At 36.1% G+C, this 57,467-nt stretch overlaps 3 protein-coding genes and 1 non-coding gene across 6 annotated transcripts in view; 1 reads left to right on the top strand and 3 right to left on the bottom strand.

The window, feature by feature from the left end:
• The first annotated feature begins 10,939 nt into the window (after positions 1–10,939).
• Positions 10,940–14,748, top strand: LOC145631123 (putative auxin efflux carrier component 1b). 2 transcript variants are annotated; one of them, XM_081683214.1, is made up of 6 exons: positions 10,940–12,329; positions 12,994–13,267; positions 13,365–13,450; positions 13,781–13,938; positions 14,049–14,125; positions 14,340–14,748. In XM_081683214.1, the coding sequence occupies exons 1-6, from the start codon at positions 11,201–11,203 to the stop codon at positions 14,410–14,412; spliced, it is 1,797 nt and encodes a 598-aa protein (XP_081539340.1). In that variant the 5' UTR covers positions 10,940–11,200; the 3' UTR covers positions 14,413–14,748. The 2 variants fall into 2 exon arrangements, with proteins under 2 accessions (XP_081539340.1, XP_081539339.1); XM_081683213.1 differs by having other exon boundaries at positions 10,940–12,413.
• Positions 14,749–17,787: 3,039 nt separating this feature from the next.
• Positions 17,788–27,554, bottom strand: LOC145632330 (putative helicase MAGATAMA 3). Of its 2 annotated transcripts, none has more exons than XM_081684676.1 (9): positions 27,418–27,554; positions 27,178–27,315; positions 23,682–25,083; positions 22,881–23,069; positions 21,680–21,775; positions 21,434–21,596; positions 21,187–21,316; positions 19,035–20,801; positions 17,788–18,923 (listed from the first exon to the last, which is right to left on the bottom strand). In XM_081684676.1, exons 3-9 carry the CDS (start codon positions 25,060–25,062, stop codon positions 18,639–18,641), a joined length of 4,011 nt encoding a protein of 1,336 aa, XP_081540802.1. In that variant the 5' UTR covers positions 25,063–25,083; positions 27,178–27,315; positions 27,418–27,554; the 3' UTR covers positions 17,788–18,638. The 2 variants fall into 2 exon arrangements, with proteins under 2 accessions (XP_081540802.1, XP_081540803.1); XM_081684677.1 differs by having other exon boundaries at positions 27,178–27,309.
• A 4,361-nt stretch (positions 27,555–31,915) lies between these two features.
• LOC145633294 (small nucleolar RNA R71) lies at positions 31,916–32,021 on the bottom strand. Its single transcript, XR_014112628.1, has one exon. It is a non-coding gene; the product is annotated as a small nucleolar RNA R71 (small nucleolar RNA).
• Positions 32,022–55,976: 23,955 nt separating this feature from the next.
• Positions 55,977–57,467, bottom strand: part of LOC145631122 (putative auxin efflux carrier component 1b) — a 3,128-nt gene continuing 1,637 nt past the window's right edge. Inside the window, exons 2-6 of the mRNA XM_081683212.1 lie at positions 57,413–57,467; positions 56,949–57,034; positions 56,664–56,821; positions 56,497–56,573; positions 55,977–56,101 (exon numbers count right to left, since the gene is read on the bottom strand). The exon at positions 57,413–57,467 is cut by the window's right edge and continues 219 nt beyond it. Of these exons, the coding sequence (XP_081539338.1) occupies positions 56,026–56,101; positions 56,497–56,573; positions 56,664–56,821; positions 56,949–57,034; positions 57,413–57,467 (452 nt within the window). The 3' untranslated portion in view covers positions 55,977–56,025. The remainder of the gene's footprint in view (positions 56,102–56,496; positions 56,574–56,663; positions 56,822–56,948; positions 57,035–57,412) is intronic.

Below are 57,467 nucleotides of genomic sequence, written 5' to 3'. Positions count from 1 at the left end.
TATTAATATTTAATCGTTATAATTTTTACAAATATGCAATGAAAGATATTAATAGTCAATTAAGTACATTGACAAACGTGCATAATCAACATGTAACCAATAAATAGGAACGGAGGGAGTATCATTTTCAATTAAAATTTACAAAAGCTAGCTTGAGCAACTTTAACTCCCTGCAAATGGTTAACTTGCCACAAATGATTTGTATTGCATATAAAGCGGGAAGCGTTACATACTCAATATGATAAATCAATAATTTACCAAACATTTTTGTAAATTCTTAACTCAAGAAAACATCTAGATCACTAACTGGTCAAACAAGCCAAATAAACCACAAAATAAAATCAATTGGTTAAACTTGTGTCCAATATATTGTGGCATAGAAATAGGGGGAGAAAATGCATTAAATTGAATAACATTAAGCCAATTTAATGAAAGGTATTGCGTAAGGACGATATTACCATTATTATGACTTACATCTGATGAAAACAGACTATTCTATGACCTATATCCCACATAAATAAATGATGTGTTTTTTACACTAAAACGCTATCAGCTAATAGCTATAAATAGGGGGGTTTGGTTTGGTTTGGTGGGGAATGATTTGTTCAAGGAATTTATTGACAAACATTGATTTTGCCATTTTTCTTGACAATTGATCCTTTGCTTGTCGCAGTGTCTCAAACAACGTCTCTTTCAAAAAACCTCTATGTATTTCATAGCAGTACAAGTTTATGTTATGAACTTGTGGTAATTTGGTAACTATTTAATGTTCTAGGACTAGGCTATAATGGTTACTTGCATCATTTCTTTCCTATTTTTCGCATTACAATTTTAGGCTTCATTTTGCCTTTTTGTTTCAATTTTTTAAGTATAAATTATTCGTGTAAGTTTGATAGTGTTTTATGTAGTACTCCGTAGTTATTATTGTATGCATGTAAATATGTAAAATACTTTATGTATCGTTTGAGTTTAAAAGTCTTTTAAAAATTAAAAATTTGTTAATTTCTTTGTATAACATAGCCTAAGGGCCTGTTTTCATAGGCTGAACTGAACTGAACTGAGCTGAGCTGAGCTGAGCTGAACTGAACTGAACTGAAATGAATATTTTATAAGAGAAGGAAATTATGAGCTGAACTGAATTAAATTGAAAATAAACGTATAAGAACAGACCCTAAGTATGTATACTCTGTATGAGAAAAACACAAAGTATTACACACTTTGCACCATATATTTGCCTATTTATCTAATTTGCAATTTTATTGACTTTAAGTCAACTGTTTATCTATTTCACAAATCTTCCAATCATGCTATATCGTATCAAGTGAACTAAACATAGTATAATATATCCCTGATTTCCTGATAACAACTACTCCATAATAATAATCGGTACTTAACACTCGTGCTAAATGAATAAATAGGACTATTATGTCAAGTATAGAGGGGTAAATCTCTAGTTAGGAGTTGTAAGTTGTAAATCTCTAGTAACTTACATTAATGTTTCACACAATCTCTCAAATGAAATCATGACACAACTCACAAGGGTAAAAAAGAAAGGGTCAAACACTCAAACCATCAAACCAACCAACCTTTAACCCCCAAAACATGGATCCAACATTTTCAAGTAATAAAATGGACCCGGATAAAATAAAAACGGGTCAAATAATGTAGGCTTGGGCCTAGCTAAGAAAGCCTATAAAGTGGGCCATAGTATAGGGACAAGGGCCCATAATGAAAGATCAAAATAAGCAAGATAATGAGATTCCCAGTGGAATGGCCGCTTTCATTCCGGCAAATTGGGGTTTCAATAACGCCTTTTCCTCTGTTTTTGTTGGCCGTTTTTTTTTTTTTTTTTTTTTTTTTAATTTTTTATTTCCCTTTCCCCCAAGTTTTAAATTCTCCCCGCCAAAAAAAAAAAAAAAAAAAAAAAAAAAAGGTTTTAAATTCTCATTTCTTCTTCATCTATTTTTGTCATTTTTCCCCTAATTCTAAACCTAGTAAATTATCTTGAAGAAAACAAATTTATTTGCTTAATCCTTATCTTTTGTCCATTTCTTCTGTTCATGATTTAATGATTTATACCGACTCCTGGAATTATATGAACTGCCTTCAAATTAAATAACTATAACATGTTCGGCAAAATGTAGCTGTAGAGGTAGTTGTTAGTTGTGATAGTAGATGTTAGCTCAATAAATAAATCTATTAACTATTACTAAAACAAAACACGCTGACATCATTAAGGGATACATGTCAATTTCTTATTAAAAAAATTTCCGCATAAACTATTTTTGACATCATCCTTTTTTTTTCCTCCTCTTTCTCCCTCCTATATTCTAAAACTAAATAAATACAAAGATACAATACTTCTTTCAAAATTAATTAATGAGATTATGATTTTTTTTTTAAATATAAAATTGACAACTATTTAAACAAATAATAGCTATTTAATCCGAGCAACACAGGGGACTAAACTAGTAAATAAATAAATATGAGTGTTTCATAAAGTAGCTATTAAAAATAAATAAATAAAAAAAACACTCACCTTAATAATATACACAAACGAGTACTAATTTTTTTATTCTTTGTTTCTAGAATTCTAGTGGGTGGATTTTCAAGCGAGTAAAACCAGAAAATGTAGCAGTTTACATGTTCAATGTATTGGTGGTTTAATTAAGATAAGATATTCGTCAAAAAAAAAAAAAAAAAAAAAAAAAAAAAAAAAAATTAAGATAAGATAATTTTGGTTCATTCATCTCGATTTGTAGATTTCAAGTATAAATATCCAAAACATGAGGTCCTTACGTAATACAGAGTATGAATTTGTGTGTCAAAAAAAAAAAAAGGTATGGAGTAATATGAATTTAACTTTTGGATAGTTGCTTGTAGTTAGTTTTAAAAAGGTTAAACAAAATCATTATGATCTGGAGTCTGCCTTTATTTTATTTTTAAATTTTTTTTAACGTTTTTTTATGGTTATGTTTGTGCATTCAATAATATAATTGTGTTTGTTTATCCTGGTATAATTATTACTCCGCAATACTTTAATAGTATATTTATGGAATACTTGTGTTTGTTAATCCTTGTATATTACGGAGTACCTACTTTCAATGAAACTATTATTTGATCTTTCAAAACAAATATTAAAGCTAATACGTAGTATTTTCATTAACCAAAATTTTACACACTCCCAATTCCCAAATATAAATCTTCCCAAACCTTATTTTATGTAACCTTACAAAAGAGATAAAGGAAGTACCCACCCCCCCACCCCCCCTTTTTTTTTAAGTGTTCCATTGAGGCTTTTTGCACTACTTACTTAACCTATAATGTTTGTGATTCATACATAAGAAAAAACAAGTTTTCACCAAAAAAAGAAAAAAAGAAAAAACAAGTATTTTAAAATTACTCTTTTAAAAAAATATGTTTCAAGTCTTTTTACACTACTTAATGATATTATAATACAGATTTTAATGTTTCACAAACATAATTTATATTATTGTAAGTATTTGCTAGAATCGTCTCAATAAATAGATAATTAATATTCAATTATTATAATTTATATTTATTGATAATTAATGATATTATTGGTAAAAAAATTCTGCATCAATCAACATAATGGTCCAATCATTGTCTCATATTCTAATCATGTTCTAAGCTAATAGTGCAAATATGATTTCAAAAAGAAAATTATCGGGAACTACTCGCTTAACAAGTCAATTTATGAACAACTACTCGCTAAAAAGTTGTATAAAAAAACTACCTCCATAATTTTACTAAAAAGTTTGGGTAACGCTTTCCCGTTTTCATATTCTCACAATTAATTCCGACAAGTGAGGTCCATATGTAATTTCCGAAAAAAAAAATAAAAAAATCCTCACCCTCGTATATATTAATCAATCTTCATCTTCTTTGCAAAAACTCAATAAAAAAAACCAAATCTTCCAAATCTTTGTGAATAACAAATCGTTTAACGATTATCACAAATATTTGGTTTTTTGGATTTGGTCTTTATAAAGAAGACGAGGGTTGGTTAATATATACGAGTACAAGGGTGAGGGTGTATGTATTTTTGAGAGAAAATAACAAATGTGTCCCACTCGCTGGAATTAGTTGCCGAAAAATGAAAAAAGAAGTTCTACCAAAACTTTTTAACTTTGGGGGTAGTTTGTTTAATAAATTTTTTTAACAAGTAGTTGTTCACAAATTAACATGTTAAGCGAGTAGTTATCGACAATTAATCCTTAAGAAAATGTGAAGTTGATCAATTGCAATTAGAGCTTTATACTGTATTTACTTGCAATACTTGAAAAAGGTGATTTTATTTTTTCAAACCCTATTATTAGAGTAGGGCCTATTCACATTTATTGAGCTGATTGGAGCTGAACAGGACTGATTGGAGCATAATTGAACTGAATTAAACTGAATAGAGCTGAAATGAATATTTTATGAGAAAAGGAAATTAAGAGATGAACTGAAATTAAGCTGAGGAGTAAACAGGCTGACAGGCTTTAAGAGATGTCTTGATTTTTGTAAAAAATGGAATCAACCTAAAGCTTCAACATTACAACAGTACGAGACTTTGATTAGTTAGTTTACTATATTAACTATTGATTTTCATGGATAATTCTTCGTTTTAGCGTATAGTAGTAGATTCCACTTCGATTGAATAGACGCACCTCTTATCTTATCTCATTTACTTTATAACATTTGTGATTAAGCATGCATATTCCTTATTCACTTAACTTAAACCACAAACAAATTTTGACGTCAATGGCTAATCAAGTGATTATATAAATGAACGATAGAATACATACTCTATTGGTTTGTATGAAGGACATGCATGAAATTATGTCAAATGGTCGTCATTGTCACCTATTTAGTTAATTAGTATGAAAGACAAGCATGAAAATATGTCAAATGCTCATTGTCACATATTTAAATCATTCAATAAGCTAAGAAAAAATTACTTGAGTTTTAGACTTTAAGAATACAATCAATTAAAAATTAACTTGTCTCTAGCACATAAGTAACTTTTTTTTTTTTTTTTTTTTTTTTGAGGAAATAGCACATAAATTACTAAAATTATTAATGTACACAATATTGATATTTAACATGAAAATTGAGTTTTAACTGGAACTAATGTTTTAAATTAAAAGTAGAATTTGCAGGAGCAACGAATATGCAGATTTCATACTATTATGTTGCTTTTATGAACCTATTTTCACACCATCCTCTAAGAACACTTTTTCAATACCCACTTTAATTATAGGTTTCATCCATTAAAATAATTAAATAAGGGATAATATTGGATACATTTAAAAAGTCCTAAATCGAGATGGAGCTAGCTTAGCCCTGGTTAATCATCGAAAATAAATCAATAAAATATTTCAATCAACATGATATTTTCGAAAATAAATCAATGTTTGTGGAATTCGTATTTATAAAAAGTTGTTGACTTATTTATAGAAATGTCACTAGATATTTATCATGAAAATCAACTTGTATTTTCTCCTAATTAGACCCTACATAGCCAAGATTAATGTCATAACATAAAACGGACTTAGGGCCTGTTCTCATACGTTTATTTTTAGTTCAGTTCAGCTCCTAATTTCCTTCTCTTATAAAATATTCAGTTCAATTCAGTTCATCTGTATTCAGTCAATGAGAACAAACCCTTATTGTATAATCTAGCTCATTTCAAATGCGCACATCGAGACAAATCTAAAACGTACACAAGCAAAAACTCAAGAACTGTTTTATAGCCATGCCAAGTTCCCCACATGAAATTGTAAAAGTTGATCTAATAAAAGAGAGTAAAATTATTGAGAAATAGTCGTGTCAAATTAACATATGCACCCAACATAACATTTGATGTCCAAATCCACGAGTTGTTTTTCTTTAACAATCCACGGTAATCATTGAGCTTCATCAACACTTTTTAGATTCTCTCTTGTCCTTAATCTATTTTTTGAAAATATCCAACCCTTTTTAATATGTATATGCTCCAATTGTTACTAGTGATGTTTGATGTTGAACTAAAGTTTTTACCAAAATTTATTAAAAAATATTTTTTTGAATAAAAAATAATAAAATCAATATAATAATAATAAAAGAGTTGGATTTTGTACTTTTCACCACAAACGTTTAAATTACTAATTCACAAATTTAATTTTTAAATAAAATCAAAAGGCCAGGTAATGATAAATTCTCATAATAACTTCCAATAACATTTGTCATTATTTTGTTGTGCAAGTATTAAGAGTATTTTAGTTCTTTCAAATTTTAAGCTATGATAAGTGAACTTATTTTTACTTATTAAATCAGAAAAAATACGTAATAAAATCCAATTCTAGTCCATAATCCATATCAATGATATCATACTTTTTTTTCTTTATGTGCAGTTTATTATTGCTAAATATTTTTAATTTAGTAAAAAAAATGAAATTATATATTAATAATATATACATTACTACGAATCTAACAAGACTCTATTTGATCTTGTTTTTTTTTTTTGTGATCATATTTTTTTTTTCTTGTAATATAGCATATTTTTGAGGTCAAAGTTTAGTCAAATCAAATCATTGAAACAGATCATATACAATAAGTCAAATTCAAATCAAATAAGCAAAAATAAAATCAACTAAACATATTTTAGAGTCAATTGCATGGGGATGGTGTACATTAGGCATGGAAGATGGGGAAGCTGGAGGGTCCCACATCAAATGGTGGTCATATGTTGTGATGATGGAGATTGGAGATAGTGGTGCGCAAGCACTCCAGTGCTTTAGCCAGCTTTTACCCTACTATTTTCCCTTTTCTCACAATTTTTTCAAAGAATATTACAATGGAGAAAATTTTCAAAGCAATTGAAGACAAATCAAAGAATCTATTTGGAATCATGAAATGATAAGTATATACTCCTTTAGAGTATTTGAGAGTGAAATAAAACAAGCTAGAAGAAAAGCTTTATAAGACTATTTTTGTAGAAAAGTATATAAGAACATTTTCAATTATCTTTCTACAAAGCATATTTTTACTTAGAAAAAAAGGTATGAAATCGAGGGTAGCTAATCTTAAGTCCTAACCTTTCATACCTATATCTAAATACGTTAAAATTAACATATTTATGATAGACTAAGGGCTTGTTCTCGATGAACTAAACTGAACTGAACTGAACTTATTAGACTTGAACTGAACTTAACTGAGCTGAAATGAATATTTTATGAGAGAAGGAAATTAGGAGCTGAATGAACTGAACTGAACTGAACTTATTAGAGCTGAACTGAACTGAAAATAATCTGATGAGAACAGGGCCTAAGGCTCTATTCTTTTGAACTTTTGGGCAACCAGAGCAGAGCAAGTGTCAGCATAGCAGATTGAATCAGCAGAGCAAAGCTATAAAGTAGAGCAAGAGTCAGCAGATCAGCTCAAAAGAAATGGGCATAAACACAATTAAAAATGTGGTTGATTGTAATATTATTCTATGTCTATCTTTAACTTAGTGTTTAGGATGTATTGTCATGTGCCTCAAATCCTCATTAAAGGATGTTCGTGTAAACGTGTAGTATACGGGTAGGGTATAGTTGGAGCTCGATCACTTGGTGGTACAATCTGAGCGAGATTTTATGCTTGCCTAAGCAATTCGAATAAAAAGTGTTAGTGCCACGCAATGCTCGATCAACCAAACATCAACTTGGTCGCTTGAGCACTTTAGTGCCCAAAATTTTATGCTTTTATGATGGGTTTCATCTTAACCCTTGAATTTAGCTGTTAGAGCATCTCCAATGGCAGGCTACAATGGTTTGTAGCTTGTTTTTCCACATCAATTTCTAAGCTACAACACTTTTTAAGCAACAAATTGTTCCAATGGTAAGTCACAACATATTGTAGTTTGTAAAAAATAAAATTTTTAAAAATAATAGATAATTATACACATGTTACAATATGAGTGGAGATTATTTGTCTATTTTTCAATCAAGCATGTAGTTTGGTTGGGCTACAGTTGCTTGTATGTTGCTCAATTTTTTGTTTTCCAATGGTAAGCATATAGCTAGGAACTTTATTTAAATTGCAAGCAAGTCCTTATAATTGAACCATTGGAGATGCTCTAACATACGAAGTATATTATATTTGTTTATGACGACTAATAACATATTGCTTGAGGAATATTGAAAGGTTATGAGGATTTCTTAATATTGTAAAAAGAATCATTGAGTGAATAGGTCAAGTAAGCCATTTAAAAGACTCTTTATATATTCCTTTTGTTTTCTCTATTAAAGTGAAAAAAAAAGAAGACAAAAACCAATGAAAAAGCCAAGAAATATCATGTACTCCGTATCTAACATGGCAATCGATCAACACGTACTAGTCCTTACTCGATGAGGTGACAATTACCAACAATTGAATCCTGTAAATATGTGTGTATAATAAGCAAGGAGCAAGCTTCAAACAAGTTTGTAAACATCCATCTCATGGATTCATGCCTACACTTTTCATAAACAAACGAAATAAAACAAAAGAAGAAAGAAAATAATCTTTGTTGAAGCAATCATAAAGAGCTGTTATTCCAACTACTAGTATAAATTTTTCTATCTCCTTTTTTCTTAATGGAACTAATCTTTTAAGGGTCAATTAGCCATCTATAACAAAAAGTGTAACTTTTTAATAGTCACATTACTCCTATTTTTTTTTTTAAAAAAAACAAATCACATTACTCCTATTTTATGTGTTAACTACTCGTATATAAAATTAAATTTAAACACTACGGGCTTATTTTCATTTACTGAAATGAGCTGAACTAAATTGAACTTAACTTATTAGAGCTGAACTGAACTGAAATGAATATTTTATAAGATAAGGAAATTAGAAACTGAACTGAACTGAACTGAAAATAATCTGATGAAAACAGGCGTGGTTTGCACCAATTATATAAATTCAAATTATACCATTGTTTTCAAGCATGTAAAGTGGGAGAAAATATGAACAATCTAAACAAAAATATGTTTGTGTTAATTAAAAAAAAAAAAATCAAAATAATTAAAGACAGTGAATTCTGAGTCAAAGGAATTAAGTGACAAGAAAAAAGAAAGAAGCAGAAAAACAAATCAGATTATGTTTAAAAAATGTCTCCTAAAAAGTGTAAAAAAAGGTGGGTTTACATTTGCAGAAAGTAGAGAATCTCTTTTGAAGTTCACCGGGATTTCATTGTCACTTTTTTTACAAACCCAACCTTTTTTTTTTTAACAAATAACACACACTTTTTTTTTTCTTCTTATTCTCTCTATTTTCCATGCATTGCATTGTGCTTAAAGAAGGCTTCCTTTCGTCTTTTCCCTATCGCAGAAAGTCTCACTTTTCTCCCTTTAAATCCCCATCGCCCCGATACGTATAGAACCGATAACGAGTGCTCATTTTGAAATACGTTCACCAGTGATATTTTGAGGGCGAGTCATAGTTAAGGGGTCTTGTCCGCTAATCTTAGTCAAATAATTGTCTTGTATGAGATTCTGTTTCAGTATAATGCATTTTGCTTATCTATAAAATAAATTGAAATAAGGATTAATAATTGCTACATGAGACTACATGAATTTTTTTTATATATTTTCAAGTTTTTCATAAATTAACTTTGATATTTTTTTCTTGACCTTCATAGCTTATTGTTGTGTAAATTAATATTTCACATTTTCAAATTAGTTGCTCCACTAGACTTTTTAAAACCACAATTTCACCATAATGAAATATATTCTCACATGGGGATATTGTCAAATTTTTATAGTATACATTATCAAGATAATTTTAAAAAATTATAATAAATTAGAAGTATATATATAACAAATGTGCATCTTAATAATAGCTAAATTGTAATAAATTGAGTAGTAATACGGAGTATTACCTAAGTTTCATATTATTTGTAATTTTGAAATATTTTATATATCACAAATAATAGCTCAAAGTTGCAAATAATATAAAACAGAGGTAGTAGTATAAATTGAACAAATAAGATAGTACTTTACCAAGTCTAAAGTTTCCAAACCTTATAAACATCTATCTAGGTTTGAAATTCTCTTTTTTTTTTTTAGGTCTAATCAAAACTATTTTTGCTTAAAGATTTTAATTTCTTTAATGAAAATGCATATGATTACCATAATTACAAAGCTAATAATGGAGAAGATGAAACAAATTCAAGCACTAATTTACTCTATTGAATTGGAAATCTTGAGTAATTGTCTCTTTAGAATGTTTATATGGGGTAACTTATACTTCCTCCGTTTTCTTTTAGATGCAACACACACTTTTTCACGGTATTTAAGAAATGTGGGGTTCACATAATATAATACACTTTAAAATAGGATGAGTGGTTGTTAGGAGTGTAATTTAGTGGGTCATATGCTTTAAATAAGGGAAATAATATAGTTTTTCCCTAAAGTAACTTTCCTTTTATAGTATGTTGCAAGTATTGTGCCATTTCCTTTTTAAGGAAGTGTTGCAAGTAAAAAAAAACGGAGGAAGTATTAGATTTGTTTGACAATTCATAATAGAGATAACAATACGAGTACTACCGAGTATCTAAATTTAAATCCTTTTTTAAAAATTAAAATAAAAAAATTCCTTTCCTTTCCATTTCATACTAGATTCCCCCCTAGACAAAAATTCCATACTCCATCACACCATGCAAATCACTATTTTTGGAATTCATTTGAATAGAGGTTTTAACATCCAAATCCAAACAAATTTACAATCTTCAACCCCATTAGATATTTTGTTATTTTTCATTTTTTCCAATCCCAAAAAATTAAAATTTCATTAATTTTTTTTAATAATTTTTTTGGTAAATAAAAAACGCATGGCATTGGCAAAAGACACAAAGACCCAACTTTAATTTCTTTGTCTGCCATACAACCAATCCCTCCATAAATATACTCACACCTTCACTTTCCTTTGCTTCCACCATCTCTCACCAACACCATTTTTCTCTCTCTCCTCTTTTTAGAGCCCTGTGTTTTCTCCCTCTTTTAAAGCTCCAATCTTTCGCCGGAAAATCAACTTTCCGGCGAATTTCCGGCACATTTTCTTCATCCTTACACCCCCACCTCAAATGGGTTAATCCCCATTTTCTCAAAAACACCAAAAAATCTCATCTTTTTCACCTCAAAAACCCCAGAAAAACCCACTTAAAAAAAACCCAAAAAACAGAGCAACAAAAATGATAAAATGGATAGATTTATACCATGTTTTAACAGCAGTAGTTCCACTGTATGTTGCTATGATCTTAGCTTATGGCTCTGTAAAATGGTGGAAAATATTTTCACCAGATCAATGTTCTGGAATCAACAGATTTGTTGCTCTTTTTGCTGTTCCTCTTCTTTCATTCCATTTCATCTCAACAAACGACCCTTATTCCATGAATTACAGATTCATTGCAGCAGATACTCTCCAAAAACTCATCGTTTTATTCATCCTCTTCCTCTGGTCTAAGCTCAGTTCAAGAGGCTCCTTAGAATGGTCAATCACTCTATTTTCTCTCTCAACTTTACCCAACACTCTTGTAATGGGGATTCCCCTGTTAAAGGGTATGTATGGAGATGATTCAGGAACATTAATGGTGCAAATTGTGGTATTACAGTGCATAATTTGGTACACATTAATGTTGTTCTTGTTTGAATACAGAGGTGCTAAGCTTCTAATTTCAGAACAATTTCCTGATTCAGCCGGTTCGATTATATCATTCAAGGTTGATTCCGACATCTTATCCCTTGATGGGAAGGAGCCCCTCGAAACAGAGGCGGCCATTGGAGAGGATGGGAAGATACATGTTAAAGTTAGGAAGTCGACTAGTTCAAGATCCGAAGTGTTTTCTAGACATTCTCATGGATTGAATTCCATGACACCAAGACCATCTAACCTCACAAATGCTGAAATATACTCTTTACAATCTTCAAGGAATCAGACTCCAAGAGGGTCTAGTTTCAATCACACTGATTTCTACTCCTTTGTGAATGGAAAGGGTTTGAGTACTGTTAGTCCTAGAACCTCGAATTATGGAAATGCTGCATTCGACGAGGAAATTGGTTCCGGGGTCCCTGCATTTGGAGCTAGAGGAGGTGGTGGTGGTGGGTCGGGTTACCCGGCACCGCCTACGGCTGGGATATTTTCTCCTGCAACCGGGCCGAACGCGGTGTCGGGTGCCGGTGGTGTAAAGAAAAAGAGTGGCGGTGGTGGTGCAACCGTTGCGGATGGTGGTGGTGGTGGGAAAGATCTTCATATGTTTGTATGGAGTTCAAGTGCTTCACCTGTTTCTGAAGGAGGATTACATGTTTTTAGAGGTGGCAATGGTGGGTATAATAATAATAATAATAATAATATTAATAACAATAATGTTATTAATCATGATCATGGAGCGCTTCCTAATACTAAAGGTCTAATTTCAAACTTTTTATTAATGCATCTTTTTATTTTATGATAGGGTAGATAGATTAATATACTTTTTTAGTTTATACAAAATTGAGTTTTTATTGGATTGTTTGTTTGTTAGTATTTCAATGTTGCTTGTTTTATGTATATTGATTGATTGATTGTTTTAAATTTTTTAATTGGGTGTTATTGGTTTCATGTGATTTTGGTGTTGTAATTTTTAATTTTTGTAGTTAGGGAAGTATATTATAGTTGTTGATGTTGTATTTATGTTGTTTTCCTTTTTTTAAAAGATTCAATTTTTTGGGAGTTTTTGGATTGATGTAATGTGTTTAAATCTCTCCATAATCTACGGGAGTTTTGGTGAGTTTTGTTGGGGATATTGTAGTAATTTGGCTCTTTCTTGTTCAAAATGTTGAGGTATTAGGAAGCATGATTCTATGATTGTTCAAGATTTTGGCTTTATTTGTTGTTTTTTTTAGCAATATATTGTTGGTTAGTAATTTGGTATTAATGAATGCTTCATTAATTAATGGGTTTTACATTACATTAATTAATATTGGGTTAATTTCTACCATAATGTAGATTATGATGATTATGGAAGAGATGAGTTTAGCTTTGGTAAAAATGGCGGGAATGGAGCTGAAGTTGATGGTCCTACACTGTCGAAGCTGGGTTCGAGTTCAACGACCGAGCTCCGGCCTAAAGCCGCTGCTCAGGGTGAAGCTAAGGCGACTAGCATGCCTCCGGCTAGTGTGATGACAAGGCTTATATTGATCATGGTTTGGAGGAAACTTATCAGGAACCCTAACACTTATTCAAGTCTTATTGGTCTTTGTTGGTCCTTGGTCTGTTTTAGGTGTGTAACCTATTAAAATCGGATTTTATAATCTATATTAACCATCATAATGTCAAAATTTTGATTGTTTGTTGCTGAATTTTGGTATATTTTGTAGGTGGCATGTTGAAATGCCTGCGATTGTTGCGAGTTCGATCAAAATTCTGTCGGATGCTGGGCTAGGAATGGCCATGTTCAGTCTCGGTAAGCACTGCTTGGTCCTCTCCGCTCTTTAGCTTTTATACATGGTTTCATCGTTCGACCTCTTTGTTACCCTATAACTACAATGTGTGTATGAGTTACAAAATAATTATTTCGACAAGGAAAAATAAATTTTAGATATAGGCTATTCGAGTTTATTTTATAAGGAGAAACAATATCAGTCAAGCTTCATTTCGGTGATAAGAATGAAGCCTTCCAAGGTTATATCATGAATTTTTTATGGAGTACGCGTACATTGTTTGATCTAAAATGAAGTGTCTGAGTGTACTAGAGGTGTTTAATTGGGGTCTCATTGTATATGTTGAATTGTAGGATTGTTCATGGCATTGCAACCGAAGATAATAGCTTGTGGGAATTCAGTGGCTACGTTTGCTGCAGCAGTAAGGTTTATCACTGGACCGGCTGTCATGGCAGCTGCGTCCATTGCAGTTGGGCTTCGAGGAACCCTCTTACACATCGCCATAGTGCAGGTAATTTGAACTACATTCATACAAGTACTTCTTGAAACCATCCATTTGGTGAATTTTTGGATAAATGTAATGTAGAGCTCACTACTCTTATTGTTTGATTTGATCCTCAGGCTGCTCTACCTCAAGGAATCGTACCATTTGTCTTCGCTAAGGAGTACAATGTCCATCCCGATATCCTCAGCACAGCGTACTAATTCTCTCCCTACTACCGTCAATTCGTGTGTGACCGTGTTACATTTTTGGACTAAATTAACATAGTCGTCATATTAAAACACTAAAACGGGTTAAGAGTACTTATGAAATGTTCGCCCCTATTCTATTGCGTGTTTTATCTGTTAGGCAATTAGCCGGACTCATATCAATCTGGTAAAGCACTAACATGCTTGAAATAAAAAATGCAGTGTGATCTTTGGAATGCTGATAGCTCTACCAATAACACTGGTATATTACATCATACTGGGGCTATTCAGATGAACAGCAGAAGCAGCAAAGCCAGCTATGATATGATTAAAAAAAGCTGGTGGAACACAGAAGGATGGCTAAAGGCAGTGCCACTTTACAGTAGTATTAGTAGTAGATTCTTAACTTTTGGCAGTTCTTTTTTTTTTTTTTTTTTGGTTAAATTTTTAGAAGAAGCCTATTTTGTAATTTATTATCTAACTGGGAGATCATAGAAGAATTTCAAGGTAGAAAAAAGAAGAAAAAAAAGGGTAGATGAGAATTAAAGAGAGAAAAAAGAAAGACAATCTCTGATGAAAAATGAAAAAAGCTGACTTTGGGGGAGAATATTAATTTTGGTTTTTGGTGGTATGTTAACATGTTTGTTTTTTTCAATTTTAACCCCTCTTTAAAATTGGTGCTTTATTTTTGATCTTTTTTTGTGAAGAAAAAAGTGATAAAGCTTTGTCTGTACTTAAGGGTTACATTTACAGATTTACTTTCACCATCAAGGTGCTAGAATCTCTTTTTATATGAAAAAAAGGAAAAAAAAAGGGGGCAATGGATTGCATGAGTTCTTTCACAAAACTTGCTAATCCTAAAAAATAAAAATAAAAATGAAGTAATAAAAAAATTCATAAATATAATATTTTTGAATAAGAGGATTGGTTAAGTTTTTGTAAATTGCTTAAGTTGCAATTATCCATCTTTATTGTTATTGGGCAATGGATAATGTAGTTTTGAACTTTTGATGTATGCAATATTATATACTACCTCCGTTATATGTTATGTGCAACGATTTGACATAAAACAGAGAGAGAAAATGTCTAATCGTTGCACATAACCTGTAACGGAGGTAGTAGTTTGAATTTTAAACTTTGATTACCAAAACATCCCCTCAAAAAAGAAAAAGCAAAGTTTTCGCATTTTTTAATGGACTAACATATTAACCATTAAACTTTTCTTACTCCACACTGGTATATCTTTTCTTGTTCTATTGGAAGAATCTCTAAGGTCGTGTAGATTATTTTCAGTTCACTTCAGCTCTAATAAGTTCAGTTCACTTCTAATAAGTTCAGTTCAGTTTTTAATTTTCTTTTCTCATAAAATATTCATTTTAGTTCAATTCATCAGCTCTAATAAGTTCAGTTTAGTTCAGTTCAGCCAATGAAAACAGACCCTTAACTCTATACTTGAGAAAATTATTGCATGTGTTATTTTATAAAATACGTGGTAATTTAATCATAACAACATTGATGCGTGGTAATCTCATTAGATTTTCTCATCATTAAATTGTGCTTTTTATTTGAACTTGTCTTTTTTAAATGATAACTTGGTTTTACAAAAAAAAAAATAAAAAATAATACTCCTATTACTTTGTAAGGGCCTGTTCTCATACATTTATTTTCAGTTCAATTCAGTTCAGTTCCTAATTTCCTTCTCTTATAAAATATTCATTTTATTTCAGTTCAGTTCAGTTCAGCCGTGTTCAGTCAATGAGAAAATGCCCTAAGTAATAAGGCTATAAAATATGGAATAAAATAATAAAGCATACATATTTAGTTTTTCTCAACTATTTTCAAAAATCATCTGAAATTATAGATTAATATGAAAAGAGGATCAATAAAAACTATTGATAATGAAATGTCGAATCAAGCGCTTTTTTAACAACTAAATTTAAACGGAAGTAGTAACTATTTCTAATTCGTCAATAAATAAAATAATGGTACCATGTACGGAGTAATAGACTAGAAATAGGGTAATAAAGAGGGAGGAAAAAGAGTCTTTAATACAATATGAAAAGGCAAGGTTTTAGGTTTAGGTCGGCTACATTAGAGGCTGCAATAGTACAACAGTGAGTAGTAATCATAATTACTCTTCCTAAAAAGCCGTAACATCTGTTTATAAAAGCATGCAGGATTTCATGAAACACCAATAGTAAAAAGCATATATTATAAAAATTAAAATTATAATAATATTAATTATAGTACAGTACTATGCTATAGCAGTACTTATCACAATTGATTTTAATGATGGTGATTAATTATCATAACATCTTAATCAAACCAGACAATTTGCTGTTGCATCCTGCCTGCCTATGTCAACTTGTTTTCTTTTTTTTCAACTTTTCACTAATTTAATCACTCTCTTCAGCACACATGGTTTGAACTTATTTAACATTTTTTAAGTTATTTCCAAAAAAAAAAAAAAAAAAAAAAAGTGAAATTCAATGTTAAAGTAACATAAACTTTTGAAGATGTTTATGTTCTTTTCTTTTGGGTTGAGCATGCATGCATGCATGTTTTACTATAGATTTTATTCTTTTCTTTTGGGTTTTGTCAAATAGTGAAGTAACTATTTTCGACTTTTCATTAACTAGATTACGAATTATAAAAAAAAAAAAGGGATTATAAAGGGATTCCATCTTATAAGAAAACTCCGGCTACTTAAATTAAAAACAAATTAAAGATTGGAAATATGAAAAGAAACAACCCCAAATCCCCAATATATCGACTTTTGAGCTGTTGTTGAAAACCAAACTTTACGAAATATCTAACATTTACTTGATTTTCATCAAAAGTCATCTATGATAAAATTGGTCATATGTTAGAATGACCCTAAAACTGAAAAAATGGGAAAGACATTTGACTATTTGAGTATCTTATTATTTGAAATTTTGTATTGCTCAAAGATTTATCTAACCTAAAATCTTTCAATAGATTCGCCTATATTTTATATCCTGTGCAGTGGAAATGGTTCATATATTTGTTAAGTACTCTTGTATAAAATTTTCTCCCTGTATATTCATGGACCAAAACCACAATTCTACAATGCAAGTTATACATTGCACATTATTTCTCAACACTTGGCCTTTTGCGGATATGCCTCGATAAATTTTCATCTTATGGACAATGAAATACACACACACAAAAAAAAAAAAAAAAAAAACACTCTTATCTAAGAACAAGTAATACTCTACTATCAATATCTTCTAGATTTAGTTGTGTATTCAATTGTCACATTATATTACTGAGTTTAAAAAACAGAGAGAGGGAAGTAAGGGTCTATTCTCTTCAGATTATTTTCAGTTCAGTTCTTAATTTCCTTCTCTCATAAAATATTCAGTTCAGCCCAGTCAATCAGAAACTCAGAACAGGCCCTAAACCAACATGTACTGCGTATATCCTCACAATACCAAGTATCTTACAGTGTCTAAAACAAATCGCATAATCAGTGCAGACACTCATGCACATGAATACGATACAGATTTTCATGCATACAAACTCCCTAGGATTATTTTTAAACATGATTAATATCAGATTTTAAATGGGAAGAACAAAAGGAAACAGAAATGAAATTAATACAATAGTACTTCAAAGCAAGAATAATTAAAAGCTAAATCACCAGACCTGCAAAAGAAAGAATTCTTCATCTATTGCTGAATTGTGTATGTACAAAATTGTTCCACAAGCATACTTTTTGCCTGTTGACTAGTAGAATATTCTTGTACAAATCATGTACTTTTTCTATAAATTTCTTTTAATAAATGCAAAAAATATGAATAAAAGGTAGTTTCCTGCTATAACTGAGATTAGACAAACGATCATAATGCTCATGCACGTTCCAAATATATGCATAGCATCCTCAAATGGCAATTGCAAGTAGCTCTGTATAGCAGCAGGCCAGCAGCACAGATCATTGAAGTCACCAGCCTCGGCACGAGTACAAAGTCATCAAGCCGCTAAATTCCATTGAGGTATAGCATCAGCAGCTAGCCAACAAAATCATAGCTCTCTATACTTGCCAATAGTTACTCCAGAAAACGAGACAACCGTGTCTCCTCTGAAGTCCCTCATTACCAATCAATCATGTTGAAGTAATTGGAGAGATTCAACCAAAGCATGCACGACTTGTGCTGAAGCAAAGTGCTTTCCATGCAGCAAAACTTCATGGCCAAGTAACGCACTGAGCCATCAATGTTGGCAAAGAGCCACTAAAAATTCACAATGCCAAGAGACGAATCAGTATCTTTCAGCTGATTTGATTCTTTTCAGAAAGTTCCGTACACGAAAAAGATGTAGTCAAATCAGTAGCAACTATTTCTGACAGCACAGACTTTTTCAACGGCTTGACGACCAGTCAAGTGCTTCCACTTAATCCCCAGCATGTCTGCTTCTTCTAAATGCCAAAATACCGGGACCTCCTGGTTAAAAAATGTCCTTGAGGAAATCCTGATCAATGTCACCAGTGATTAGAGGTTCTTAGTCCTTGCGATTAGAGAAATGCTTTGGTTTTTCTTCATCTAAAACCGGCCCGGCCTTGGACTCTGCGTGCACATCATACAACCTAGGTCGTGGACCACCTGGGCGTGAGCTCCTAGCACCAGAGGAAAATTTACTAGAAAAAGAGTTGTAAGGAGGTCCTTTGGTTATCAAAAATTCTTTTGGAAGTGAATCCATATCCATGTAACAATTTCGAGCTTTTGCATCTGTAATCAAGGCTCCCCAGTCATCAGATTGCATCAGAGCATTAGCATTCCCCATGACCTGTCAAAAAAATGAATTACAAAATCAGCGCATACTAACATGAATAAACAATCCTCTCCCATTACACGACTCAGAATAAATCAATACTTAAAAAGAAAGTTTTTACAATACCCAAAGAGCTCTTCGTGCTCGAGTAAGTGCAACATTCATTCGACGAATATCAGCAACAAAACCAACTCCATGATTAGAGGCACGAACACAAGACATAATAATGACATCACGTTCTTGCCCCTGAAAAGCATCCACAGTATTTATGTACAGATCTCTTCCTTCCTCGGAATTGAGGACATCCTCAAACTCACGTTGCAGACATTTTAACTGCAGCTTATACGGTGTTATTATACCCACAGTGACTTTACCCAATCCCAATGATTTTGCTGTTTTATGAAGATGCTCATACATACGAAGACAGAATTGAGCTTCATGTACATTCTGATATGAAACTGATCCACCTCTGTGTGACTCACGACCATGAGTGATATCAAAAAACACATATGGTCTAAGTAAAGGATCTTGGTAGTATTTCTCATCAGGCTGGCTAGCAACACTTTCACTGTCTGTAAGCCGCCCCTGATAAAAGTACCTTGAAGGAAAGTCCCTGATTTGAGGATGCATTCTATACTGCACAGATAATAGCATCGTTGGACAGCCAGCCTGCTGAAATCTCTCAAAAAGACTTCTGCTATACAGTAAAGTTCCAGCTGCCTTGCTAATGACCGTAGCAGGAAGCTGCTGAGGATCACCTACAAGAACACAACGGGCTGCTCCAAGAGCAAGAGGAGGAAGGATACCCACTTCACTGGCCTGTGCTGCTTCATCAATCACAACCATATCAAAGCCATGAGTAAGACGTGAAAATAACTTGCGACCACTACTTGAGAGTGTAGTGAACACAACCTCAGCCTCATTAGCAAAACTCGTTTCTAGACTGGCACGAGCTTCCTCCAAATTAAAACCGCTGCCGGGACGAAATTTCCCTTCTAAAATGAGAAGACGAGACATTTCAACCAGGACTTTATCCCTTTCTTCAACTACTGCAGCAAGATTTTGCAATAAAGCATCACGATTCTGGTCCCGAGCCATAAGAACATCAGGATCTACTCCAACAGAACCTTGGGAACGGCCAGCAGCTGCAGCTGAATTCAGTTGAACCTGAAGAGTAGTCATCTGGCGAGACAAATGAGCTTCACGGCCTCTCAGCTGCTGTAACCATCCAAAGATTTCATCACGAGTTTTGATCAAAAGCTGCTCAGTTCTACGTTCGACAGAGACAGCTTGTGCTGCTCGTGACTGTGTATCAACACCAACACGTGCTACATCTGGTCTATAAACCTTCATCTCTCCGTCTATGAATCCACGATCAAGAACACGTGCAAGCAATTCATCTGTAGCAGCATTAGATGGAGCACATACCAGCATTCTAGGTTTTGGACAAAGTTTTGGTAAAGTGCGAAAAAGATTCTCATCCATGCTTCGCAAAACTTCATCAATAGATCCCGAAGAACTATTGTCAGCATTTCTGTCATTATTTTGCTTATAGCTTTCAGGTGCCAATTTTTTCAGCAAAGCTGTATAATAATGTTGATATTGAACCAGATGAATCACATTCAGCATTCCCCACACTGTATGTGTCTTTCCAGTTCCAGGAGGACCTTGAACTAAAGTAAATGGCCATGGCTCTTGTCTTTTTGTCAACCCATTACTAGTACCAGCCGCTGTGTGCATTGCAGCCCACTGAATTGCTGATAGCTGAGGAGCATTAAAAGTCCTATGAAGATGATCAACAAAATTTGGAGTGAAGCATTCAGGAATTGCAGGAGTTTGTTCTTCGTATTTGGGGAATTGTTCAGCACTTGGCTTTAGTATTGCATTTTGCATCTGTAATAGTTGAGTTGAAATTTGGTTTATGATAACATTGAAGAATTCATTCAGATTTTATGAAGGGAAGGGAGGGGGAGGGAAGGGAAGGGAAGGGGAGGAAGAGGTAAGGGACAGGAAGGAGGACAAGGGATAAAGGGTAGGGACAGTGAAAAGAGAAAATGAGGAAGCAAGGGAAGAAGTATGCTTCTATATTCCTTCCGAATCAGAGGAAAAAAGATGAAAGTTTTGGTTTATTAAAAGGGAAAGGACGGATCCCTCCAATTCTTTTCCCTATTCTCTGCCCTTACTATTTCCAAAAAAAAAGAAAATAGACCCCTCACTCTCACTGTCCTCCCTTTCCCTTCAAGGTTTCTAATCAAACACACAATAAAATAAATTTCACCTGAACATTTAGGCGGCGAAAGGCGTGCAATGCAACATACTCCCGTTGTGTTGTTGCAAGGGAGCCAAGTACACTTAAGAACCAGATGCTTCTAGGCTGAAGTTTTTTCACTACATGATCATTATCAGTGCTGTACAGGAAGTATAGATTATTTTAGACTCTGCAAGAATAGTAATCAATGGTATACAACGGTATAATATGCAGAGCATAAATAAACTTGAGACAAATTTGATGTCTTTTAACTGACCTATTTGGATCATAAGAATCCCCAACAAAAAAATGAAGTATTGCACCCTGAGGATCGCGAATGTCAAGAGGAATGTGTCTTCTGACTGTACCCACAGTACGTGCACTCCCTTCAGGCTCTTCGTGTTCTTCAGCAGATGAATTACCATTTCTCCTAGATCTGGCTGCTCCAAACAACAAATAAAAAATTATCTATATGTACTGTATGTACAGATGAAGCAAAAAACCAAATAAGATAAGGACAAACCTGAACCAGGCCTTGGAGAAGAAAGAACTGCAACATCACCCTCCTTAAAAGTCCATTTGGTCTCATTTGCAGGTAGAACCACCACATCATACCATCCTAGCTCCAAAAAAAATAAAAACAGGTAAGGCGCCAAGTATACACATATAAATCTAATAGTAACCTCATTATTATTATTATTATTAATTATTACGAGTAATATTTTTTTCTTGTCACAGTCAGACAGCATATTATTACACTTCAGAGATAAGACACATTTTTCCAGTAAGAACTAGAGAGAAAGAAAAACAACAAAGTGACCAACATATCATGGAATCAGGTATTGCTAAATTGGTATCAGAAACAGATTTGGGTGTTTGACACATTAATTTTGGAAATAATGAATATAAAGATGCCTTCCATAATTTGGAACACAGGTAAAAAGACAATTTTATGGAGAACTACATTTTATATACAAAGTGCCACATTTACAAACTACATATAATAAAGATATCATAACAGCTGCTTCATAAGATACTCTGTTTGAAATAAAGATCCAAGTTTTCTTCTCAAACTTTAAAATATTCAGTACCATCAACTAGAGTACAACACTAACACTCTATGTTACTCATACTTTTCACTTCACTTCATGTACCATCAACTAGGGTACGACACTATCACACTAGCACTTTAAGTTACTCCTACTTTTTACTTCATGTACCCGTGTTGGATCCTAAACACTCCAGCATGATTAAGGACACTTTGACATTTCATTTTGGCCCAGAATCAAGTAAAGTTTCACCAAATAGCAGTCGGACAGACACTTAGACAGACATCACAAATACCTGAGTCCAAGTAACACTGCTACAACTCATAGCCAAAAGGCAACACAGAAATGATCAAGGTAGAATGTCTACACATATTACTCTCCCTCTTCCTGGTTTTTTTCTTCCCTAAAGTAATCATGCCAAAGTGCAGCTTCCAATGTCTAAGCCATATTATATACCTGGCTGTGCGTTGATTCATGTCAACACATGATGTAGGAGCCAAAGTTTGGGCAATAGCTGCTGATGTAGCTATTCTGGTTAAATTGCACCAAGTTCCTTGACTAATCACCAAAGGTTGGAGAATCAACCCAGAAGCTTAAACATTTGCTTTTACATTAAGAAGTAAAAACTTGCTGCTCTTACTAAATCACGTGTAGGAAAAGAAATATCCATATTACCTCTTTCACGCCTTTCGATAGATTTCACACGGACCATCACATGCGCATCTCTCGAAGATGTTTCAGTTAACTCCTCCCATGTGCTGTATAGCTGCGCTCGACACTCCTCAAAAAGCAAAGGCTCAAAAACCCTAATATAATCTTCTACTGATTCAAACCGACCAGGGACACATTGAAGTTCAGATTCCTCTGCCAAAAGTTAAAAAAAAAAAAAAAAAAAAAAAAGACCAGTCAGGAATTGAAGCAATAAATTATAAATAGAACAAAAAAAAAAGAGGGCTTTGTTCCGCAAAACGAATCAAGGATATCCATTATAAACCAGTCTAGGAGTCACTTCATAAAAGTGCACATGTATGCTTTTATTTATACAGAATGCACTTCCATTTTCCATGCTCAATCAACTACTCCTAGTATATAAATGGCCTAGGAAGAACTATCAGTTGATTGTTTGGGATTCTAAAATATCTAAAAGTTAACATTAAAAATATTTTTTTATATAAAAATGACGATGCAATAGCCATTGTAATAATTTTCTCCATTTGTCAAAGGATAATGGAATGCATAACCAATTTTAAATCATTTAATACCAAGTTCTTATTTGCATCACCTCTAATGTTTAGAACATGAAATTGAATAGCAAAATAAAATTGTACAACCACAAATTTAAGACAACAAAAAATGTGTCTAAGATGATAGATAGTGTAAAATAAACAAAAATTAAATATTAAAAAAAAAAAAAAAAAAAAAAGGCCAGCCTGATTAATACATGCACATACAAACAAAATACTTAAATATATGTACCTGGATTATGCCAAAACTTTTCACTAGTCACTTCTCGCAAAAGACGCTCCACTGAAGTATCTTGATATTGGTTATTGGTCACAAGTTGCCTCTTAGGAGGATTTTTTTTGTTTAACAGTTTTACATCAACTGAGCTTGAGCCATGGCTACTTGAAGCTAGCTTCCTTGATTGGGTCTGTGGATCCTTAGACTGCCTTGAATCAGTAGGTTGTTTCCACAAATTAGGCTTACTGTTTCCCTCTGCTGAGAGATCATTTGAACTATTTAATCTTCTAGGCCTAGCTAGAAGCCCTGCATTCAAATCACTGTTGGATTCAGATTTACGATCAATAGGTTCCATGGAACTACGTTCTTCATTGCACGGCAAATCAACCTGATTTTGATCCTTAGTTGCCTGCTCATTCTGCTTTTCTCCATTACGCTCTGCAGATAACCGTAAACTTCGGGTTCCCTTGACCGGACGAGTGCCAATAGGTATTGGAACAGTCTGCCTTTTAGGAGTTGAAGACTTTACTGCACCAGCTTGCTTAGCATCTTCTATATTTAGAAACATTGTTTTCCGGCTCCGCTTTTTGCCCAGCATTGCTTCTTTATGCTCATCAAGCTTGTGTTTACCTAGACTATTAGCACATTTCAAAGCATGAATCGCTTCAACTCCTTTTACTTCCTTTTGTTTAGGGACAGGCTCTAAATCTCCCTGAATATCCATGGAAGAATTAAGTTCAACATTTCCATTCAAATTCTGGCTGGTGCCACCTGCAATATCATTTGCTAAAGCATCCGATCTAGCTGAAGAATAATCATGATGACTTTTCTTGGAATCAGCAGGACTAGAATCACGGGAATTTCTCTTCAAGGACTTCCCAGAAGAAGATTTATTTACTGCTACACCAGCAACTCCTTGCTCATTTAAGTCTTTGTTGCTGCTGGGAGATGATTTTTCTGACACACTTTGGCTTAAAAGGGGCTCAGTAAATTCCCCATCAGACCATTCTCCTTCTTCTTTTTCGATAGCTTGAGAATTTTTATTGCCTAAATTTACCATTGTTACCTCTTTCCTATCACTATTTTCACCTACTTCGGGCAATGAGGCTGTGTTAAAATCCATATCTCCAGCCCTTTTCTGATCATCAATTCTATCTAATCTGGACTCTTTTATTCTAACAAAAGGTTGAAAACCAGAAACAGAAGAAGCGTGAGAAAAGGCATTGTTATTTACAATGCTGGGTGGGGCAACTGATGACACAAGAAGATCAGAAGTGCAAGAATTTAGAGAGGGGAGAACTTTTTGAGGCTGGACACCAGGTGAAACATCAATCTCTTCATCAACTTCCGCGGGGGTTTCATTAAGATCAAATAATGGCCTCCCACGGGATCCCATTTCTCACATACATTCATAAACCTGTGACATTAATTTCAAAAAAGATTCAGTTTTTTTCCAGCTATAACTTGTCAAATATACTTGAACTGTCAGAAATGATTTGAAAATAAGTGAGTATAAGCAATTCATATTGACACAAAAGTTATAGAATTCTGCAACAGTCCAGATGATACAAAAACTTCAATTATGCACCATTTTTAGCAAGAATTATTGAAAAGACTGGTAAAAATGTAGACATAGATACAAATTACTTTTCTGTCAATTTGTAATTTAGCTATTTTCAGAAAGTTTTCCAAACACTTACTTCATCTTTATACAAACATTACTTCTAAAAGAGCCCTTAACTTTCTCATTTTCAAAGACTACCAACTCCAAAAGGAGATGCCACATTCATTTAAATAAGTTATACGTGGGCATTGAATCACTATGGATAGGGAAGCGTTATCTTACAAAATGTGATTTAATAATTTTTCCGCAATCCCCATCTAAATGGGCAAAAAAAGTTAGCAAACATAAGGAAGCCCCACAACCCTGAGCAACACCCCCCCCCCCCAAATGTTATAGATTAATAGTGGGGAAAAAAAAAAGAGAGAGAAAGAGAGAGAGAGAGAGAGAATAGAGAAATCTTCACAATCCTATCACTGACTTAGACCTAGAACTTGCTACACAGAAATCAATCAGCCACCACATGTGATCACCCATAGCCATCAGATCATGTCATGTTTGTGTTATTCTGGGAATCTGGGTCAGTTTTAACCATTTGAGTGCATTCAGATTCCGATAATTAGGGCAAATATCGCACTTTCAAGCCTTATCGACTGGCAGCAATTGTCAAGCCAATGTGGTCACACAGGTAAAATTTAATCAAATTTTTACTAATATTATCATGTCAATAAAGGTCAAGCCATGTTGAACACATTCGAGTTGGACAAAGTGAGTTGGAAAATGTAATGAGTATAAGTGTAAAACTAATTTCTAGGTCGAAATTTAACACTTCCAATTAATAATAATCAGTTTCAACTTTCAATGGTTCAATTGAGTTTGAGGTTTTAATCAAATTTAGTAAATAACACATTGACTTCAATTGGGTTTTCGTTTTTTCTTAGGATAGTGGATGTGTTCATATATAAACCACATAGAATGAGGATTGAGATTTTTCTAGCACTGGGAACACTTCAGGTTTGGGTTTCATCTGTCAAATTTTGTTTACAGTGGTCTAATCTACGATGACCAATTGCTTGGGGCTTTTTGGTCAATATACGGTTGGTTTCTCACTGACAATCTTTCGCAACTCACCACTACACCAACCTACATCTCAAAACCCGCACATGTAAACACCCCCCTCCTCATAATTCATTACTTCCAATCAAATACCAGCAAGGTAAGGTATATCAATAAACAGAAATTTCATGGTACTAGTGCTGGGTGTTTTAGATTTCTAGAAGAAGTCAAGAGTAAGAATCTCACAATAATTGTTTTAGCAAGACATAAAATCCGCAAGTTTCTTCCATCACTACCATGACAACAGGGGCAGGGAGTAATGGTAACATATAATAGGCTGTTCCCATTGACACACCACATAAAAACTTGTATATTTTGTCTACTGTCTACATAACCTTCATTGTCAAATATTAATCTCTACAGTCCCAAATCATCTTATCATCCAATATCAGTGAATAAAAAATCAGCAGTCAACAAAGCATCAAAAACAAGTTAGTGACTAAACAGACACGCTCGGACTGGCAAATAAAACTGATCAATAACAAAATCAGTCTCCAAATATTACATCGAGCAAACTCAGGGCACAATGGCAACACCATACCAAAAACATAGTGCACATTAAGACAATGTCATATAATGCCCAAATACCTCAACCTGCGCAAACTAAACTTTAAGATAGGTTCATTAGAGCCTAACTCAACTCGAATTCGACAGAATAAACTCGGCTCGATTATGCAACACATAAACAACCAAATTTGACCACTCAATCATCAAATTAGGCTCCAAGAAAATCACATAAAAACAAATTGAAGATAGCAAAATTGCAGCAACAAAATCACTAATAATAAGCAATCATAACTTGAATAATCACAACCAAATAGTTCAATAATCCACCTTAAAAGAACCCGGCTTTCGCTGAAATTGGATCTGAGGAGTCCGATAACCCGGAAACAAGCAAACTTCAGGTATACAGTTAGTTCTGAAGCGATTCTCTTGTTGACTTCGGATCTGAGAATCAACCTAACCCTAAAACTAACAATAAAATTAACGATAGTGTGAAAATTAAACCCTAGATTGTGAAATTAATATTCGATGATTAAAATTAAAATAAGAAAAGGAAAGGTGTATTATTACCTTAGAAGATGGCTTCAATGGAGGAGAGAGAAAGCTTGGAAGTGCGCTTCAATGGAGAAGTGAAGAGTATGCTTCAATGGAGGAGAGAGAAAGAGAGAGAAGTTGCAGCGTAAAAGTGAAAAGCTCCAATTGGGAGAAAAATTAAACTGAAATTATAGGAAGATGAAATCGGGAAATTTAATCAAACGAATATAATGTCATCCATCAGATCTGGATATTATCTACGGTTAACATTCATTCTCGTACCAAAAATAATACTCCTCCATCAATACCTGAATATTTGATACACTTTGACTTATCGTAACTTTGACTAAGTATCAAAATCTTTGATTGTGTATTAGTTAGTAGAAGTAACTATAGTATTACGTATTGTATTTTCATGTTTCATGTTTTGTTAACTTCATCGGTTTTTGCTGATTTATGTCAAGGTGTCAACCTGCGGAGTGTGTGTTATAATTTGTTGCTAAGGTAGTGTTGTAACTCGAAATCAAGTGTTCTTAAGAGCTCGAGATCGCATAGGATAAGAACCAAATCACCATATAGTGAGTTAATGCGAAAGCAGCTCTTCTTTCATTGCATCGAGCCATAAATTTCTCTCATCAGATGAAAGTACTTCCTGATAACTCTCTGGCTTTCTTTTCTAACTCTCATATCACATCCAGGCATCGGTTCGTAGAACTTATAAAAAAAAGATGGGTTAAGGGTGAATTTCTCTTTTTTAGCTAGAATCAAAAGGTCGTGAGCCAGTGGCGGGGGATTGATGGTGGTTCTTGTTAATCACTAATTTAGGAACGTTATGAGAAATTGTTGAGTCTAAATTTTTGGCACAAGGTGAAATGCTAATAAACCTAATTCTTTCGAGAATCTACGTTGATTTGTTACCAATTTCATCGTCTTTTTACAAATTTTTGTTGCATATTTTCTTGAATTAAAGTAGTTTTTGCGTTTTTCTAGCAATAAATAAATAAGGAAGAATATCTCTATCATTAGGTATTTGATTTTTTTGCTTTTAACTCTACTGAGATAAATCACGTGTGTTTCTTGCTTTCTTCGTTGGATAGAATGGAAACATTGCTACTGTAACATTTGTAGTGATCTTCGGCTGAAATTTACATTAGTTCTCTTCATGTTGACATGATGTACAAATGCAATGGTGATTTAAACCGATTATTCACCGCAAATTAAGAGTATTGTTGGTTCTGAAGCAACTAATTGTGTTTTCTTGTTACTCGGTCGTTTTGTCAAAAGCTCTGGACTTTTTAGAGGCTTATAGTATTAGTCAACTTCATTGGTTTTGTACATCTAAAATCCGATTGTTTGATTTACTCCTTGCAAACTCCAACTCATCTTAAACTTTTTTGACTAGTAAAAACATTCATTTTTTATACCTCAAAAAAGTTGCACATAGCTTTCTTTCCTAGTTATCAATGTTATATCTTTCGAAATATTTTGCTTCCTGTAGCTTAAATTTGTTCTAGAATACTTTTGGATCCTATATTACTAATACACAATGTTATAACACCATTCAACCTTATATTACCCGACTTATTTGCAACTATGATTATTATTTTTAGCATTGGTGATAAAGTTCACTTTGGTAGGCATGAAGACTTTATAAAAAAAAAAAAAAAAAAAAAAAAGGGGGGTATATTTTAGCTATGTTAAGGATCGACTGATTAACGTCATTTCCCTAAGCTAATGCTAGACGTATACATCAAGTGTTCAATATTGTAGGATAAAGTGCCCAGTTGCCTCCCGAATTTGTGCTTTAGGCAGGACCTAGTTTTGTTGTTCAAGGTGTATATTTAGGGTTCGTTTGGCATTGTTGTGGTTTTCTGTTTTTTGGTTTTTTGTTGTATAAAAATATATGATATATGTCACATAATGAATAAAAATTTATTTAAACTTATTAAAATCATAATAATTTTGAAAACTGACAACAAAGTAAAAACACCTTTTTCTTGTTTCCTTTTTTGGTTTTTAGTTTTCTAAAAAAACAGGGAACTAAAAACCAAAAATGACGTCAAACAAGCCCTTAGTTGCTAACTTGTTTTATGGTTATGAGAGATGCATAACTTTTTTTTTTTGACAAGCATGTAGGCGATGTTATTTGCTTAGATACATCTTTTAAGTAATATATATATAAAGGAGTATCGAATATTGCAATCTTTTAAGTAAGCTTGTATACTATAGTCACTATACTCGGTACAACAATCCGTCACTGTGATATGAATAAGACTGAATTACACAGAGTATTATCTAAAAGATAAAAGAAATGATATTGATTTAAAGCAACTTCAATGAATGTATTTGGGAATTTACTTGCAATTTAAGTCTTTAGCTACAAGCATGATGATAAGTGGTTTATTTGACCACTTATTGTGTCAATTTAGACCCGATTTTGCATTCATTTCCCCTCTTTCTAACCCGTTTTTGAATGAAAATGTTTTGTCTCGGCTTTCCCCCTCTTGGTTTGTGTTTGTCCATGTTTTGCAGGTCTATGGACTCAATTTGGCAAGCATTCGGTGCATGGTTTGTGTTCAAGGCAAGGAAAATTGAGAATGGAGAGGGCGCTCCAGCTGGAGCGGGCGCTCCAAACCTTCTGCCAAACTTAATGTCAAGTGCACCATGTGAGGAGCAGGCGCTCCTCCTCAAACTTTCAAAATTGTATGTATTCTGAAGACAGCTGGAGCGGGCGCGCAACATTCTGGAGCGGGCGCTCCTGGCCGTGGAGGGGCGCTCCTCGGATGGAGCGGGCGCTCCTTCGCTGCGAATCAGTTTTCTTTTGACGGATTTCCCTATGTGTTTCGGGGAGTATAAATACTTCCCCCTTAGTTCATTTGTGGGAGAGACAAAAATAGCCTAGTTTTTAGAGACTCCTCTTAGTTTGAAACATTCCTTTTAGTTAATTTAGCTTAATTTTCATCAATTCAATCATTGTAATAGTTGGTTTCAAGTTTGTTTCTCAAGATTGACACTTTGTATTCAACAATTTCAAGCCTCAATTAGTAACTTCCTTCTACTTTTCTCCATTCAATTTCTGATTTTATTTGTTGTTGCATGATATTTAAATCTTCTTAGTTCTTGATAATTTGTTATTGGATGATAGTTATTTCAATTGTTAATCACTTTTCCCCAATTATTGAAGAAGTTAGAACCCTAATACTTGTTTGAATTGCATGTTGATAAATATGAGTTGTGAGTAGTCTACTTGCTAGGGGTTGGGTGAAGCTCGACCTTTTGGGTTAATTATGCAAATGTGGGAGAAGCATTGATGTTTGTATTGCAATTAAATTGATTATATGAGATTGCTTGTTAGTTCTTCAATGATAGGATTAGCTACCCTTGATTTAGGAGCTTGATAGCATGATATGCTTAGTTTGACATGGAAATGTGAATGAAGCATGGCATTACTTATTGCAATTTGATTATGTATCTTCTATTGCTAAACTAATGAGGAATCTAAGTTTAGTAGTGTGAGTTGTTTCCTAATTGCATGAGATTGATCTTACATATAGTCCTTGCTATATCTTATCTATTTCACTCCCCGTTTGTCTATTTGCCTTGGTTGAGTGGATCCCATTCCCTAGTGTCCTTAATCCATTGATTTAGAACCATAGTTTGTTTGTCTTCTTGACGAACCCCAATTCACCATTGACTTCGAATTAGCTTAAGTGTTAAGACCTTTGGCAACCATATCCCGTTCCTTGTGGACCGAACTCTTACTTGTCATTATGCTTGGTTTGTAAGGTGTTTTTTTAATAAATGTGTTTGCTTGAGTGTGGAATGTGCGACCGTTCTAACGCCCATCAAAATGGCGCCGTTGCCGGGGAACGGTGTTGTTGATTGCTAATTGATTACTTAAGTCTAGTTCACCATAAAACAACAAAAAAAAATTTCAAAAAGATTGTTTTGTTTTGGCTACACTTGTAGCCTAGTTACTAATTGCGTTTGTTGAGAGTGTATGCGCAGAACTCATAACAGGATCTTGGTACCTTACGATCCCGAGATTGAGCAAACTTATAGAAGGAGAAAGAGAGCCGGTTCTAGGCCGTTTACTACTCCCCCAACTAGAGAGACCAATTTCGAGGAGGATTGAGATCAAATGGGTGACGCGGAACCACCACCTCAAAGACCTTTAAAGGAGTTGGGAACTCCGGGAGCTTATAGAGCTTCAAGCGGCATTGCTCCACCGTTACTCAAGCCAATGACTTTGAGATTCGGCCCGCAATGATTAATTTGATTGAAAGGAGGCAATATAGTGGAGCAAAACATGAGAGCCCTCTTGCACACTTGAACGAGTTCGAAAAATATTGCAACACGATCAAGGTAAATGGGGTAACTCAAGAGTTTGTGAGACTAAAGTTATTTCCTTTTTCTTTGATAGGAAGGGCTCTTGAATGGCTTGAGAAGGAGGTGAGGCCTTACTCCTTGAGAACTTGGGACGAGGTCTCCACGGCTTTCTTAGGGAGATTCTATTCTCAAAAGAAGACGGCCGAGGCAAGGGCTTTGATCCAAGGATTCCGTCAAAAGGCTAGTGAAACCATATATGAAGCATGGGAACGATACAAGGAATATCAAAGGGAGTGCCCTCATCATGGAATTCCATCATATCAAGTGCTTCAAATTTTCTATGGGGGCTTGAGCCCACAATGAAAGACTAGCTTGGATGCGGGAGCGGGTGGCCCGATTATGAACAAGACGGAGGAGCAAGTCATAGAGATAATTGAGGATGTGGTGAGGCACCACATGGATTGGCAAGAAGGAGAGAGAGAGTCTCTAAACAAGGGAGGAAATGCGGTTTACTCCGTTGATCACCTTAATGCCATCAACAATTTGACTTCCCAAATCGCCAACCTTGGAAAGGAGATGACGTCCATCAAGGCAAAACTAGAGACCTCTAGTTCAACACAAGATCATCCCTCCCAATCTAAGGGGAGAGGTATGAATTCTAACTCTTCTCCCTCTACTTCTAATAACATGCCTCATGGATGTTTGTTTTGTGAAAATTGTGGGTCATATGACCATGATACCTCTTCTTGTAATTATGATTCCCAACCCCAACCCCAATACAAAGATGGTAATGAAAATGAAAATGAACAAGTCAATGCCTTGTCTTATGATAATAGACATAGGAATGACAATCAAAGATACTACCACCAAATCGAAGAGAACAAGGGGGGAATACCTATAACCAAAGAGGAAATGATTACGATTACCATAACCAAAATCAATGGGGAAATAGGAACCAAAGGGACCAAAATCCCCAAGGTAACTACAACCAACAAGGTGGTTATGGTAACCATAATCATAATAATCAAGGAAACTATGGGAATCAAGGGCAATTTCACCAAGGGGAAAACTCTAATAACCGGAACAATTGGAACAACAATAATAATAGAGGTTCTTCTAATCAAAATGCGTCCAATTCGAATGTTAGAGGTAATAGGGCTTCCCAAGACAACTACTATGCACAAGCACCACATAGTAGGTCTAGCTTGGAGGAAATGATGGAAAATCAAACTAAAATGTTCAATACTTTCATGGCCTCTAGTGAAAAGAAATTTAGTGAAGTCATGACCCATAATAAAATGCTTGAGACACAAATTTCTCAATTGGCCAATGCTTTGAAGGAAGGGACTAGCACTTCTTAACTACCACCCCAAGGACTAGATCCTAAGAGGCCCGTAAATGTTATATCAACAAGGACTGGTAAAGTGTTGGAAGAAAGTGTTCCTAAAAAAAGAAATGAGAGAATGAACATGAGTGAGCCTCCCCTTAAAAGTGATTTTGAACAAGAGAGAGAGCAAAACCATGAGAATGAAAAAGAGAAAGAATGTGAGAAAGAAAAAGAATTTGAGAAAGAGAAAGATTTTGAAAAAAAGAGTGAAGAGAGAAGTGAAAAGGAGAGAGAAACAAAACAATTGCAAAAGCTACCATATCCTCACAAATTTGTTAGAAACAAATTAGATGTGCAATTTGGAAAATTTCTTGAAACATTGAAACAAATTCATCTTTCAATTCCTTTTACCGATGCTATCAAGCAAATGCCTAACTATGCTAGGTTTTTGAAAGATATTTTGAGTGGAAGGAGAAAGTGTGAATTGGTTAAAACGGTGAGTCTCACCGAGAATTGTAGTGCAATTATCATGAACAAGATGCCACCCAAATTGAAAGACCCCGGTAATTTTTCTATCCCATGTGAAATATACAAGATGCAAATTGATAATGCTTTGTGTGACCTAGGGGCTAGTGTTAGCCTAATGCCATACTCGGTATACCAAAGACTTGGGATAGGGGAACTTCTACCCACCAACATCACCCTACAATTGGCCGATCGCTCTATTAAATTCCCAAAGGGTAAGGTAGAGGAAGTTCCTCTAAGGGTGGGGAAGTTTGTAATCCCGGTGGATTTTGTTGTGTTAGAGATGGATGAAGATGTTAACATTCCAATAATTCTAGGAAGACCTTTTTTTGCTACTTCGGGTGCTTTAATAGATGTTAAAAGTGCTAAAATTTCACTAAAAGTAGGAGATGAGGTGATAGAGTTTGATTTGAATGAGAGCATGAAATATCCAAGCTCTAGTCTTGATAATTGTATGATGATTGATACTATTGATTCTATTGTGACTTCTATGCATGAGCACTTGCTCACTACTAACGATGCCCTTGAGAATGTCCTTTTGAATAAGGAAAAGATAGGTGAGCAAGCCAAGGATATGACATTGTATGAAGAAATGCTTGAAGGAAGTACGGAAGAAAGCATTGAGCAAGTATGCATGGGAATCACAAGCAATGATGCTTTGGAAATAAATACCTCAAGAGAAGGTAAGGGTGTTCCAATGGTAGAGTTAAAACCTCTACCATCACACCTAAGGTATGAGTTTTTGGGTCCTAATTCAACTTTTCCGGTAATAGTGAATTCTTCTTTGAACGAGTGCCAAACTCAAATGTTATGTGGTATTTTAAGAAACCACCAAGGTGCTTTGGGCTATACCATTGATAACCTCAAGGGTATTAGTCCCGCTTTATGTATGCACCACATAACACTTGAGGAGGGTGCTAAGCCTTCCATTGAGAGGCAAAGGAAACTCAATCCTCAAATGGGGGAGGTGGTGAAGAAAGAAATCACCAAACTCCTTGATGCCGGCATCATCTTCCCCATTTCAAGTTCTAGATGGGTTTCCCCCGTTCATGTGGTCCCTAAAAAGGGAGGAATGACCGTAGTTGAAAATGAGAATGGTGATCTCATTTCAACTAGAACGGTGACCGGTTGGAGGATGTGCATAAATTATAGACGTCTAAATGCATCCACTAACAAGGATCATTTTCCTCTTCCTTTTATCGACCAAATGCTTGAAAGACTAACAAAGCACAAGTATTATTGCTTTCTTGATAGTTATTCGGGTTTCTTTCAAATCCCCATAAACCCGGATGATCAAGAGAAGACAACTTTTACTTGTCCATATGGTACTTTTGCATATAGGAGAATGCCGTTTGGACTTTGCAATGCACCGGCAACCTTTCAAAGGTGCATGATGAGTATATTTGGAGACATGCTTGAAGCCGAAATAGAAGTGTTCATGGATGATTTCTCGGTTGGGGGCCTTTCATTTGAAGATTGTTTGTCCAATTTGGGCAAATGCTTAACAAGATGTGAGAAGGTCAACTTGGTCCTAAATTGGGAAAAATGTCACTTCATGGTTGAAGAGGGAATCGTCCTTGGTCACAAGATATCAAGCAAGGGGATTGAGGTCGACAAGTCCAAAGTTGAAGTGATTGAAAAATTGCCACCTCCAATTAATGTGAGAGGAGTAAGATCCTTTTTAGGGCATGCCGGGTTCTATAGGAGATTTATCAAGGATTTCTCACAAATTGCTAGACCCCTAAATGCTCTTCTTCAAAAGGATGCCATCTTTATTTTTGATGAAAAGTGTCTTCAAGCTTTCAACAAATTAAAGGAGGCTTTGATCTCTACTCCAATCGTGCAAGGGCCAAGATAGGATTTGCCGTTTGAACTTATGTGCGATGCTAGTGATGTTGCAATTGGAGGGGTGTTGGGACAAAGAATTGAGAAGAAACTTCATGTCATTTACTACATGTCCAAGACCTTGAATGAAGCTCAACGGAACTACACCACAACGGAGAAGGAGTTTCTTGCCGTGGTGCATGCTTTTGAGAAGTTTTGGAACTACCTAATTGGTTCCAAAACTATTGTTTATACCGATCATGCGGCTATTAGGTACCTTGTGGCAAAGAAAGAGTCCAAACCTCGCCTTCTTCGATGGGTCTTGTCTCTCCAACAATTTCATGTTGAAATCCGGGATAAGAAAGGGGCCGAAAATGTGGTTGCGGACCATCTTTCCCGATTAGAGAATGTGAAAGCTAGTGATGATGAAATTCCCATTCGTGATGAATTGAGAGATGATGTGCTCTATATCTTGAATGAGAAGGAGCTTCCATGGTTCGCCGACTTGGTGAACTATTTGGCTTGTGGAGAATTCCCTCCCGATTTCTCCAAAAACCAAAGGAAGAAGCTAAAAAGGTAAGCAAGGCACTATGTGTGGGATGACCCCATTCTCTACAAGAGAGGAGTAGATGGTTTGCTCCGTAGGTGTGTTCCGGATGAAGAAGTGCAAAATGTGCTCAAGATGTGTCATTCCGATCCTTGTGGAGGGCATATAGGATCGGAGCAAACAAAACAGCATTGAAGGTTTTGCATAGCGGGTTGTGGTGGCCTCACATCTTTAAGGATGCTTGGGGGTTTGTGAAGACTTGTGACCGGTGTCAACGAACCGGCAATATATCCAAGCGAAACGAGATGCCTCAACAACCGATTCTTGAGCTAGAGGTATTTGATGTGTGGGGTGTTGATTTCATGGGGCCATTCCCTACTTCTTATGGAAATCAATACATCCTTGTGGCGGTCGATTACGTATCAAAATGGGTTGAAGCCATTGCCTCCCCAACTAATGACCACAAGGTAGTCATGAAGATGTTCAAGAAAGTCATATTTCCAAGATTTGGAATTCCTAGAGCAGTGGTAAGTGACAACGGTTCACATTTCGTTCATAGTGCTTTTCAAAAGATGCTAAGAAAGCACGGGGTTCACCAAAGATTCGGCCTTACCTATCATCCACAAACTAGTGGGCAAGTGGAAGTGTCCAACCGTCAAATTAAATTAATCCTTGAGAAGACGGTTGCAAGGAATAGGAAGGATTGGTCGGAAAAGCTTGATGACGCTCTATGGGCATATAGAACGGCATACAAAACCCCAATAGGCACAACTCCATATCGTCTTGTGTATGGAAAATCTTGTCATCTACCGGTGGAGCTTGAACACCGAACTCAATGGGCAATCAAGAAGATTAACTTCGACTTGGCTAGCGCGGGAGAGCAAAGATGGCTTGATTTGCATGAGCTTGAAGAGCTAAGATTGGAATACTATGAGTGTACTATCAACTATAAGAATCGCACTAAGGATTGCCACGACCGGAACATTAAAAAGAAATCATTTCTAAAAGGCGATAAGGTACTCCTCTACAACTCTAGGATGAAATTGTTTCCCGGGAAACTTTTATCAAGGTGGAGTGGACCTTTTGTTGTCAAGGAAGTGTTTCCTCATGGAGCCGTGGAGGTTTGGGATATGGTGATATGTCTATTTTATATAGCATTTTACCCCCGTCCCTTGGTCATAATTAGTAGTGTTTTTGGCCCTTTAGGGCCACTTTTATTACTAATATGTGTTTTCTAGTGTTTTCGTAGTTTTGGTTAAGTTTTGCAGGGAATTTCACCTTTGGAGCATTTTCCCGGGGTTTTTATGAAGCGACTACGAGCATTGGAGGAACACGACCATTTTTTAGAGCCCAAGGCCGGCTAGAGCCATCGAGCCGGTGATTAAGGGCTCGGTTATTTGGATCACGAGGTAATTGGACCACGTATTCGAGACCGAGAGGAAATATGGATTGGGCCGAGAAATCTAGCCCAAATCGAAGTCCAAACCTTGAAGATGAAGCCGGGCCCGATCGGGCAAGCTTACGCCCGATCGGGCGAGCTGCGCGCATGCCAGCTGCCAAGGAGATGCGCGCCCGATCGGGTGAGCGTAGGCTCGATCGGGCGCAGCACTGAAGGATGGGCATAGGAAAAAGGCGGGCCCGATCGGGCGCCCCCTTCGTCCGATCGGGCGCGTGTTTTGTTAGAACCTGATTAAGCTTTGTTTAATTCGTGTTTTAGGAGAGGTATATATATTCGTTTTGTACGGATAATTAATCACTTCTTTCTCTTAGACTTTCTCTCTCTACTTAGTGTTTTTCTCTCTCTAGAATTCTCTCTAAACTCTTGTACTTAATTCCTTCATTAATCCCAGATTTGTTTTGGTACAATTTCTTCCCTTTTTAATTTCAGCTATTTTAATTGTTTTCTTGTTTATGTTTTTAATTGTTTATTTAATTGGATTAGTTATGATGATTAGTGAGTAGTTTAATTCTAGGGTTTATGGGGATCCATAATTAATATGAAGGGATAGTTTGTTATTATTGATTGTTGATATTGCATGACAATTTCCTATTGAATTGTTTTAATTCTTTGCAATTAGATTATGAATCGAGCAGATGTAATTTGATTGTGAATGTTTAGCAATATTGAATTGATGAATCGAGCAGATGTTGATTTAATATTAAAGGCTATTTTTAATAGGAACTTAGGTCTAATAAATTGCGAGAGCCTGTTAGATCTATGTTGGTTAATAAATTGCGAGAGCCTGTTAATCATATTATCTATGCATTGTTAGTTATTAATTACTTCGTTCTATCCCGGAATATTAATTATTGGTGAACCTGAGACCCTAGGTTTCTTTATTATTGATTCTTTTCTCCCTAAATTCACCCTTCGTAGTATAGAAATCATATTTAAAATATTGGTTACTTAGATAATTTAGATTATATTAATTAATTAGAATTAAAAAGATTTGTTTCCCTGTGGAGATCGACCCTACTTCCCTATCTACTTTAGTTAGAGGACTTAGGAATTATTTTTGATTAGGGGATACGACTTTACCTTGTCATATGGACGGCAAGAGATCTTTCTAGGTGAATGGGCATCGCCTCAAGCTTTACTACGAGGGTGCTCATAGGTGTTTTAGAATCAACTCAATGTAATCTTAATTCCTGAGTGTGGAGGTCGTCAAGTTATTGACGTTAAAGAAGCGCTTCCGGGAGGCAACCCGAGTAAAAAAAAAGGAAAAAAAAAAGAAGAAGAAAAGAGGAAAAAAAAAAAAAAGGGGAGTGAGAAATAAAATGATGAATGAGAGAGGAAAAGAATAAGAGTGTTGGGAATATCTGATTTTGGCTAATATTGTTGAATTATGTCCTTATGGTTTTAATGTAGGAAAAGGAAGCAAAAAAAAGGAAGCAAGGAAGAATTTAATCAAGGCCATAAGCAGTGAGGAGCGGGCGCTCCTCAGACTTGCACGCCCGCTCCTCACAGGGGGCGTCATTTTCAGCCAAAACAGAAGGAAAACAGTAGGGTGAAGAAGAGTTCGGAGCGGGCGCTCCTACGATATGCACGCCCGCTCCAGCACCAGGAGCGGGCGCTCTAAAATTTGCATAGAAAAGGAGGTAATTTGGAGAAAATGGAGGATTTTAGAGTATTTTCATACTCTAAGTGGTAAAATCTTCTTCCCTACTTCACTTTCCCTCTTAAACCTAAGGGTTTTTCTTCAATCTTTCTCTTAATTTGTTTATTTCATGATAGTTGTGTAATTAGTTGCATGATTAGGTAATTTAAACAAATTTTTCTTGCCTTTGATAATTAAATTGCGGATTTTTGTGGATAATTGTGGATAGAGAATTGTAGGTAATTTCTTGCTTAAAGTTTGAATGGCTTGTGCATGAAAAATTGGTTATACTTTGTGAAATTGTGAATTGGTGTGTTGAAATTATTGAGTTGAGATTGTTGGTTGGTTGTGTTAGATTACTATTGAATTGTGAGCAGGTACATTGGATTTATTCGGGGGTTTGAAGTTTCGAAGATTGTTTGTGTAGTGTTGAGTGTGTGTTGGTGGTGTTTTAGTAAGCTTTCTAGTCCAAATTCAAAATGGTTCTTCGTTTATTTGGAGGTGCGGGAGGGAAGAAGAGGAAGACTACTTCCGGCATCCAAATAAATGAGAATCGTTCCACCGAAAGCCCAACAGAATCCCCTAACGAAACAATAGATCAAACCATTCCTCCCCCTTTAATAAAAATACCCAAAAATCCAAAGGTTACCATAAAAAGCTATCCTCACGAAAAATGCTTCCAACACGATTCTATGACCAAGAGTCGTGCCAAATTCTAGGAATAGACGACGGAATTCGTCAAGTGGCTGCAAATTTCGGATGGTTAGAATTCCTTAAAAAAAGGGAGGAAACATTCGAATCACTCACTCTCGAATTCCTATCCACCCTAACCATGATAAAGACTAGTGGGGAAGGAGAGCCGATTGAGTGCGAGATTAAGTTTAACATGTTCAATAGACCTCAAGTCATAAGCTTAACTCGCCTCAATTAGATATTCGGGTGGCACGTTAGCAACCAAATAACCAAACCCGATAGTTACAAGCTCACCGGTTACGACGAGTGTAACTGGTGGAACACTATCGCGGGGTACCCCACATTCACGTCCCGGTCTAGCCACGCTAGCCATATCATCCACCCCGTACTCCGTATATTCATGAGAATTATGGGGTATTCTTGCTTCACAAAGCAAGATCTCGGGAAGCTAACAAAAGAGGAGATTAAATGCCTCTTTATAGCTTCCCGATTTGAGGGGGATCTTGAGGGGAACGTGAATATGGGGTACATATTCATAAAGCGGTGCTACGATATCAAGATGAGCACGGAGTTGACGGGTGAGATTAAGTGTGGTGGGATGATCACAATCATCGCCAAGGCATTGGGTTTCACCGGTTGGGTTAACCAATTAACCCCAATTGAAGGCCCAAATGCTCTTGACCTTGCCGGTTTTGCCACAATGAATATGATTGTGGAAATCCGGGGAAATGTGACCACCTACTCTTGGTTGGTCAAAGGGAAACACAGTTGCATTCTCCCTAATGCGGCGGTTATGAACACCGTGGGAACCACTTGGCAAGTGCCAAATGAGCCACTCCCCGACAATGTTCCCGACCTTGATCAACCATCTCAACCCCGCCGCCATAACATTTCTACCATTCCTAATTTCATGGGCGGTCAATCCTCCTCCTCATCTTCCTCCTTCAGCCTCGAGTCGGCCTTCCACCACCTTAACCTTTCTAACCAAAGAATTCTCCAAGAAAATGAATATCAAAGCTATGTCTCCCAAATGTCCTACCAAAACCTCGTTGAAAGGGGAGACTTTCTCCCTTATGTCAACTATCCTCACCGACCCGTTCAAGAAGGGCCGGTTGCGGGTTGGAACAACAACCAACCCACCTACTCTTATTGGCAAGGACCTCGTAGCTCCATTTCGGAGTTACAATCCTTCCCTCCCTACGATTATACACAACCCGGGGGTTGTGATTTTAGGGGGGACCCTTCTTATTACCACGTCCCCGAGACATGTGTTAATATGACTCCGGAGGAGATCGATAACCACCCCCAAATAAAGGGGATAATTCGGGTTTCCACCCGGGTATAATGGTGATTGGGGCACTAGTGATGCACCGGATTACGGTCATTATCGTAGTAGCCCCAACTATGATCTACCTCCTTATGTGGATCAACCTTCTTACTCCGGCGATGTAGATCCTAACTACAATTTCATGCCATCGCCGAGTAGGGAGGAGTGATTGGGAGTAAGCCTAGGCTTTTGTCTTTACCGTTCCCTTCTTCTCTTTCTCGTCTTTTGTGACACCGAGGGCGGTGTCGAGTCCTAGATTGGGGGGAAGAGTTGTCCTCTTCGTGTCTATCTTTTGTGGGAACGGTATTCAAAAGTCTAGCTTGGGGGGAAGTCTATGGGTTTATGTGCCTAAGAGTAGGTTTTGGTTTTGGTAGGATATGTGCTTCCTTGTGATGCTTTATGTGCTATGTATGGAGAAGTTTGAGTTTGTATGTGGAATGTTTGGCATGAAAGGCTTAGTTTAGCCTTTGGGACTTGTGGTAGGATTCATATGGTATTATGTTCTAGTTTGCATGCCTATTTTAGGTTGGTTGTTGCCCTTTTCACGTTTTTATGGCATGCCTAGGCTAGAACAATTGCATATTGATGTTTTTATCTCACTTCTCCTTATGTGTGTGCTATATGGAGCATCTTATCTATGGCTTTGATATGATTATGCTTTGGTTGGTTTGCTTGTTGGTTGGTATCATGGGTTGATTGGCATTGTCCTTGGTCTTTCCTGATGATGATTTGTGTGGATTTATGATGATGGTTTTCCCTAATATCCAAATTTCTTTTTCTTATCCTCTAACCCCTCTAACATCCAAATTCCCTAATATCCAAAACCCTAATATCCAAATTCTTTAATTAGTTTTCCTTTCCCCCATTTTCAGCTTTCTAAAAAAAAAGAGAAAAAAAAAGAGTTTGTTTGCCTTTGATCGGTTTGCAATGATGATACTGGATTGTATGTGGTGGATGTTTGTTTTCTTTTCGTAAAAAAATTTCGAGCATGGTTTAGATGCCCTTGGTTGAACATAGAATTGGATAGTTTAGGCTAGTGTGAGGATAACTTTCCCGAATGTACGAGACTTAAAGTCTAGGTTTGTGGTAAGATGGAGCCGCCTATCTCAAAGGAATTTGATCCCCGAAAGGTAGTATTTGATCCCACATTGTTCCAAAAAAAAGCGAGGTTATATTATTTTTCAAGCCTACTACATTTTGCATGAGTGGCAAGGAATCCTCTTTGATTTGGTACCTAGATCGAGAACTTGAGTCTCAACTCCCAAGACCGTGGCCTAAACTACTCTTAGTATTGATAAAAGGTGTCATGTATTGTTTATTCACAAAAGGGTTAAGGCATATTATTTTTCCTTATTTCTATTTTTACTATTTCCATAATTTAATTTCTAGTTCTTTATAATTAGTAGTTAGTGATGTAAATCTTCAAAAAAAAAAAAAAAAAGAATGAAGAATAAAAAGAAAAGGGAGATAATGCGAAGAAGGAATGTATTGTCACCTCCCTAGCAACCAAATAAGCTTGGGGGTGTGCTCTTAAAACTCATAGTTGCAACTTGGGTCAAGGTTAGAAGCCTCTTGGGGTTTGCTATTAATGATACATTTTAGTTGGCTCAAATTGCGAAACACTTCTAGTTTTATATATATGCCTTAACTTCGTGTCGTAGCCCTTGAGTCTTGTAATGATTAGGAGAGTAGTGGAAGCCTTTGTCGGTGGAGGGAGTTGATTCTCAAGCATATGGAGAGGGTACTCTTTCATTGAGATGTCGAGTGTTTGAAACCCGCTTTATCTATGCTTTTCCGGCTCCTTCGAGGAGTCACGAGACACTACCATTAGGGGGGATTTGAACTTTTTGATAGGGACGCGGTAAGATATGTTGAATAGGCTTGAGTTGAGTATTTTCGAGAAGGTTAGCTAGGCCTTGGCTAGTCATGACCGTGGTTGACCTTAGGCATATACCTCATGCTCGAGTTTTTATTGCTTAAGGATTCTTGTATCTATGCATGTGCTTTTCTTTGAGCAAACTGATCTTTGGGTTTGTTTTTGAGCAATGTGAATTGCTTGAGGACAAGCATTTGGCTAGCTTGGGGGGATTTGATAAGTGGTTTATTTGACCACTTATTATGTCAATTTAGACCCAATTTTGCATTCATTTCCCCTCTTTCTAACCAGTTTTTGAATGAAAATGTTTTGTATCGGCTTTCCCCCTCTTGGTTTGTGTTTGTCCATGTTTTGTAGGTCTATGGACTCAATTTGGCAAGCATTCGGTGCATGGTTTGTGTTCAAGGCAAGGAAAATTGAGAATGGAGAGGGCGCTCCAGCTGGAGCGGGCGTGCACCCCTCAGGAGCGGGCGCTCCAAACCTTCTGCCAAGTTTCTGCCAAACTTAATGTCAAGTGCACCCTGTGAGGAGCGGGCGCTCCTCCTCAAACTTTCAAAATTGTATGTATTCTGAAGACAGCTGGAGCGGGCGCTCCTGGCCGTGGAGGGGCGCTCCTCAGATGGAGCGGGCGCTCCTTCGCTGGGAATCCGTTTTCTTTTGACGAATTTCCCTATGTGTTTCGGGGAGTATAAATACTTCCCCCTTAGTTTATTTGTGGGAGAGACAAAAATAGCCTAGTTTTTAGAGACTCCTCTTAGTTTGAAACATTCCTTTTAGTTAATTTAGCTTAATTTTCATCAATTCAATCATTGTAATAGTTTGTTTCAAGTTTGTTTCTCAAGATTGGCACTTTGTATTCAACAATTTCAAGCCTCAATTAGTAACTTCCTTCTACTTTTCTCCATTCAATTTCTGATTTTATTTGTTGTTGCATGATATTTAAATCTTCTTAGTTCTTCATAATTTGTTATTGGATGATAGTTATTTCAATTGTTAATCACTTTTCCCCAATTATTGAAGAAGTTAGAACCCTAATACTTGTTTGAATTGCATGTTGATAAATATGAGTTGTGAGTAGTCTACTTGCTAGGGGTTGGGTGAAGCTCGACCTTTTGGGTTAATTATGCAAATGTGGGAGAAGCATTGATGTTTGTATTGCAATTAAATTGATTATATGAGATTGCTTGTTAGTTTTTCAATGATAGGATTAGCTACCCTTGATTTAGGAGCTTGATAGCATGATATGCTTAGTTTGACATGGAAATATGAATGATGCATGGCATTACTTATTGCAATTTGATTATGTATCTTCTATTGCTAAACTAATGAGGAATCTAAGTTTAGTAGTGTGAGTTGTTTCCTAATTGCATGAGATTGATCTTACATATAGTCCTTGCTATATCTTATCTATTTCACTCCCCGTTTGTCTATTTGCCTTGGTTGAGTGGATCCCATTCCCTAGTGTCCTTAATCCATTGATTTAGAACCATAGTTTGTTTGTCTTCTTGACGAACCCCAATTCATCATTGACTTCGAATTAGCTTAAGTGTTAAGATCTTTGGCAACCATATCCCGTTCCTTGTGGACCGAACTCTTACTTGTCATTATGCTTGGTTTGTAAGGTGTTTGTTAATAAATGTGTTTGATTGAGTGTGGAATGTGCGACCGTTCTAACGCCCATCACATGACCATTGAAGCTAAATTATAATCAATTACTTTGGAGCAAATGGTAATAAATACTGTACAAGTAAATTTAAGTTAGAAAATAAACTACTCGTAATTAAAAAGCGGGACTCGTTTAAATAACAAACTATAACAATTAGGAGTTTAGGACACACTAGTTACGAAGGAGAGATTCTTTATAACAAATTCCAGTTACGAAAAGATAATAGTTTGATATATTATATATATATATATTTTTTTGAAGCCAAAGAAAACGAGCGAAATTATATTAAATCAAGTTCCACCAAAGTTTGAAGACTTTGGGGAAAAGAACTCAAACAAACGCGTTCTTGGGACATACTAGTATCCCATCTAGCAACGAAATGGGCAACCGTATTCCCCGCTCGTTTAACATGATTACAAGAAAAGAAAATTAAGCCATTACTCAATCTAACCACATCATCATAAAGCAATAAAATGGGAGCACAACCAGTCTGCTTGGTTTGGATAGCACGAACAGCCCCAAGTGCATCGCTTTCCAGCACAACCTTCACAAGCCCCAGCCTACGGACCAACTCCATTCCATACCTCATTGCACCCGCCTCTGCCAGCTCAGGGGACCAGCTAGCATCATATTTCTTCACTGCCGCAGCAAGAAGGCAGCCCTCTGCGTCACGAACAACTGCCCCAAATTGAACACCCCTGCCATTCATAATATGTGCATCCATATTGAGCTTTACAATCCCATATGAGGGAGGAGATCAAGAAGTCGCAGACTGACATCCCACAGCAACACCCACACCCCCCAGTCGAGTATTATAGAGCCTATAATCTGCATTTAATCGCACAAAACCAGCAGCTAAGTATACAGCCTGTATATCCTGAGTGCTTCCATGAATTTGTTCATTGCGACAGTACCAAGCAGCCAAACAAAGTGAAGCATAGACATGCAATTGCTCTTTGCTAACCTTTTTTGCCATCCAGCATAATTTTGCATCAAAGGAATTCTCCGGGTTAGCAGCATTTAAATCACAAAAGTCACTACATTGCCAAATTTCCTTAGCATGCCTACAATCAAAGAGAGAATGCACAATTGTTTCATCATGAGCATCACATATTCAACAGCTACTAGAAACCCCAATATGCCTGCTATAAAGGACAGCGCTAACAGCAAGTTGCCCCTTACACGCTCTCCACAAAAAATGGCTGAGCTTGGGAGGCCCATCCAGATTCCAAATGACCTTCCATACTTCCGATTCACATATCCCATGGATTAGCTCCCATGTCCGTAGAACACCCAACCGACCAAGCCAATATCCATGATGTGTCCATTTTATATAGTGTTTTACCCCCGTCCCTTGGTCGTTATTAGTAGTGTTTTTGGCTCCTTCGGGCCACTTTTATTACTAATTTGTGTGTTCTAGTATTTTCGTAGTTTTAGTTGTATTTTACAGGAAATTGCACTCTTGGAGCATTTTCTCGGGCTTTATTGGATTGACTACGGAAGCTAGAAGGACACGACCACTTTTGGAGCCCAAGATCGGTGAGAGCCGGTGATTAAGGGCTCGGTAATTGGGATCACGAGGCATTTGGACCATGTATTCGAGACCCGGGAGGAAATATGGATTGGGCCGAGAAATCTAGCCCAATCGAAGTCCAAGCCTCGAAGAAGAAGACCGGGCCCGATCGGGTGAGCGTAGGCTCGATCGGGCGCGGCACATTAGTATAGGCGTTGTGAAAAAGGCGGGCCCAATCGGGCGGCCCTTCGCCCGATCGGGCGCGTGTTTTCTTAGTAGATGATTAACATAGTTTTAATTTGTTTTAGCGTAGGATTTTTGTACGGAATATAAATACTCCTCTGTAATACGTTTTTTATTATCTCTCTTCTTCCCTTATCCTCCTCTCTCTTAGACTTTCTCTCTCTACTTAGTTTTCTCTCTCTTAAACTCTCTCTAAACCTTTGTTCTTAATTCTTTCCATTAATTCCAGATTACTTTTTGGTAACATTTTCTTCCCCCTTAATTTCAGTTATTTTATTTATTCCCTTGATTATGCTTTTATTTATTTATTTGATTAGTTTAGTTTTTATTATGTGTGAGTAGTTTAATTTCTAGGGTTTATGGGGATCTAATAAATAATATGAAGGGGTAAATTATTGTTGTTGATTATCAATGCTAGATTAATTTCCTATTGATTGATTTAATGCTCTGTGACTAGATTAGGCCTATCTTTTATGCATGAGTTTGACAATATTGATTCAAGAATCGAGAGATGAGAATTAATGTTTAGGTCTAGTTTCAATAGGCAAGTTAATTTATAAATGGTTAAGTCAAGATTCGAGAGATGAGATTTAATACCGATAAATTAATTGTGTGATTGTAATAAGTAGCAAGAGCCCTTTACAATCTGGTTAATTGATGCGTTGATGATTGACTATTATTGATTGTTGGTATTGCATGATAATTTCTTATCGGATTGTTTTAATGTTTTACAATTGCGGCTTGTAAAATTATAGCAATATTAAATTGATGAATCGAGCAGATGTTAATTTGATATTAAAGGCTATTTTCAATAAGAACTTAGATCTGGTAAATTGCGAGAGCCTGTTAGATCTCTGTTGATTAATAAATTGCGAGAGCCTGTTAATCATGTTATTTATGCAATGTCAATGATTGATTACTATGTTTTACCCTGGAATATTATTTATTGGTGAACCTATGCTCTAGATCCCTTTATATATTGTTCTCTTCTTACTCTTATCCTTAGTAGTTTAGTTTCTTGCTTAATTATAAATATTGGTTACTTAAATAATTTAGATTATATTAATTAATTAGGAGTAAAAAGACTAGTTTCCCTGTGGAGATCGACCCTACTTCCCTATCTACTTTAGTTAGAGGACTTAGGAATTATTTTTGATTAGGGGATACGACTTTACCTTGTCAATCCACTACGAACCGAATAGACACCATTCGGATTAGGCCACCAATACCTACTGTCAACTGGCAAACTCTGAGAAATAGGAACATTCAACACTGCAAGTTTGTCATCCTCATTGAATACCGTATTTAGCACCCCCCTATCCCAACAACCACGCTCCACATCAATCAAATCACACACACGAAGGTCCAAATTGCTGTCTAATTTGGGAGATGGAACTTGATATGAGGACTCACCAATGAGCCAAGAATCATCCCATACTCTAATCGAAGTACCATTTCCAACCCTCCACTTCAACCCCTCAAGAAGAATGGCCTTTGCACCCCAAATACTTCGCCAACTATAACTAGGATCATGGCCCCTAGCCGCCTCTAAGAAACTCGAGTTCTTGAAGTATTTTGCCTTCAATAAGCTGTGAAGAAGGGATCCCGGATTATTGCTTAGTCTCCACCCTTGTTTAGCAAGAAGAGCTTGGTTAAAGACTCTCAAATCCCAAAACCCCATTCATCCCATTGATTTTGGGAGACAAAGAGATTCCCATTTTTGCCAATGCATCTTCCTCTCCGACCCCTTCGAACCCCACCAAAACCGTGCCAAAATTGAGTGAATTTCATCAATAAGGCCATCGAGAATTCTAAAAATGCTCATCATGTAGGTGGGAATTGCTTGCGCCACAGCTTTAATTAGTACCTCCTTACTCGGACGGGATAACAATTTCCCCTTCCACCCTTGTAATTTCTTCCATATCCTCTCTTTCAAGCTAGCAAAAATTGCCTTCTTTGACCTCCCAATTATCGTGGGCAAACCAAGGTACTTTTCATGACTATCCACCTCCCTAACCCCAAGAGTAGCAGTGATTTCCCTTCTTCTACCTGCAGACACACATTTGCTGAAAGCTACCTCAGTTTTACTGAGATTGACACTCTGACCAAATGCTCTTTCATACATACTGATAATATCAGCAATTTTAGAACATTCATTCAATGTAGCTTTAGCAAAAAGAATTCTATCATCCGCAAAAAATAAATGGGAAATTCTAGGGGCTCCCCTACAGATTCGAGCACCATGAATAACATTCTCATTTGCCGCTTTTGCTAAGAGAGTATAGAAAGCATCAGCACAAATTAAGAATAAATAGGGGGATATAGGGTCACCTTGCCAAAGACCACGGGATGGAACCAACGATCTAGATATGCCTCCATTGTACTTAAAGGTGAAAGACACACTAGCCAGACAATTCATGATACGATCAATCCACGATTGCGGAAATCCCATTTTCTGCATTACCCTCTCCAAAAAGCACAAAAGCACAAAAGCACTTTGATTAGGGGAAATTATCCATCCTTCCCTTCTCCCTTTCTCTTCATCGAGTGAAAAATTTCAAAAGCAATAAGGGCATTGTCTGTAATCAGTCGATTTGGCACAAAAACACTTTGATTAGGGGAAATTATCGAGCCAAGCATATGTTTCATTTTATTTGCCAAAGTTTTCGAAATTATTTTGTACAACACATTGCACAAACTAATTGGTTTGAACTCCATCATCCTCTTCGGCTCATTGCATTTCAGGATTAACACAATGCAAGTTCTGTTAACTTCACACAACCCAATCTCTCCACGCCACCACCCTTTCACAAAATTAATCACCCCTCTACCAACAATATTCCAGAATTTTTGAAAAAATAGAGCATGCATACCATCCGGACCTGGAGCTTTATTTGGGTGCATTTGAAATAAAGCCTCCCGAATCTCCTCCTCTGTCGGCTCAATCTCCAAAAAATCCCACATTTCATCCGTGACAAGAGGCGTGATACCAGCAGTCGCTTCCTCGAATCCACCTGGATCATCCGAACTAAACAAAGCCCTAAAATACCTAGCAATGACGCCATTTATATCATTCACAGAGCTCTTCCATTCACTATTTTCATCATATAAGCCCGAAATAAAATATTTCGCCCTTCTTTGATCAGCTTTATGGTGAAAATATTTCGTGTTTTTATCTCCATCCCGCAATTCATTCGACCTTGCTCTAGTGTGCCAATACGACTCCTCAAGCCTCCTTAATTCGTCAATCTCCTTCTTGATATTATTACAGTGCTCCAACCGACGAGCATCAAGCCAACCCTTTTGCACTTCCTGTAACTTTTTCTCAGCTTTTTTAATTTTTCTTTTAATACTACCAAACTTACGACCAGCCCAATTTGAGAGGTCCTCAGCCACCCTCGCAATCCTTGTGTGCATCGGCTGACTCAATCCACCCTTCCAAGAATCAGAAACCACCTTGCTACACTCATCGTTAGACAGCCAGAGAGCTTCAAACCGGAATATTTTCCCCTTCCTATCACACTCATCCTTCTCCCCAAACTTCAATAATATAGCAGCATGATCAGAGTGGAAAATAGGGAAATTAATTACCTCGGCATACGGGAACATAGAGCACCACCCGTTCGAAGCAGCGTACCTGTCAAGTCTTTCCCTCACCAATGTATCTATCGATATCCCCCTTTCCCAAGTGTAGATGCTACCTTTGTAACCAAGATCACGGAGCCCACAATCCTCTAGTGCATTTCGAAACCCATCCATTTGCCTCTCCCCTCGAGTCACCCCACCACTTTTCTCGTGTACCCCCAAGATCTCATTAAAGTCACCGAAATAGAGCATCGGGATAGAACATCCCGCATGAATGCTGCGCATAAGGTCCCACGTACGATATTTTTGTGTTGCTTCGGGCCACCCATACACTCCCACCATCTTCCAGCTTGGTACTCCACTAGCATCACACACATTTGCCTCTATATGATAAACCGAATAAGACACAACTTCCACATTCAAATCTCTCCACCATAAACCCAATCCTCCCGATCTTCCATTACTACTAAGGCAAAGACCAGTCGCAAAACCACAACTATTACGGATCAATTCAAGACGTTGAGCATCAATCTTTGTTTCCATCACAAAAACAGCATTCGACTGATCTCTCCAACACCAATCTCAGAGAGCTTTAACTGTCAATGGGTTGCCAAGCCCATTGCAGTTCCAACATAAAGTTTTCATTGCTCTTTGCGGGGTTGAGCATCGTCAACCACCGTTACTTGGATTGTATCAGACAAACCAGTTTCTAACAAAATACCCCTGGCTTTCTTCTGGGTTACCACACTGAGTTCCTCACCACTTTGCACCACTGCCTTCCATTTCCCAGAGCCCCTCTCTTCATTATCCTCATCAGTCTCCATCTCAGAAAACTCCCTTCCCCTGCTTCTAGCAGCCTTAAATTTCTTCCTGCCTTGCTTAGTAGCCGTAGCAGACCCCACATTGAAAACACACGGGCTATCGATGATAATATTATTTTCCTCCATATGTCTCCTAGTAGTCCCCATCTCCCCTATCACTCCCTCGTTACTTGTACCAATAATTGGACTAGCAACTATTTCAGTAGAATCTCCACTCCCTTTCTCCTTTTCAGCATCAATAAATTCCTCCTTGTCCCCATACAGAGTGATCCCTTTCCCCACATTCTTTTTCTCACTAGACAGACACCCCCCTCCAGTAGCAGGATCATTCTCTTTAGTGATAAAGAGTTGTTTCTTGGCAGTTGTAATATGAGTCACCTCCTCCACCTTCCTCAACACCCCTTTTCATGGAGATGCCCGCAAAAATAACCCCCATCTCAGCCCCTGCATTTTCTCCTCTTCACTCACATTTACACAATCTTTTTCGGAGTGACCGATAATACCACACGCAAAACATAAATATGGTAAACGCTCATACTTGAAATCCACCCGCACTTCATTACCTTTCTTGTCTTTCATCCATTGATGTCGACGAAGAGGTTTCTCAATATCAACCAATACACGAATCCTTCTATACCTATCCAAACCTAGCACATCATTCTCAATCTCCATAAATTCCCCCAAATTCGATGTCACAGCCTTTACATAAGCATTCGAACGACAATTAAAAGGTAAATTAAGCACTCTAATCCAGAATGGCGATTGGGTAAGCTTAACCCGATCAGGTTGTTCATCCCCCTCCACTTCTTTCAAGATTAAGAGATGATTTTCCCAACACCAAGGTCTACCCCTTAATATTTTTTCTTTATCTTTCCAATGAAAAAATTGGAACGCAAACAAATTCGGACTTATAGACCTAATCACTAAATTATTTGTAAGACTCCATACCTTCAGCATCGTTCGTTTGAACGCCTCCACATTGATCGGACGATTAGTACAGAGTTTTTCCACAAGCAGCAAGTCAATGTTGTCATTCGAATCTGGACAGTCAATATTACCAAGGTCAATCAGGTCTCCATCCTCCTCCTCTAGGCGAAGAGCAGAATATTTTGAAGCCAACTCGTCAGCCATACTGCCGGAGTTGAATCGTTCGTGACGGAGATTAGCGTTCGAGACGAAGGTTCGGTCTATCTCTCGAGAGAGTTTTGCCCTATCTTTCGAGGGAGTTTTTTTCCGGTAAATAAGACTTGATATATTATATATTTATATGACATATTTATATATAAATAACTCGTAATTGATTTGATGCATGATACTGTCAAAATAAATAAATAAATAAATAAATAAATAAATAAATAAAATTGATGCATGGTACATGGAGATGACTTTGTCATGGTACATGGCATATGTCATGTTCTAGTTCCTCATTGGTGCATGACATTCTTGGCCCCACTTTCTCAATTTATTTTGCTCCTTTCTTTTTTTCAATCATCTCCATTTAATATTTTCCTCAAAAAATAAATAAATAAATAAAAAATAAAAAAATTCATCTCCATTTAATATGACATTATGCCTATTTTTGAATTTGACAATGTATCAAAATTAACTTGGGAATACTTTTATTTTTGAGGAAAAAACATAGGAATACTTATTCTTACTAGTAGCTACTACGGAGTAAAAGCTAGAGTCTCACACTCAAAGTCATTCAAAAAAAAAAAAAAAAAAAATTCATTGTTTATCATCGCATCTACTTTTTCATTAAAAAATGATAACCAAACTTTGTTTCACATCCTAATAAATTTACTGTGAAGGATAGCTAAAATCATACTTCATTTGAGTATGCATGGTCTCCAAGACACGTGTTAAAATATTTATATCTTTATTTCCATACACGTAAAAATTATAAGAATTTGATATTAATAAAATATATAATGGGACGGATCTAACAAGACAACTCATGATTGGTAATGATATTTATTAGGTCCTGTTCTGTTCACTTTATTTTCACTTATTTAATTTCAGATTAGGGTTAGTAAGTTCAAAATAAGTCCAGTTCAGAAAAAAAATAAGTTAAGATAAGTTGTGATAAGGGTTAATCAGGGATACCTAAATTTAGTTTATAACAAAAATAAGTTATAATAAGAGCTAATTGTTAGACTATATAAATATGTAAATATTTATATTGAACATAATTAGCATTGTATATTTGTAAACCCTAATATCCAATGGGTATATATACTGGTGCATAGCAATAATATGCCTCCAAGGAGAATTCTCCCATCTTACATGGTATCAGAGCTTACATGAAAACTCAATTTGGGATGTCTATCAAAGCTTTACAATGTGATAATGGGCGAGAATATGATAATGATAGTTTCACTCTATTCTCTCAAAATAATGGTATGATTTGGAGACACTCATATCCTAATACATCTCCCCAAAACGGCAAAGCCGAACGCATGATTCGGACTATTAATAATATTTGTCGTTCTCTCTTGTTTCATGCTTCACTCCCTCCCTCCTTTTGGGTCGAATCTTTACATGTGGCCGCGTACTTATTAAATATTCGACCCACTCGTCTTTTAAATTATCTTACACCCGTCCACATTCTATTCAACAAAGCTCCAACTTATACTCATCTTCGTACTTTTGGGTGCTTATGCTATCCAAATTTATCGGCCACTTCTAAAAATAAGATGAGTCCTCGATCTACCCCATGTATATTCCTTGGGTATCCTGCGTCACATAGGGGTTATAGGTGCTATGACATCCAGTCTCACAAAGTCATAATCTCACGACATGTGATTTTTGATGAAAATGTTTTTCCTTATTCTTCTTATCACACACCTAAAGTGGATGATTATGATTTCTTAAGGTCTGATGATGATGCTCCACCTTTTTCTATTCCCCTTAATGTTCAATTTGCTAACCAACAAGCCCAACCCATTACTCCTCCCTTGTCTGGGCCCACAAACTCATCTCCTCCTAAGTCTAGCCCACCAGCACACACATCCACTCCTTTGCTTGGGCAGAATAGCCCTCAAATGGACTGTGGGCCTGTTCAATCAGCCACGCCCATTCGAGGGATACCCATGCAAGTGGATCCTCTCCTTCTTCTCTTACGCGGACTGGGCTTCCTCTTACTGGGCCCGTTTCTTCTTCTAATCAACCCCCAACTTCTATTTCCCAAAGTCACTCGATGCTTACTAGAGCTAAGCATGGAATATTTAAACCAAACAAAAATTATGATGACTATGCTCTCATTTATTCTCCTACCCTAGCAATATCACCCTTACCTCGCTCTCATCTTTCCGCCCTCAAAGATCCTAACTGGTATAAAGCAATGTGCGAAGAGTATAATGCCATGGTTCAAACACATACATGGGACTTAGTACCTCGTCCTCCCGATGCAAATGTCATCCGTGGTATGTGGATATTTCGGCACAAGGAAAAATCAGATGGTTCTTTTGAGCGATATAAGGCCCGTTTTGTGGCTAATGGAAAAGGACAAGAGGTCGGGGTTGATTGTGATGAGACATTTAGTCCGGTTGTCAAACCCACTACCATCCGTACTGTTCTAAGCTTGGCTGTGTCTAAAGAATGGTGCATTCATCAACTTGATGTGAAAAATGCATTTCTTCATGGGAATTTGCAGGAAACAATGTATATGCACCAACCTCCGGGATTTGTTGATCCTAAAAAGCCAAAACATGTATGCCTTCTCCGCCGGTCAATATATGTTTGAAACAGGCTCCTCGTGCTTGGTACCAACGGTTTGCTTCTCATATTTGTTCTCTTGGGTTCGTGAATAGCAGGAGTGACACTTCTCTTTTCATCTTCCGTCGAGGTGCCGATACAGCTTATCTCTTGTTGTATGTTGATGATATAATTTTGACTTGCTCATCCGACACTCTTCGGCAGAAAATCACTTCTCTCTTAAGTGCTGAGTTTGCTATGAAGGACCTTAGACCTCTCTTATATTTTCTGGGTATTTCTGTCTCTCGTTCCAAGCAAGGTATGTTCCTTTGTCAACGAAAGTATGCACAAGAAATTCTTGCCAGAGCTAACATGTCTGATTGCAAACCAGCCTCTACTCCTGTGGACACGAAGTCCAAGCTTAGTGCTACCAGCGGTAACAGGTTTGATGATGCTACATTATATCGTAAACTTGCAGGGGCACTACAGTATCTCACATTCACTAGACCCGACATATCTTATGTCGTTCAGCAGATATGTTTATTTATGCATGACCCTAGAGAGCCACATTTTCATGCTCTGAAACGTATTATTCGTTATATAAAGGGCACACTTGATTATGGGATGCATTTCTCTACTACTCCTGCTACAGGTCTAGTCTCTTATACAGATGCCGACTGGGGAGGTTGCCCCGACACTCGACGTTCCACGTCAGGTTATTGTGTATTTTTGGGTGACAATCTTATCTCATGGTCTTCCAAACGACAACCGACGTTGTCAAAGTCTAGTGTTGAGGCCGAGTACCGCGGGGTTGCAAATGTGGTGGCTGAAACCGCATGGATTCGTAACCTACTTCTTGAGCTTCATTGCCCCCTACGACGTGCGACAGTGGTCTATTGTGACAACATTAGTGCCATATACATATCCCATAATCCCGTTCAACATCAACGTACCAAACATGTGGAAATGGACATTCACTTTGTTAGAGAAAAGGTCGCGTTGGGTCATATACGGGTACTTCATGTTCCTTCCTCCTATCAGAACGCGGATATTTTCACCAAGGGTCTTCCTATTCCCTTATTTAAAGATTTTCGCTCCAGTCTAACCGTCCGTCCTCCTCCCGCTTCGACTGCGGGGTTGTGTTGGACTATATAAATATGTAAATATTTATATTGAACATAATTAGCATTGTATATTTGTAAACCCTAATACCCAATGGGTATATATACTGGCGTATAGCAATAATATGTCTCCAAGGAGAATTCTCCCATCTTACACTAATAAGTTAAGATAAGTTCAAATAAGTTAAGATAAGTTAAGATAAGTTCAAATAAGTTAAGATAAGTTCAGATAAGTAAAAATCCGGTGAATAGAACGCACCCTTTAGAATTAATAATATTTTTATTAATGTACCACCCAAAAAAAGAGATAAAATTAAATTTCTTTTATTAATATACCACCCAAAATAGGGGTAAATTCTAAGAACAATTCCAAGTACTCCAGTTGCTTTTTCTAGCTTTTTTTTTTTTTTTTTTTTTTTTTTTTTTTTTTTTTTGTGCATGCTGCTGGTTCCCTCACTTGATAATAAGGCCCAATAAGATGTAATAAACCAGTGAAATTGGTAAAGCTATCAACATTCCAAAGATAACCCTGCATCCAAATTCAGAACATTTTATTAGCTACATAAAATTCAGTCAAATACAGTTTTAGAAATGATAAGCATATTTTATTTTTCACAATATTATGCTTCTTTCTTATACTATAAACATTATACTTTTGTTGTCAAAAAAAAAAAAAAAAAAAAAAAAAAAAAAAAAAAAATTTCATTTTAAACTGAATAACACTTTATTTTTTTTTAAAAAAAATATGAAGTATATATAGTTCTGAGTCAGGAAAGAAACGAAGGGAATAGTACGTTACATTTAACATGCATGAATCCTTATGCTTTAATATTCTTGTAATTATGAAATAATCAACAAGTTTTCATTTGATAGGATTATGTGAATCTAGAGTTAAAAAGAACAAGATCGAGAGAGAGTTATTACGCGGTACTAAGAATTTCAGGATGAAGATTGTATTCTTTGGCAAAGACAAAAGGTAAAATCGCTTGTGGTAGAGTAGCCTGAAAATCAAATTACCAAAATAATATATGGTCAGAATTGTATTTGACCAAAAACACAGTTTTAAGTTATTTTTGGTTGATCAATTTTACCTGTAGAATAGCAACCTTTAAGAGAACTCCTTTCAACCCAACAATAGCCGAAGCAGTTGCCATTATAGCAGGGCCTATGAAGAACCTCACCACCGCCGCGTAGGCGGCCATTGCATGCCCACCGGCAATTATTTTTGGCTGCAATGCCATGAACAAACCTACAAATTCGACGTATAACATCAAACTTAATTAATTATTATATATGAAATGTAACAAACTAACAAGTAACATAACAACACTACTTTTTCTCGTATGATTTGATCAACTAGAAGTAAATTACCGTACCTAGACTAAATATTGCCATCCCAAGCCCTCCATCAGAAAGAATTTTGACGGAATTAGCCACAATTACAGGCATTTCAACTTGCCACCTGCAAAATTCCTCCCAAAATTGAATTATTTTTGCTGAAATTAAATTATTATATTAAAATTAAATTATATTTAATAAACTTAAGATAAATTAATTGAAATTTAATTATTTTTCTTGAACTTCAATTATTTTACCAACTAAAACTTGTTTTTAACGCAATTATGTTTGTTAGTAAAAATTACCGAATTTTAATGATTAAAATTTATTTTTACTAATTTAAACCTTTTTTTATCTATACAAATTGAACCTTACTTTAGTTAAGTCATAAACTTGTTATTTTTTAAAACTTAAATTGTATTTTTGTGAAATGTGAATACTGTACTCGTGTTATTTTAAAGTGAAGTAAACAGGGTCAAATAACGTGTTTAATGTCACCCACCTGAATGAGATCAAGGCCCAAACAAGGCCTATAATACTAGCGTAAGTGTTAGGAT

This window comes from Chenopodium album, chromosome 5, assembly GCF_948465745.1.
Source record: "Chenopodium album chromosome 5, dcCheAlbu1.1, whole genome shotgun sequence".
Taxonomy (NCBI): domain Eukaryota; kingdom Viridiplantae; phylum Streptophyta; class Magnoliopsida; order Caryophyllales; family Amaranthaceae; genus Chenopodium; species Chenopodium album.
The sequence above is the reverse complement of the archived record's forward strand: the minus strand, read 5'-3'. Positions and strand labels throughout refer to the sequence as shown.

What these genes read in the sequence shown, in the direction of transcription:
- LOC145631123 (XM_081683213.1), top strand. Translation starts at nt 11,201, where the DNA reads ATGATAAAATGGATAGATTTATACCATGTTTTAACAGCAGTAGTTCCA. An exon ending in AGCGCTTCCTAATACTAAAG is followed by an intron (nt 12,414 to 12,993) that starts GTCTAATTTCAA and finishes ACCATAATGTAG; the next exon opens with ATTATGATGATTATGGAAGA. An exon ending in TACACATCGCCATAGTGCAG is followed by an intron (nt 13,939 to 14,048) that starts GTAATTTGAACT and finishes TTTGATCCTCAG; the next exon opens with GCTGCTCTACCTCAAGGAAT.
- LOC145632330 (XM_081684676.1), bottom strand. Translation starts at nt 25,062, where the DNA reads ATGGGATCCCGTGGGAGGCCATTATTTGATCTTAATGAAACCCCCGCG. An exon ending in AAAGTTTTGGCATAATCCAG is followed by an intron (nt 23,070 to 23,681) that starts GTACATATATTT and finishes AACTTTTGGCAG; the next exon opens with AGGAATCTGAACTTCAATGT. An exon ending in TTCTCCAAGGCCTGGTTCAG is followed by an intron (nt 21,597 to 21,679) that starts GTTTGTCCTTAT and finishes TGTTTGGAGCAG; the next exon opens with CCAGATCTAGGAGAAATGGT.